The sequence below is a fragment of the Erpetoichthys calabaricus genome, chromosome 6 (genome assembly GCF_900747795.2).
Source record: "Erpetoichthys calabaricus chromosome 6, fErpCal1.3, whole genome shotgun sequence".
Classification (NCBI taxonomy): domain Eukaryota; kingdom Metazoa; phylum Chordata; class Cladistia; order Polypteriformes; family Polypteridae; genus Erpetoichthys; species Erpetoichthys calabaricus.
The window spans coordinates 61,642,109-61,714,197 of NC_041399.2; positions in this window are offsets into that span (position 1 = coordinate 61,642,109).

Consider the following 72,089-nt stretch of genomic DNA (forward strand, 5'->3'; position numbering starts at 1 on the left):
TCCAGTCTAGTGCTGATGGTGTGGGCAATGCTTTCTTGGTACTCTGGGCTTGTTAATACCAATTAGTCATTGCCACAGCCTATCTGGGTATTGTTGCTGACCATGTGCATTGCTTCCTAGCCACAATGTAATCATTTTAATGCCTACATCCAGCATGATAATGCACCATATCACAAAGCAAAAGTTATGTCAAACTGGTTTCATGAACATGAGTTCATTGTTCCTCATGGCCTTCCTGGTCACCAGACCTGAATCCACTAGAACATCTTTGAGATGTGGTAGAATGGAAGATTAACAGCATGAATGTGGAGCTGACAAATTTGCAGAAATTGAACTGAATTGAAGACAGAACTCTTGACCAATGAATGAGGAGGAGCAGCAGATCTTCACCAATGAATGAGGGGGAGAGGTGGATCTTCTAAGGCACAGTATTATTGAAATGCATTTTCTATTTATGATTTTTGCTGATTTTTCCAAACATATCTATTTAACAATATTTTATATTTATATGTATTGAGCATATGAATGGACAACTGATAGGTGAAGGGGTATGGTTATGCCAGTCTGCTGGTAAAGACTGAATGGCGGTGGTGCATCCAGCATTGGCAGGTGTAGCTCTGTGAATTCACGCTGGCTTTGCAAAGCATCTTGGGGCACTGGTAAAAATAAATTTGCCTAAGCTGTCTGCATGACGAATTTACAGAAGAAAATTCAGCAAACAAGGTGAACTCACCAAATTTGTTGATAAAAATGCTTTGGCGAATTTCATGACATGTACAGCTTGATGTTTTTTAAAACTTGCTGTTCTAGGTTTTGAAACAACAGTAAGATACATTGAGTTAGATATAACACTACTTGCATAACATAACATTCTCAAATCCACTTAATTCAATTCATAGTCATGGGGACTCTGTTAGACAGTAGTGGTGAAAAAGATATGAAACCACTGTCATAAGTATTGCCCAGGATTTATTTTGTTGTTATTGCTCGTATCAGTCTTCATATATACAGTAACTGATACAGGTTAGATGCTATATGTTTTGTGCAATAATATAACACTTTGGATACCCTGTTCTTTCATTTGTAATTGCGTTACAACACCACATGTTGATTTTACTATTTGAGACACTTTTGTATACTGTATAAATGAAAGTTCAAAAGTATCATCTTTTTCGTCTCATATTTTGCCAGGTGCTTGAGAAATTGGAGTGGATTTTGAACTATATCTCTTTTTGTGATCATAGTACCGTAGTTATTAAATATCTCTAACCAAACAAATATGAAGCTTTTGGCCATTTCCCCTCATCAATGCTGACCAGAAAATGTGTCTTTTTCTGTGATGCATGAAGTCTACAATGACTATTTTTTCCTGATCTATGTTTAGAGCCAAAATGTGGTTGCTGAACCACTTTGTCATATTTTCCACTTCATTCCTTTATACAGTTTTCTTACTGTTGCTAATGAGTCCAATCAATGTAGCAAATTTAATGATTTGACTGTTACTATATTTGGCAGCACAGGTCACAAGTAAAGAGTCTGTCTGGGGCTGAGCCAGAAGTCTTAAGGGACTTCTAAAATTATAAAAAGAGGTTTCTGTTGGTCTGAGTTCTATAGTCTGATACAGATAGTTTGTTGGCTTGCTGCTTAATAGTTTTCTAGTTATTTTTATTTTGAAAACTAATTCTTTATCTTGGGTTACTTATTTGACATGTAAAAAAATTTTGTTTATGATGCAAACAAATTTATGCAATTACTGTTTATTTGAGCCTTACTTAGTCTGCCTAATAGAACTAAAGTTTACAATGGCAAGAGTCTATCCAGACAGCATTAGGTTCAATGTAGGAGGTAATCCTGGAGGGGTGCTACTTACATTTTTGTTTGTATTAAACATATTACGTGTTATTCATATTAAATACTGAAAGTTACAAATGTTTGGGGCAGTGGTACAGAAGGTACTGTTAAAGCATTTTCAGACCTACTTCATTTGGTGTGCTTTTTATAACCTTTGGTGCGATTTCCTCAAAAATCTGATTCACTGTGAACACGCCAATCGCACTCGGGTGTGGACCAAAACAACCAAACCGAGACCCTTACTAAAAGGTGGCTTCGGTGCGCTATGATGTGAACCTTACGGTGGTTCAAATGAAGTGTGAATGTGATCCAACATGGAACCAATCTAACTACAAAAAATACTGTGCATTATGGGTGAAATTGTACATGCAGTAGTAGTTATAATAGGTGTCTGCTATTGGTAATTATCAAATTTCATTCACAGTAGAGTTGAGGGTCAACATGGAGCATTAAAAACAATTAAAAGGTAAAAATAAATATGCACAAAGGTACAAATGTGACGTAATTCAGCTAAATCAACTTACACGATTACCAATCAATCAGAGCAAGCCTAGCACCATATTCCTAAGACCTACAGCAGGAGCCTGTGAGACTGAAGACAGGACACTCTAATCTTACACCACAACAGGGATGTGCGCAGGTGGGGAGTCTTCTCAATACGTTCACTTTTCAAGCACAATGTGGATAATGAAGCACAGTAACTCTGACATATGTTGTAAATGTTAATCAACTGTTCAAAAATTAACATTATTTACAATTAGTTACAGGAGTTATGATAGTAGACGTGATTTGAGATAACCTACATTGAGATTACATTCATATGGTGGCTACTGGAGTGTAAATAAGCAACATCATATAGTTAAATAAAACTCACGTAACATGTCTACTGTCATAAAACTGCAGCACATCAGTGTATGCCCTCAACAGAGCTTGCTTTCTTTTGCACAATTACCAATTTGAAACATGTCCTTTTCATACCATGAGTGGTAATGCATAATTTTTAAATATCTCCCAGATATTTGATAATTGCAGTTTTTCTCATAGAGCTGTATTTGGTAAATAAACTAATAATTATGGAAAATGCATCAATGCGCAAAAACAACTATTTTTGACCTGGGAAAAAAATGTTTCTGACCAATGAAAGACATCCACGACACACCCAGGAGATGTTTAGTGTGCCTGAAAGTCTGCAGTGTGAAACATTAACCAAAATAACTGAAAATTGAAACAAAGTGAAAAATCATTCCCTGATTCAGAACAAAGCAAATGGACTAGAAGTGTGAAAACACCTTTAATCAAAATGCTTAGAAACTAGTTTGATCCCCCCAAAAAATTAAGTGTAACTGTGTTTGATAACTCATTTGAGAGGATAATTGTAATTTTATATTTCCAAATTATTTAATTTTATTTCTTTGTTTTTTGAGATGCACTGTGATAGTAATAATAATAATTCATTACATTTATATAGCGCTTTTCTCAGTACTCAAAGCGCTATCCACACAGGGAGGAACCGGGAAGCGAACCCACAATCTTCCACAGTCTCCTTACTGCAAAGCAGAAGCACTACCACTGCGCCACCTGTGAGGATTCACATATTCACATATACAAAAACATATACATTTTTTGGCATTTCTGTATGGAGCCAAACCATTTATGTTCTTCTTGAAAGTCATACCACTCTAACATACAATTATTATGAAGACTGGCAATAAAGGTGAAATCTTATCAGGTTAAAATTGTAGAGATTAATTAAATTTTTTAAAACATTTTTTAAAAGAATACTTTTTTCTTAAAAAAATGTCCTAAAACATTATAAAGAACTTTTTTCTGTCATCTGTTATCTTGAGGTTAGATACAGGAGCATCAAAGTCTGTTTTTCTTCATTATTTTTTAATATATTGCTAAGTTTTCACCCTCAACACTATTAGTCTGACTATTTCTTAAAAAGTGCACGTTAAATGCTCTGAATTTGTCTTTAATTGGGATATCATTTTTAAATTACCGTATATACTCATGTATAAGTCTTGAAACCCGAAAAATCGATCATAAAATCATACCCAGACTTATACACTTGTTCAAAAATGTGACCCTTAATTTTTTTTTTTACATCTTCTTGCCTCCTCTGATCTCACATCAGTTTCTCAGACACATCAAATTTTGTTGCAGCAGCGCAGTTTCCAATTTCTTTCACAACTTCAACGACAATTAATTTAAAACCAGCTTCATATTTTCTCCTGATCGAACGCTCCATCGTAAATAAGGGATGCTCTTACGATAAAGGTGTATGAGGGTGTGAGATGCAAAAAACACAAATCAGTGCAAACATCACTTCGGAATAGTTTGGGTATTACCGTGTGGTCATGTAGGCACAATAGAGAGAGAGAGAGAGAGAGGTTAGGAGAACGCGCTGATACAGCACATTACCGCACCCACATAGAAAAAAAGGCAGTGTGCTCCGTGGCTACTCTCTCGGGTGGGCATTATCTTATCATAATCTGTTGGACCAATAGTGTGAGTTTCCGTATTCGACTTATATGACCGACATTATAAAATACCAGAAATTATACAGTAAAAGTCCCAACTTATCCACGGGAGAACTTATCCGTGAGTATATACAGTAATACGTAGAAAGCTTGGATTATTCAGATTATAAAGATTATTCAGATTTATAAAGATTCAGGACTCACAATGGCTTATACCTGGTTGACCGAAGTAGGTAATTGCTGCAATCTGAATATTTGAGGAATGTCCTACAAAGAACGGATCTCTCTATTAAAGGCACTTGGTCAATTTTTTTGAACTCCATCAGTCCATTAATTTTTAACCCTTAACCCTTTTAACCCTTTTCAGATATACCCTTGAGTCACTTTATTATTTAGAGTATTGAAAGTTGCTTGGATTAACATTTTAATTGCCACTATTACCATCTCAAAAAGAGTTGAAGACCATAGTGGATAAATTCCTTCTGTATTGTCTGCGCCAAAAAGGGATCAATGAGATCAAAGAGGTGAAAGTTTGTCTATATGTGTCTTTAAGAAAATTAGCTTTGGTTTCTGTACCAGTTTTTGTTGGATAAGTCATTTCACTTATCAGTTAGGTTTCATGAGATCTTTAAAAGTATTTTTTGTGGTAGTTTTCATGTCTGGGAGGTAGTAGACTTCAAAATGAAGGGAAAGTATTCCTAGTTAAGAGAAATGAGCATTTGCTGCCTAATTGTAATAAAGACACATCAGTTGTATAAGGGTTGGCAGTTAGAAAGAGGGTCCAAATCACAATCAGAAAGCTGTATGTAGTTCTGTTGCCCTTGATCTTTATTAGTAAAAAATACATGGTGTAGGGATATTGCCTTCACCTTGAAACTGTGCTGGCTATCTAGAAAGTGATCTATGGGCCTACAATGAGAAAGGAGTTTAAGGTTAATACCTTCAAGAGCTCAGAATGTTTGTATGAGACATGAGAGTTACCTCTCTGTCATATTAGGTGGTTTAATGGCTTTACTTTGTTGGGATTTAGAACTTTGGGAACAGCTATTCTGTATTTTTGTATATTACATACATGATATCGATATATTTACAAAACTGATATTTAAAATATTGTATGTTTAACAGATGCATTACAGTTCATTCTAGTCATGATGGGAGGTATTGAGTGCTCACCCTGGAGTAAAAATAGCCTCAGTGAAATTTGTAGACTTTAACGTCTCTACAGACTACTGGGGCAATGAATGTTACATTATCATATCCCCACGTAGAAACCTATGACTGTATGCTTCTTGTGTGTTTTTGTTGATGAACATCTACAGTAAAAGGCTAATTATTTATCAGTCATTTACAAGTCAGTTTGCACTGCAGTATTCCAATTCACACAAACCCTGCCCATCTGATTATGACTTTGTCCTTGCTTTATAAAGTTCTGTTCAAACTGAATCCAATACTACTGTACACTGAAGAAGTTCACCACGGAGCAAAATAAATTCAACAAAGCATGAAAAGCTGAATGTGAAGTATAATATTATTCTGATTTGTGCAAAACTCATACCAAGCAGGTGTTCACAGTAATTGTCCCTTGAAGGCACTACATATGAAATACAGAAGCCCATATTCCATAAAGGAGGTATGTAAGAGGAATTTAAAACAATAGAGGTTATTTGGTAAAGTTCATTGAAAGAAACATAGGAAATGTAAATGAAGAATGGAACAGAGAGAGAACTGGAATGGATTGCAGTTGTGACAATCTATTTCAAATGAATAAGGATACCTAATGAAAGGAATAATAAAATTACACATATCTCTTCACACAGGTTGCTACCACTTCAAGCCACTTTAAAGATGTGATGGTGTTGTCTTTCAATATTTGTTATGATGTATTAAATAAAATGCTTTGCATGATTAATTGCAGCATAATGAAGACAGAAGTCTTGATTAGTAATGAGTAGGATGCCTGTATTTTCCAGGATTGTCCCATATATTTGCACAAATTTGGGTGTTCTGACCTATTCTTAGTAATTTTCATTTGTCCTAAATTTTAGATACAACATATTTCTCAGTAGCGATATATGGTAAAGAAGTAGACTGTGCTTGATTATGTTTTTAAAATTGTCTACTTGACTATGACATTTTCTGTTTTTACTGTGATGTATTTTGCTGGACAGATTCAGTACCGCAGTATTAAACCAGGAAACAAACATGCTAAGCAAATACAATTGTTTTACTCAATCAATTATCTAAAATACAGAATTCCCCAGCTTTAGAAAAAGTTGTTTATACAAAAAAGTCTGAAAAGATTTTCGAATGTGCACCTGGCCATCTATACAGTCATGATGCCTTCAAAAATGGAGTGAGGCTGAAAGTTGATGACATGCAATCCTTGTCAGTTATTTCTACAGCTAATGCTGATTTGTTCAGACACTATGTTCAATGCAGCCTCCTGAATGGGGCATAGCTGGATGTTTGGGGTGAGTCTGAAAGTTGGAGACACATAATCCCACACTATTTCAAAAGTTGATGCTGTAACATTCAGACACTGTACTCAAGATAACCTTCCAAATGGGGCTAGGCTGACAGCAAGGTGTACTTGTGCGTTCACATGCTGTTATTCACTCACTTTATCACTTTGTGCTGCTCATGTGTCTTCTTATAATATCCTGGGCACCACAGGTCCAAAACAAATTGTGAACTAATTGAAAAAGCCCAAAGAATAAAGGGATGTCTATTTGTTTCAATATGAAACTAGAAGTAATAAAGTCTAGGTAAAACTCTTTATTAAATAAAATTAGGGTTTGTTCTGATGAGTAATGGTATTGTTAAATGAATTCTGTCAGCTTTCAACTAGTTCAGTGTTATTTGAAAAAAAATGGTGGTCATTTTGAGGCCAAGGAAAGTTTCTAGAGGTTTTCCATCCATCCATTTTCCAACCCGCTGAATCCGAACACAGGGTCACGCCGGAGCCAATCCCAGCCAACACAGGGCACAAGGCAGGAACCAATCCCGGGCAGGGTGCCAACCCACCGCAGGACACACACAAACACACTCGGGCCAATTTAGAATCGCCAATCCACCTAACCTGCATGTCTTTGGACTGTGGGAGGAAACCAGAGCACCCGGAGGAAACCCACGCAGACACGGGGAGAACATGCAAACTCCACGCAGGGAGGACCCGGGAAGCAAACCCAGGTCCCCAGGTCTCCCAACTGCGAGGCAGCAGCGCTACCCACTGCGCCACTGTGCCGTCCTAGAGGTTTTCCATTTAAATTAATTGTACTTAGGTGTTTGTGTTATGAATGTTCATTTTATGAAGAGGTTTTCAGCGATGGATTAGCTCCTTCTTAAAGGAAGGCTGTATGCCTCTCCTATTAACATCTACCATGCTGAAATCAGATACAGTCTTTAAGATATCTGCTAGTGTAGGATGTCAGTGATTCAAATTGCAGTTACTTGGCTCTTACTTCTAATACAAGTCACTTGTAAGAAGAAGATTTTCTGAATTATTGGTAGTGCTGCTGCCTCACAACATTGAAACTGTGGATTAAGTCCTGGGAGCTCCCAGTGTGGAGTTTGAATGTAATCTACCAGGTGTGTGTAGGTGCTGAAGTTTCCTCTCATAGTCCAGAGGAATGCAGATTAGGTGAATTTATAATGTTAAATTTTCCTCTTATGTGTGTGTGTGCGTGTGTTCATCTTGCAGTGGGCTTATTCCTGCCTTGCTCCTGATGTTTCCTGGTATAAGCTCCCGTGACCCTGCTCCTGATATGAAGGTACCAAAAACGAACAGATTGATTATTGGACAATTAATATCGCGTACTATAAAACCTCTACTTAAGTAGTTTGCTCATGGGCAGATTTGACTTTTACTCAAGTAATGTTTCAGAAAAGTAACTCTACTTTGACTGAATTTTGGCTGCTGAGTACTTTATACACTGTTTTTCAGTGTGGTAAGTTATGCAAAAATTGCACTGTACATGCTGTTGCACACAATGCCTTGCTAGGGATAGTCAACGATTACCTTGGTTTTATTTTGAGCAGTGAGATGTCTTGTGGTTTTGTGTGGTTAACTCTTGTCTGTAAAGACCTTTTTCAACAAAACTTCAACTTTTTCATCCATTCTACAATTATACGGGTGGCTGACCCACACCCTCTTAAAGTTTCAAGGCTTGATTATTCTCACACCTGCTTTCTCACAGCTCTAGCATCTTAGCCAGGGCACAGCCTATGTGGTGTCTGCCCATTCTCCCTGTGACTGTGTAGGATTACATTTTGTTCCTCCCATATTTCAAAGATGTGCATGTCATGGCTAAATGAGGAACCTAAATTTGCCTTGTATAAGAAAGTGTGGCTTTGTGTACCCTATAATAAGCTGGCACTGCATAGAAGGATGCTTCCAATCTTGTACCTAGTGCTGCTGGGATAAGAAGCAGTTACCTTTGGCTGTGAACTGGATATGCTGGATAAAAAAATGGATAAATCAATCTAATTTTGAGAACAACAATGGTATATGCCAAACATGAGTTATATGTGAGCAGAGTTAATGAAGTTAAAATACAGCAATCTAGTAAGCACCATTACAAACTTGCAGCAAAGAATTTAAAAAATCTTAACAATTGCATTACATTCTTGAAATATTGTGATTTACCATACTATATTGATTCAAGTCATCGTAGAAAAAAGGCCATAAATTTTTGGAAAGGAATGATAAGTTAATAGGTAGTTTCCTACCAAAATATTGATATGAGGAGAACACGCTAAACTGTGTGAAAGAAAATTACTTTCTCTGTTATGAAATAATTCACTTCCCAGGTGTCTTTCAAAACTTCTACTTCAACTTCAGTTTCAACTTTATTGTCATATACACTCAGTACAATTAAAGTCTTATTCTGTGAGCCCTCCAGCAATAAACAAGAATACACAGCCACAGACAACAATACACAACAATAAACAAAAAAAAACCTCAGGTGAAAAAAAGGCAGAAAACAAACAGAAGTTAAGAGTGCATGTGCAAATAAATACATGATTCAGTGGAAGATCTGCAGGTATGTGGTCTCAAGAAGGCCTTCCTTACTCCAGACATGAACTAGCTTGAGTGTTGAGGGCAGTGGTTGGGTTTTATTTACAAACCTGATGGCATAAGTGAGAAAACTGTCTTTCAGCCTTTTTGTTCTACCTGCTGTGCTTGTATAGCGTCTTCCTGATGATAGCAGTATGAACAAGTTCATTTTGTGGGTAGGTTGTGTCCTTAAAAATGTCCTGAGAACTCTGGTGTTATAGATGTCTTCTAGTGCAGGGAGTTCTGTTCCAATTATATTTTGCACTGATTTTACCACTCACTGTAGAGCCTTGGGTTCCAATGTTGTACTGTTCCAAAACCACACTGTGATGAAGTAGGTGAGGATACTCTCAATTGTACATCTGTAGAAGTTGCTGAGGATATTGCTTGGCATGCCAAGCTTCCTCAGTCTTCTCAGAAAATACAAACACTTCTGGGCTTTCCCCACCAGGTCTGTGATGTTGTGGGTCTTAAGTGAGATCCTCAGAGATGTTAATGCCAAGAAATTTAAATGTGGCCACTCTCTCCACATCAGTCTGTCAAATGTACAGTGGTGGGTGCTGTGAAGGTGTGGGTCCCACTGGGAGCCTCTTCGACCTGCCACCACTGATAATGTTTCCTAGGGATGAGCTTGGCAAATGAGAACACCATACAAAGCAAGGGGAAGGTACAAAGTGCTCAGTGCTTGTATTAAAGCAATTCAAGAAAAGAAAAACAAGTGTTCAAAAAGTACATTGCGTAAAATGTCTAATAAATAAATAATATGATGAAACAAAGGTGAGGTGGAGGTTAAGACCAGAATAAATAAATCCATTTAATGAGGTTAAAACCATCTGGCATAAAACTGTCCTTTTCTAAAAGAGGCGCCCTACTGACAGACACAGCTGACCTTCTACAGGTCCAGGTCCCTGCTGTCCCATGACTACGGTAAGTCTGCCTTTGCGGACCTAGGCTTGGGTCCCCAAAGGCCATGGGGCTCTCAGTCCAAGCCTCTGACTCCCGCTGCCTTCCTGGGCTTCTGTGGCCACCTGATCACTCCAGCTTCCACATGTTGCTCAACTGGAGCGATCCCACTACAGCAGCCCCATGGGTGTTGGCCACCCGCTCCTCTCCAAGGTTCTCTCCACAAAGCTGCCTGTCTTTGCTTACTCGCACGCTCATTCTCTCACACCAGCTCCTTCCGCCTCCTGCCTTCTTCCCTCTCTTTCTCCCTTTAACCTCCGTTCTCTTCTTTCCTTGCACTCACGCTTCCCTTTTAAAATGGCGATGTGGCACAGCTACGTCAATCAGAAGCTCCCGGCATCAATTAGGGTCTTACACCTGTGCACTAAGTACAAGGCCGTCCGCTCCAACATTGCACAGGAACATCTCGCCCCCCTACCACACAACCCCACCTGAAGAGGCGAGTCTGGTGATTATTTATTTAAAATCAGCCACAGACTTCACTTTACCACAGGTGCTGCCCTCTCTGTGTCAATAATCACCTCCTTCGTTTTTCTGGTGTTAAAAAAAAAAATTACTGTCCTGACACCACTTCACAAGGCCAATCACCCATATCCTGTACGCTGACTTGTCACCCCTATAAATCGGTCCAATGATGATAGTAAATTTAATAATACTAATGTTATGCTGGGAAGCGACACAAGCATGAGTGAAGAGCGTGTACAGCATGGAACTCAAAAACAAATCCTTGTTCCTCAGCCTGACTGACTGGGGTCTACCTGTTAAAAAGTGCAGGAACCAGTTGCAGAAAGTAGGTGTCACACCTAGAGTGAAGAGCTTGTTGGTGAGCTTAGTTGGTATCATAGTGTTAAATGCCGAGCTATAATTAATAAACAGCAATCAGGCATAGCAGTCCTTGTTCTCTAAGTGTTTAAGAACTGTATTCAATGCTGTGCTAACTGTGTCCTCTGCTGACCTGTTTGGTCTATATGCAAATTGCAGGGGGTCCATTGTGTCTGAATGTAACTCATAATGATTCTCTCAAAGCATTTCATCACTATAGAAGTCAACACAATGGGCTGGTAGTCATTCAGTCAGTTAGTTTTTACTTTTTTTGGCAGTGGAATAATGGTGGTTGTTTTGTAGTTTAAGAAAGCAAGGATGACAGAATTATAAAAAAATGAAAGACCGTTTGAGGACTTACAGTGCTTGAGTGAGCCCCCATATAAGAGTTGGTTCTATTAGTTCATGCAAGCTGCAATTTGAGTAAACAAATTCTTATGACAAGTGTAAAATTAGAATGCTTAAAATTAACAGCGCAATTACAATAGACAGCATGTGATTATTTTTATGAAACAGAAATTATTTTTCAGTTAAAAAAATGATAAACTCAGGCAGAAAGAGTAGGAGAGGGTAAGAGAGAACTAAACTTGAGAAAATAAGAGGGGGAAGGTCATCAATAGTCATCAAAAATGGTAAGAAGGACTGCTAGGGAAATATAGTTCTAAAGCATCAGGGTTATGTGGGAAGAATTGAGCACACCTGGACACACGGAAAATGAGCACTCCACAAAAACAGCAAGAAAAACAGAGGCAAGTGTGGCTGTGGCAGGCTCAAATGTACTTAGAAGAAGCAGTCAAGAAAGACAGTGAAGGCATAGCTGTAGGAAAGGACCATAACAAGCATGTAGACCAACTTAGAATTCCAGAAGGAAAGCCCCAGGTACTTTCAGTGGTTGGAACTGAATAAGCTTCTCTGAATCAAAGATAATAGCACTGTATATAGTCAGCTATGTCTGGAGAATTAGCAAAAGAAAGATTGCAATCAAATTACATGCACCACCCGATCAAGGTACCATGCTGTCACCTGTGTTTATGGATTGAATGGCGGGTGTCCCAGATGTCTGCATGACCATCATCATCAATTTCTTCCATGTGAAGCCAGAAAACCATAAGGACAGGTTTAGAACATCTATGTGAGGTAGAATGTCCAGTGGAGTCTGGGTGGTCTTTTGGCCTTGGAACCCCTGCAGAGTTTTTTTTGTTTGTTTTTTCTATCCTCCTAGCCATTCAACCTTACCTTTTTCTTTGCTACATAGTCTATACTATTATTGCCTAATCTTGTTTATGTTTTATATTAAATTCCTCTTATTTCATTTTGTAAAGCACTTTGAGCTAATATTGTTTTTATGAAAACATGTTATATAAATAAATGTTGTTGTTGTTGTTGCTGTTAAATGCTAGTTGGTGTCAAGAAAAACTGGCAGTTATGACAAGGCAGTGGCCAGATCCTGGATAGTGTCACATACTGCAAGTATTCGTTAAAGATCTTCAAGTGATGTTCCTTTACAGGCTTCTTAAAAGCCCCACTTACAAATAGCAAAATAGACAAAGTACTTTTGGAACCTAAATGGTGTTGTGACCCACGCAACTGACTTTTGGCTTCAGTTTTGGCTGGCCTGCCAGAAGCACTGCAATCGGGAGAAGGATGCAATGTACATGTTCTTCTGTGAACTGCTGTTTTCAAAGTCTCATTAATGGTTTCTTTATAGTTACTGTAATCTCCAGCCTGAACTTTTAATCTGTGATGGTCTGGTGCTGCTGAACTGTTCAGGCAAATTTCCAGACAGAAAATATTTAATGCAGCAGACACATTAAGAACAGCGTCAGATTGTCGAGGTATTAAAAGGAGTAACTTACTTGTCAAAGTATTAAGAGTAATTGAAAGTTCTAAATAACAGGACAGGATATACTGTATATATATATATATATATATATATATATATATATATATATATACAGAGAGAGAGAGAGAGAGAGAGAGAGAGAGAGAGAGAGGATAAGTATATAATTGTATAGAGTGGGTCTGAGACTGATATGCTATACACAGTATGCTGTATACATATATAGTACTAATAAAATAATATGTAAAGGATGCATATACTTTTTGAAACATAAATATATTTGAATACACATATTCACACACACACATATATATATACTGTATACATATATAGTACCAATCAAATTTTATAATGCAGACATTCCTTGAAGCAGTGATTAAGACATGCCTTTATGCTGCCCTTTTTTCTGACGTACAAGCTAAAAGAAAGGCAGGAAGCACAACATCAGTGCAGGACAATAACTGCTGACAGGGGTACACATCTGGCACTTTTGCGCTACATTCTATTGTAGCATTAAGACAACCAGTATAATGCTAGGAACAATGACGTTCAGTGCCAGTAAAATAGCAAAAACAAATCTTGAAAGACCTACCATAAAATTGTATTGCTCCCTTTGTTTTCCTGTATCTGCTGCAGCTGCTGTCATCTCTTATGTGACTCGAGGGCAGTAAATCATAAAAAACAATTTGAGATGTGAAACAATACTTAAAACGCATAGCATTACAATATGAAGCCTTCTTTTTTAAAGATGTGTAGTTAGCGTTTTTCAATTTAATTAGAACTGACATCACATTTATTATTCAGACCTTCCTTTTTTTAACCAGTATGCACTGCACACAAATGTAATATTAAAAACAAAACACAGAGACAATAAACTGTTGTTTTTTTGTTCTACTATATTCCATAGTCCACAAAATGTAATAAAAACTTTATAATTATTGTAATTTGTTTTGATTTTGTGATTTTCTGACAGATCACATTTTTTCCAATGAAAAAAATAGTACTGACAGCCCTGCAGTACAAAGTCCAATATAAAAGAAAATGAATTAAAAATGAATACTGTAGAGAGAAAATAATGGCAAATGTGATGCCTCGTACTGGATTTGACTTCATATCAGTTCTGTTCTGTCACTGCATATCTCCTCATCAATCAGCTTAGTTCCACTTTGTGTCAGTCTGTCAGGAAGATTATATCAGAAAATGTGCTGCATCACAGGCATCCAGTACTTCAACTTTTTCTTTGTCGAAAATTATTCATTATTTTAAGAATGACCACCTAGCAAACTACCACATACAGTAAGTTACATCTCCTTGACCTGTTATGCTGTGAGCAAGTAAACTAATGGATATTTTTTAACTTGCTAGGCACACATTGCATATCAAGCTAAAAGAGAATATCACATCTCGGTGAGTGCACACTTGGAAAGCACAATAATTTATGGCATTAATATTTGAAAGGTGGTCTCGTGTAAAATATGCAGGTAAGAGATAAAAGGGAATGCGTTTGTCATTTTGGGCAGCACAAAAACAGAGCCGCCTCACAGCTCTAGAATCTTGGCTACCAATTGCAAACTCTAGATACTGGTTTCTTCCCATATCCAGAATATTAATCAGTGGCTCTACACTGGCCCTGTATGGCTTTTTCTCCCAAATACATGTTAGGTGGTTTGGCACATCTGAATGGTTAGGTATGTGTATAAACTTGCCCTGCAATCAACCCTGCACCCCAACCACAGTTTTCTCCAGCTTGCACCCAATGCTACCAAGAGAAACTCCAAAATCTAAACAGCATTTCAGTGATGGATGGCTGTTTTCTTCTCACTTTTACATTATAAGTTAGACCCACAGCTTAGTCATAACATTAAATCAGATTTTCAAATCACCTTAATCCAGTAGGTTGGAGATTTATTCAGACAGGATCCAACACAAAACATTGCAGTGTGCCCACCTTCACATGCCCCTCTGGGTGCAAGGGTGTGGGTAGTGATGGGTGGTGCCCAGATAACTCTGATGAGACTGCCCCATAACATACATAACACATTTAGAATCTGCAGTCAACCATACACATACATTTTTGGAAAGAAAAACCTTGTTGAACCACACCAAGACACAAAAAACGTACAAACACAGACACAGATGAAGAATACACAATGCAGCATAGTTTATGTACTAATAACATTTTATTTTCTTTATTACTTTTAAAATATTTTCATAGGATTTAATATTAACATTTTAGTTGTACATGAAATGAAAAAGGTATGAATGATATTTGTGTTACACCATATTATTAATTCATCCATCCATCCATTTTCTTAACCTTCTTCATCTCTGAAGTGGACAACAACAACATTTATTTATATAGCACATTTTCATACAAAAAGTAGCTCAAAGTGCTTTACATAATGAAGAAAAGAAAAATACAAAAAAAATAACAGACAAAATACAAAATTAAAATAAGACAACATTAGTTAACATAGAAAAGGAGTAAGGTCCGATGGCCAGGGTGGACAGAAAAAACAAAAAAAACTCCAGAAAGCTGGAGAAAAAATAAAATCTGTAGGGGTTCCAGGCCACGAGACCTCCCAGTCCCCTTTGGGCATTCTACCTAACATAAATGAAATAGTCCTCTTTGTAGTTAGGGTTCTCACAGAGTCACTTGATGCTGATGGTCATACAGACTTCTGGCTTTTAATCCATCCATCATTGTTGGAACATCATGGTGCTTTGGGTAGATGGTGGTGGCGCAAGCACCAGTACATGGACAGTAACCATGAACCCTGCACAAAATACCAGCTAATCGCAGGCAAATCCACATTTACACAAATGTCTTAGGGGTCTGGGAGGAAATTTGACTACCAAGAGAGAAACCATTTGAGCCTTAGCCTGATTATTCACAGAAACCTGATTTCTAAAATGCCATTTAAACCTTTATTCTGATTACAAAAACTGGGTTATTGGCCTCTGAGAAACCTGATTAACAGAAGTAGACTTCCCTGTGAATAATACAATTACGTAGCCAGGTAAAACCAAAGCTACTGTTAAAGATTTTGTAGTCTGCACTAGTGATGTACAAAATTCTTTTTAGTGATTTGATTCATTTTGTTCAGTTCACCAAAATAATTTGAATCTTTGAATCACTGATTGTTCACTTTGAAAATAACAACAAGCTATGTTCTACTTTAAAATCTAGAATAGTATCGTAACAGTGTAACAACTTTAACCACCAAAAATATAAACAATGTAAAAAGCAAGCAACAAAATGAATAATTCATCCATAATAATAATCAATTATTTTATAGCCTAGATGTCGAAAGAAACACAACATGTGAGTGCTGATTTCGTTGATGACTAAATAAAACTGATTTTAGTTTTGGATTAAGCCTGCCTATAACCTACATAATTATAATGGCATAGGTTGTGTATGACAAAGTTCTATAGTTATATTGTTCATATTATAATTGTACTTTTGTAAATGTAGTTCTGTAAAAATATTATCAATTTCCAGTAGATGGCCCTCTAATGTGTCTCTAGTCATTCAGTTGTTGTGTGTTTTGCATAAATGCAGACAGGATTAGCAACAGGTGTCATTTTACTTTATTCAATATCTATAGTAAGAACAATAATTAAACCTTCCACGAAAAACAAATTAAAAAAACGCAGTTTCCTGGCTGTCAGTCTTGATCATTCGCACTGCAATCTCCTTCATTTTTCTTATTTTATATTCTGTCCTTTCTGATGCAATCTGTCATACATATACAGCTTCATCAGTGTACTGAACTGAAATTACATGTACTGCGTGACATGCGACTACGTTCCTCCGTTCAGTACACAAACTGATTCTTTCAGTGAACTGATTCAGTATACTGTACTGCGAGTCTCTTGTCTGCAGTACATTCCTCCGTACAGTACACAAACGTATTCTTTTTCGATAAACTAGTTCAGTGGACTAAAGTGTGAGTCTCCCGTCTGCAGTTTGTGAACAAACTTGCAATGGTTCTCCACAAGAGTAGGGGCATACTGGTTCATTCAATCAGTCAGTGTACTGAGACAGTCATAGTCATTCAGTCAGAGTGAACAGATCAATGGGAGGTGCTTGGTATCATTGGCTAGCTGTCATCATGATCGTTTTGCTGAAACAGTTTACTGATAGCTTATTTCCCAAAGATAGCAGCCATTTAAGTGAAGTTAAGATGGTAGCACTGGACTGTCACTGTGCATGGTTCAAAAGGATTCATTCTTTAATGTCATTTGTGGCGGATAGCTAGGGATTCAGCCCAGCCGGGACACCTGGAAGGACATGGAGAGGGATAATACCTCCCCGAGACCATGAGAGGGCAGCTGCTCTAGTCTGCTTGGGGGCCACAGGAACCGAGCTTGGAAGCTCATCCCTGTTGGGGCCTGTGGTCACCGCCAGGGGGCGCCCGGATAATTATGGAGCCCTGGAAGGCGGGGAAGGCCCCGGAAGAGAGTGCAGGTACGCCGGAGTGCTTCTGGGTGCAAGGGCAACACTTCCGCCACACCAGGAAGTGCTGCCGGAAGATCATCGGGAAGCACCTGGAGCACATCCGGGTGAACTATAAAAAAGGCCGCCTCACTCCATTCAGTGAGCTGGAGTCGGGTGGAAGAGGACGGAGCATGTGACAGGAGAAGTAGTGGTGGCAAAAGGAAAGACAGAGATAAGGACTGAGCCATTATTATGCTGGTTTGTGAATTGTGAGTGCTGTGTTGTAGAAAAGACGAATAAACGTATGTGTTGTGGACATCTGGCTGTCTCGGTGTCTGTCTGTGTCCGGGGCATCTTTTACACATTGAACCAGTACATTTGTTCAAAGACCAAGACAAGTACAAAAAAAGTAGTTCGTTCATTCATTGCACATCACTAGTTTGTGCATTTCTATTGCATTCTGTCAACCTTCAAACACAATTTCAGCAGCCATGGGTAGAAGCGTCCACAAAATACTTTTCCATAAACAAATGTTCGGGTGATTGCATATTGTTGTTGTTGTTCCTTCTCCTGCATTAAATAATCTGTCTCAATATTTTAGAAATCATTAAATTTATGTTGATGAGTTGAATGTACACTGCTAAACTCAGCAGCACAATCTAGACAGCAGTGAGGTAACAAGTTAAAAGTAATGTGTGTCGCATACTTTGATTACTCTTTAAAGTAATGAGTAACCTAATGCATATGTTATGGAAGTAAAAGTACATTATTATTGTCTCAGCAGCACTGGGTGTAAGGCAAGAAGCACACATGCCAGGTGGGTCCTTTGCAGGACTCAATCACAAAAACAAGCAAAAAAGAGTTTGCTGTATATAATCTGATAACAGAAAGCTATAACTAAAAATAAACATTTTTATAAAACACAACAAAATTATCACAGGCGTCATGCTTATTTATGGTGGCTCATGATGACATTTACCTTTTTTTGCACAGTTTAAATGATGTCGGAGTACTTTGCCAAAAGAGAACTCCAGAAGACTACTACACTTGTAAGTGTACTATGTAAATGCAGATTATTAAGAAATCCGATTTCTGTCTTATTTTGGGTTATTCACCCTAACCAGATTAGATGTGTGTGTGTAAGCACACTGAATGTGAACATGGGAAATGTGAAAACGTATCACTAAGAAAGTCCAGGGAGCTGAACCTGAGCCTGTCAAGCTGAAGCACTGCCTACTGTTCTGCCAATGGTGGGAATATTCATTCATTTATTTTCTGAATCTAACATCTGGGAAGAAATTGGAGTACCCTAAGAAAAGTAAAAGAGGAATATGCAAAGTATGTATGACATTGACCAGAACAGGATTTGAACCCAGGAATCTGGAGCTCAGACTCTGCAGTGGTAACCCCCTGTGCAATTAACATCACAAATTATTATTCTTCTATTTTGTCTTCAAAGATTGAATTGTTAAATCACATGTTTTGTACCTCAAGTGTTTTATTTATGAAAATGACCAGGATAAAGTTGACATTTTCTTATTTTTATGCTTCACAGTATTGGCATAGTGGTTAGAAATACAACCTTACAGATCCATTGCCCAAGGTTTAAATATCACACAGTCATTCTCTTGCAGAGCTCACCTTTTCTCCTTGTATGGAAAATCATAGCTTCTCCCTGGAACTTTTTGTCCCACATGCTGGTTTGTGTGTGATTTAGGTCCTGCAATAGATAGGGTTTGGTTCTATCAAGTGCAACAGCTGTCTGATGTTGTTTTACTTTTTTAGGCCTGCCCTTTTTGTTTTCCCACTAGTGTTTAGGTAATCAGCTACACATGTGGCAAAGTCATAATTTTAGGATCATAGCTGGTGATTACTTAATTTGTGTTCATTGCTGTATATGCATTCATGTACCTCCACACTGCTTTGATATCCACTTATAGTAGCGTTTTTCACATTGTTTCCAAAAATATCTCTGTCCACAGTAAAATGACCAAAATCAGCTATGACTCAGATGTACACTGGGCATCAGCAAAAAAGATCCTTGATCCAATGATAACACAGCCGGCAGTGAAATTTGCCGCAAAACTGTAGCAACATGTGATTAATTTGCCTTTTGCGTATGTATGCAGCATTCAAACTGTACAAAACACAATTTAGATGCATACAGGTAAGCAACACGACAAGCATTATGGAAAGCAACTCTTCTATATCTATTTTGGTTGGTTCCGTGAAGGGTAACCAATAAGGCAATAAGATGTTGTAATGAGCAGAACATAAGCCACCACATTAGGATGAACAAATTAGAGCATGATTAACGCCTTTCACAAAATTGTGTTTTCACCAATCCACAATGCTGAGGCTGTATTTTCAGAAGTATACAGCTCTGTAGAGCGTTTCCAAAAGTCTTGTTTTTGATGGTTGAAAACACCAGGGTAGTGTGAACAAAAGGTGAAAATGGAGACTAATGTCTGTGTTTTTAAATGAAAACATAGTAGTGTGGATGAGGCCTCAGAGTGAACAGCTGCCAGCATGTGTAATAATGGGTGGTGTTTCCTGCAATTGCTTCGTCCTGGGTATGACATTAATCTGCAAGCAGGTCTTCCAACCTACAGGGAAAACTTGGGGATTGGTGGCAGGATTAGCACTCCAGCCACCGTCAAAAAAAAAAAAAAACTCACACTGGTCCAGTGGGGTGCTGAGGTGTCACCCATTGCACTTGGGTCCCAATCCAGATGGTTTGTCTTGTGGTAGGTGTAGCAACGCACTATCAGCACATGCTCCCAACCTATTTATAGGCCAATTACAAAGAAAGCTGTTGGGACTTCCACAATTGTGTAAAAGGAAGACCTCATTTTTGCTTGTAATGCTTTATCTATGTATTCTGGTTTAGTGTGCCATTTTGCCTTACACTTCTGCTCATACCATAGTCTTGTGTCCAGCTGTGTAGTTGCATCAGTTTTTTTTTGAGCCAGTTAATGGAGACAGACATGTAAATTTATCTGCTTAAGTGAAGCAAGCCATCTAACAGGCTTAGATATCTGCTTTTTGGATAAGAGTCAATAGGGACTTGTAAGGTCAGAAATCATCAGTTGTTCTTCTTTTGTTTTTCCAGCACCTCTTGATTTTGCAGTTTCTTTTTCTCCCTTCCAAACAATCTTTTGACCCTTTTTCAGGGTGTCCTTTGCTAGCATTTTTGCATCACAGTTGATGTACATGGTGCCACCAGATAAGGGTCCAACACCCACAACCCTGAATTGGATTTAAGAGAATAGATTGGATAAGAGAACATTGTTTAACAACTTTGGATGTAAACTTTATATTTTGAATTTATTCAAACAGAAATCTCTGCATTTAGAATCTCTGTATTTAAAAATGGAAGAATATTTTCATATGACTGTAATCTGGACTGCAGTATACAACAGACACTCGTCACCTACTCTTTAATATTTCCTTTGTGTTTAGTTTTTAATGTTTCTCTGTGAATAAGACCCCAAGATGAGAAGCTATTTCATTTCTTTTGCCACATTTTCTAGACTTGTGGAGGAATGTTTACAGGATGTGGATATACAGCGTTGTTCAACCTGGAATTTGATTGGTGATTTATTTTAAATTCTGGGCGACAAGGAAGCAGCTCAAGTTACATTTCAGACTAACAGAAAATGCAGAAAAAGCAAAAGCTCAGCATATTTTTCAAGGAGTTACACTACAGAGGAAAGGCTTGAAAGAATCTTGGTTCTTTGCTTGCTTGTTAACAATGTAGTGTCAGACAGCATGTGTGAAACTAATTGTATGTTGATGGCCAGGCTGTAGGAAGCCATAGGAGAAATGCATTAAAATGTAATGGTTTCATGCTGTTGTAGTGCACTGCAGGTGAGTCACTTGCTTTATTGTGAACTCTGACCTTCCCACCCACAAAGATGAACTATTCCAAATTATCTCACACAATTAACTCATTTATGGGCAGTGTGATTATGTAATAGTGTTTCTGCTACATGGCTTCAGGGAGCTGCGTTCACTTTCTGGCATGGCTACTCCTGTGACAATTAAATTTTCCTCGTGTCCTTTTGGGTTTTCTGCAGGTATTCCGCTTTCCTACCATGTCCCAAACACATTAATTGAAATCTCTGAAATAGATAGATAGATAGATAGATAGATAGATAGATAGATAGATAGATAGATAGATAGATAGATAGATAGATAGATAGATAGATAGATAGATAGATACTTTATTATTCCCAAGGGGAAATTCACATACGTCAGCAGCAGCATACTGATAAAAAACAATATTAAATTAAAGAGTGATAAAAATGCAGGTATAACAGACAGTAACTTTGTATAATGTTAACGTTTACCCCCCGGATGGAATTGAAGAGTTGCATAGTGTGGGGGAGGAATGATCTCCTCAGTCTGTCAGTGGAGCAGGACAGTGACAGCAGTCTGTCGCTGAAGCTGCTCCTCTGTCTGGAGATGACACTGTTCAGTGGATGCAGTGGATTCTCCATAATTGACAGGAGCCTGCTGAGCGCCCGTCGCTCTGCCACAGATGTCAAACTGTCCAGCTCCATGCCTACAATAGAGCCTGCCTTCCTCACCAGTTTGTCCAGGCGTGAAGCGTCCTTCTACTTTATGCTGCCTCCCCAGTACACCACTGCGTAGAAGAGGGCACTCGCCACAACCGTCTGATAGAACATCTGCAGCATCTTATTGCAGATGTTGAAGGACGCCAGCCTTCTAAGGAAGTATAGTCTGCTCTGTCCTCTCTTGCACAGAGAATCAGTATTGGCAGTCCAGTCCAATTTATCATCCAGCTGCACTCCCAGGTATTTATAGGTCTGTACCCTCTGCTCACAGTCACCTCTGATGATCATGGGGTCCATGAGGGGCCTGGGCCTCCTAAAATCCACCAGCTCTTTGGTTTTGCTGATGTTCAGTTGTAGGTGATTTGAGTCGCACTAAAAATGAGAACTGATCTCGGTACAACAGGCTGGTGTAATAGATGCGGGTGAGATAAAGTCCAAACGACCTTAGACACGATCAGATGTCAGGTCACGGGAGGTGTCGCTATTAACTCCACGGTGGTACAACTTTGTTTGTAAACTCCCCTTTCCAATATCGAGGTAAAGATGAATTGCAAGCACAATCTGAAGTCTGAAAGTACTTTAATTCCTGTGGCTGTGGTCTGTAAGCAAATTAAATACATACACTAAGTTACAACGTTACGTACAAATACACATTTTAACACTCTGAACGTGTAAGTTTAACAAACATTTGAACCTCTTTATATCAAATTATCTATGATAAACTTACTTTTCCGCAAGGACGCACAGCATGGATCAAGTGATAAGAGAAAAGGACAAACTATTCCCACAACGTGCAGCAAGCAAACAAAGGGACGAAAGACGTGCGAAGCCTGAACTTTCACCCGGAAATATGTAGGAAAAGCGCCACAAGTGATTTTTAATATTCTGCCATTAGAGGTCGCAATTCAACCTGACAAAGGACTTTCTGACACGCACCATTTAACAAAGTCCTTGATTAGGTTCCTATACTCCTCCTCCTGCCCACTCCTGATGCAGCCCATGATAGTAGTGTCGTAAGCGAACTTTTGCACGTGGCAGGACTCCGAGTTGTATTGGAAGTCTGACGTATATAGGCTGAACAGGACCAGAGAAAGTACAGTCCCCTGCGGCGCTCCTGTGCTGCTGACCACAATGTCACACCTGCAATTCCCAAGACACACATACTGTGGTCTGTCTGTAAGATAGTTCACGATCCATGCTACCAGGTATAAATCTAATCCCACCTCTGTCAGCTTGTCCCTAAGGAGCAGAGTTTGGATGGCGTTGAAGGTGCTAGAGAAGTCCATAAACATAATTCTTACTGCACCACTACCTCTGTCCAAGTGGGAGAGGGATCGGTGTAGCATGTAGATGATGGCATCTTCCGCTCCCTCCTTCTCCTGGTATGCGAACTGCAGAGGGTCGAGGGCGTGGCAGATCTGTGGCCTCAGGTGATAAAGCAGCAGCCGCTCCATGGTCTTCATCACATGTGATGTCAGGGCGACCTGCCTGAAGTCATTCAGCTCACCAGGATGTGATATCTTTGGGACTGGGGTGATGTACAGTGGTGTGAAAAACTATTTGCCCCCTTCCTGATTTCTTATTCTTTTGCATGTTTGTCACACAAAATGTTTCTGATCATCAAACACATTTAACCATTAGTCAAATATAACACAAGTAAACACAAAATGCAGTTTTTAAATGATGGTTTTTATTATTTAGGGAGAAAAAAAATCCAAACCTACATGGCCCTGTGTGAAAAAGTAATTGCCCCCTTGTTAAAAAATAACCTAACTGTGGTGTATCACACCTGAGTTCAATTTCCGTAGCCACCCCCAGGGCCTGATTACTGCCACACCTGTTTCAATCAAGAAATCACTTAAATAGGAGCTGCCTGACACAGAGAAGTAGACCAAAAGCACCTCAAAAGCTAGACATCATGCCAAGATCCAAAGAAATTCAGGAACAAATGAGAACAGAAGTAATTGAGATCTATCAGTCTGGTAAAGGTTATAAAGCCATTTCTAAAGCTTTGGGACTCCAGCGAACCACAGTGAGAGCCATTTTCCACAAATGGCAAAAACATGGAACAGTGGTGAACCTTCCCAGGAGTGGCCAGCCGACCAAAATTACCCCAAGAGCGCAGAGACAACTCATCCGAGAGGTCATAAAAGACCCCAGGACAACGTCTAAAGAACTGCAGGCCTCACTTGCCTCAATTAAGGTCAGTGTTCACGACTCCACCATAAGAAAGACACTGGGCAAAAACGGCCTGCATGGCAGATTTCCAAGACGCAAACCACTGTTAAGCAAAAAGAACATTAGGGCTCGTCTCAATTTTGCTAAGAAACATCTCAATGATTGCCAAGACTTTTGGGAAAATACCTTGTGGACTGATGAGTCAAAAGTTGAACTTTTTGGAAGGCAAATGTCCCGTTACATCTGGCGTAAAAGGAACACAGCATTTCAGAAAAAGAACATCATACCAACAGTAAAATATGGTGGTGGTAATGTGATGGTCTGGGGTTGTTTTGCTGCTTCAGGACCTGGAAGGCTTGCTGTGATAGATGGAACCATGAATTCTACTGTCTACCAAAAAATCCTGAAGGAGAATATCCGGCCATCTGTTCGTCAACTCAAGCTGAAGCGATCTTGGGTGCTGCAACAGGACAATGACCCAAAACACACCAGCAAATCCACCTCTGAATGGCTGAAGAAAAACAAAATGAAGACTTTGGAGTGGCCTAGTCAAAGTCCTGACCTGAATCCAATTGAGATGCTATGGCATGACCTTAAAAAGGCGGTTCATGCTAGAAAACCCTCAAATAAAGCTGAATTACAACAATTTTGCAAAGATGAGTGGGCCAAAATTCCTCCAGAGCGCTGTAAAAGACTCATTGCAAGTTATCGCAAACGCTTGATTGCAGTTATTGCTGCTAAGGGTGGCCCAACCAGTTATTAGGTTCAGGGGGCAATTACTTTTTCACACAGGGCCATGTAGGTTTGGATTTTTTTTTCTCCCTAAATAATAAAAACCACCATTTACAAACTGCATTTTGTGTTTACTTGTGTTATATTTGACTAATGGTTAAATGTGTTTGATGATCAGAAACATTTTGTGTGACAAACATGCAAAAGAATAAGAAATCAGGAAGGGGGCAAATAGTTTTTCACACCACTGTAAGATGTTTTCCAAAGCCTCGGGACTCTCCCCTGTTCCAGGCTCAGGTTGAAGATGCGCTGTAGAGGACTCCCCAGCTCCAATGCACAGGCCTTCAGCAGTTATAGCGATACTCCATCTGGACCCACTGCTTTGCTGGCACAAAGTCTCCTCAGCTCTCTGCTTACCTGGGCTGCTGTAATTATGGGTGGGGGAAAACTCTCTCCTATGCTGGTATCAGCAGAAGGATGGGTGGAGGATGCAGTACTCTGAGGTGAGAGTGAGAGTGGGTTAGGGTGGTCAAACCTGTTAAAGAAGTTGTTCATCTGGTTTGCTCTCTCCACGTCTCTCTCGATGGAGGCACCCCACTTCGAGCTGCAGCCAGTGATGATCTTCATCCCATCCCACACTTCTTTCATGCTGTTATTCGGCAACTTTTGCTCCAGTTTTCTCCTGTACTGCTCCTTTGCTGCCCTGAGCTGGACTCGGAGTTCCTTCTGCATGTGCTTAAGCTCATGCTGATCACCGCCTTTAAAAGTCCTTTTCTTCTGGTTCAAAAGGCCCTTGATGTCACTTGTAATCCATGGCTTGTTGTTAGCATAGCAGCGTACTGTTCTTACTGGAACTACAATGTCCATACAACAACAACAACATTTATTTATATAGCACATTTTCATACAAATAGTAGCTCAAAGTGCTTTACATAATGAAGAGAAGAAAAATAAAAGACAAAATAAGAAATTAAAATAAGACAACATTAATTAACATAGAAAGGAGTAAGGTCCGATGGCCAGGGTGGACAGAAAAAACAAAAAAAAACTCCAGAAGGCTGAAGAAAAAAATAAAATCTGTAGGGGTTCCAGGCCACGAGACCGCCCAGTCCCCTTTGGGCATTCTACCTAACATAAATGAAATAGTCCTCTTTGTAGTTCGGGTTTTTCACGGAGTCACTTGATGCTGATGGTCATACAGACTTCTGGCTTTTAATCCATCCATCATTGTTGGAACATCATGGTGCTTTGGGTGGATGGTGGTGGCGCACGCAGAAGTTGATGTAGTCAGTAGTGCAGTCAACAACCTCCTCAATGTTCTCACTATGTGACCCCTGCAGGATATCCCAGTCCGTAGTTCCAAAGCAGTCTCTCAGAGCCTGCTCTGCCTCAGGGGACCACTTCTTGAATGAGCGTGTGGTTGTAGGTAGGACCCTCACTCTTGGTTTGTAGTGAGGCTGAAACAGAAAGCAGAAATGGCCTGGTATGTGGGAGTGTGCATGTGTCTACCCATTAAAGGACTGGTTTGCCTTTCTAGGTTGGTTCCAGTGTTGCAGCCAATGCACTGGCATAGGCACTGCAACTCTTTAGCTGTTTTGGCAAGATGGGTTCATAAAAAGGGCAGATGGATTAAATGGATTTAACCTGTAACTATTTCTACAGTTTGATCAATGCTTCAAATAATGTTTGAAGGTAAACATAGGTCTGCTCACTGAAGCATCTACCAACACACACACAATCCCATTTGAATCTAACTTTTGTTTCAATGATCACTTTACAGGTAAAATGTGCGTGAGTTTGAAAATGCCTTGAATTCAACATTATAAAAGTATATAAATTCCTCTTATTTATTGCTTGTATCCTGTTTACTAATTCTGTTAGAAATAGCCATAGCAGCATGTATACTTAACAATGTATTATATTCATTAAAAACCAAGCACAATTTATTAAATATGAATAATTAAAACCAGGTTGCTCACATTTCTCCAAAGACGCCTCGCTAAATTGAAAACATGCGTGCACTTTTTCTAATTAATGGCATTCTTAGTAAATATGTCCCAGGGTACCTGCTACTTTAATTTCAAATTAGCTACTAATATGACTAATTCATAATATTTTTTTAAAATTCATTTTAACCGGTCATCTTGATCTGCTACTTGGGTATTTTTGAAGGTTTCAAAAGATATAAGTAATCAAAAAAAAAAATGTAGGAAAAACATTTACAGCATTATTTTCTAATTTATTTGTTACCTGTTTATTTTCTGTTTGCACCTCATGAGTTGCTTACATTTTAGATTGCATACATTTTTAAAATTGAAATAAGCAAGAAAATTTTCAACAATCTTAAAGCATAAGAAGCATTTCCTTTTATTTTCAGGTATGGAGTATAGTTCACATATCCATTTCCAAGCTCCACTTAGCAAGGTAAAGAATCAGAAGGAACTGAAAGCGTATCCCAGTAGCACAGAGTGCAAGGCAGGAAGTAGCCATTTATGGCACAGGAATCAATAACAATTCACATTCACTCACTTCACACTGGGTCAACAAACAAATGTTGACGATGTGGAAAAATTAAAAAGGATCTGGATGAGGTACCTTAACTATTATTAGGGTTTTGGTTTCTGGTTTTATTTTTTACGTTTTTTTCACATAGATTCCTGAAATCAAACATTCATTCTAGAGGTTTTTGAGGATCCTGATTATGATAATGATGTTCATTTTTGTAAATTCCAAATCACGTAAAATGTTCTAAAAATTTTTAAACCATTCTGTCTGTCATTTTTCATTTTTCAATTTTTGTTCCCGTTATCAGGATCACTTCACATCCTGCTTAGTGTTGTGTCCTCAGAGGTCATAACCTTCAGGTAATGGCGTAATGGGATAAAAAGTCATCAAGGAAATTATTTCCTTATAAAATTTGCAAATACAAAATCCTTCTTCATATCACACTTTCTAAAAGTTTCAGCATTTACTGTATTTGCTTGTTCTGACTTTTTTGCTGTGTATTTTTGAGCAAGATTTTGCATGTCATTTTGAACTTGATGCATGTGTGTTGACCCTTTTCTGTTACTCATCTATTCTTCCCGTCATTTTTCAGATCTGGTGAGTTCACTGGCATATCAGCTATAAGCTAATTAAACAACCTTGATGGACTGAACGGTGTCTTCAGACATTTTATGTTCTTATATTGGGAGAAGAAAGACAACTTATAGCAAACTGATGCAATCAGAGGGTAAATGTCAAAACTCTATACTGTCAGTGTCTGGACCTGAACCCAAACTCATCTGTCTGAAACTGTAAAGCAACAGAAATGACCTATTTTCAGTGTAGATAGCAGCTAACCTATGGCAACTCACAAAATCAGCACCATTGAATAGTCCTTTCAGGATCATGCTCAGAAATTTTTGGTTAACCCATATCTGTTTATGTATCAACCCACATTAATAAAAGGATGTCTGTGTGTTTCTCTTTGTGTCTGTTCTGTTGATGTGTCTCTGTCATTCCAATAGATGCCTCATCACAAACATTAACACTACTTTTACAAATGTCGTACCAAGTGGAATATAATACAGACATCCGTTAAATGGTGCAGTGCAAATGTTAATGCTGATGTCTATGTTAATTACTTAGATTTCAATCTATACTCTATCCATATTGTTAAGCATGCACATAAGCATTTTGAGGTCTACACAGGTAGGAGCCGGGGAATAGAGAGTGGTGTGCTACAGTTGTAAACAACAAGAGTGGAGAAGTAAACTCAAGAGAAACCTCTTAACGTCACTTCCACTTTGGCTCTGGAAGTTCCGGCCCTTCTGTCTCATCCTCTATATAACAAAGAAGCAGTCCGGAACTCAGCGTTCATTATTAACTGTGAATTTCCCATTGGGATTAATAAAGTATCTATCTATCTATCTATCTATCTATCTATCTATCTATCTATCTATCTATCTATCTATCTATCTATCTATCTATCTATCTATCTATCTATCTATCTATCTATCTATCTATCTATCTATCTATCTATCTATCTAACCCTGTGTCTAAAGGAGATGGCTCTATTTTCACAGAAGTCAACTCTTAAGACTGGAGAACTAAAACGATGAACCCCAATGGTCCTTGTTTACTTGTATCGATAAGCTGCAATGACTATCATTAAACAAGCATTCTACCACAGACCAAAACTGTTCATCTCTGGTCCTTTGATGTTTTCACTATATATATATTATGATGAAAGAATAGACAAGAGGGATATAACAAAGTGCTGGGGACCAGCCAGTACCCTGTTTAATTTGTTTGATTATGGAAAAAAAGTTTGTCCTTTGGTGCCTCTTTTCTTAAGCTTAGAAATTATAGCTCTTCTCAGGGAGCTCCTTGCTTGCTTGTGTCAGGTTTGCAAGCCAACGTTTGGCACCATGGTCATTTAAGTAGCACAAAAGGCATGAGCTCCAAGCCCTGGATGGATGTGACATCAATGGGCTTTGTTCTCTTGGCTACAAGCAAAAGATAAAAGGCTGTTATTGACCATATTTTTCTAGACTTTGTGCTGTGTATTCTTACCTTACAGATTTTGGTAGGATGCTTCCAATTTTATGTGTGTGTGGGGCAATGTTTCTTACCTGGACTGGAGGCCAGCCCATCAGAAGCACAAGAAGAAATGCAAGGACCGTTCTGCCGCAGTCAGAAAGCAGGCAAGAGATGCCCTTGCGGGAGTGGGTTCGCCGGCATCCTGCCTGGGATAAACCTGGATGGGAGGCCAGTATAATGCAGAGAAAGGGAGAGGGAATCAGATTGGACTATCTGGTCCCCCAATACAGTAGGGTCTTCAGCATCCATAAAGACAATTGCAGGGCATGCTGGGAACTGTATGGGGTGCTATGGGGATTCATGGTCCTCACTCTTGCAGACACTCTTGCTGACTTCCGCTTGACCCAGAAGTGCTTCCATGGGTATGCCCTTGGAGTGGAAGTATTCCTAGGTCCAGCTTAAAAGGAGCCACTCTGCCTTACCCAAGGAGTCAGTGTCAAGAGCCAGAGGACAAAACTCCTCAATTTTTTTATTTTTAATAAATTTGCAAAAACCTCAAGTAAACTTTTTTCACGTTGTCATTATACGGTGTTGTGTGTAGAATTCTGAGGAAAAAATGAATTTAATCCATTTTGGAATAAGGCTGTAACATAACAAAATGTGGAAAAAGTGATGCACTGTGAATACTTTCCGGATGCATGGTATATATAGTGAACTTCTCCACAGTTTAAAAAACAATTCAGACATGATTAAAGTGCACATTGAAGACTTAATTACACTTTTTATACATAATCAAATTTATAGACTATTTCAGCTATGTTTGAATACATACTTTGTAACAGGATCCCTTACCCGGCTGGGAGGCCAGTGCAATGGAAGAACTGGGGGAGACAACAACTTCAGAATACTTTCTCTCCCATCTCATTAGAAGGCAGCAACCCTGTGCTTGGATACTCAATTGGCTATCTGCGGGGCATGCTGGGAATTGGAATCCTGGAGTGCAGCCATATTGAGTTCAGTGGGCGGTGTCAGGGGGTGTTGCAGGGATGTAAAATCCTTATTTTAGGAGACCTCCACCTGACCTGAAAGTGCTTCTGCTGGACCATGTCCCACCACCAGAACTGCTCCCGAGTTCAAGAAAAAAACCCTCTACCTCATCCACATATCTCTGCTGGGAGGAGTGGAGGAGAAAATAAAGACAGAGTAACGGAAGAAAAGTTGTTGGTACTTTTGTATAATGAATGTAAAAGTTTAAGAGTTTAATAAATCTTTTATTTCATCCTGGGACTTGTGTCATTGTAGTTGTCTCTGGAGTTTAGGGTGCTGCAATGCCCCCTGCAGGTCACAAATTGTTTTAATTGTTAGGTAATTTAACAGTCCTACCGCAAACTTTTTATTTTGAATTGAAAGTTGAAATTGAACTTGAAAATGTAAAGGAAATACAGCACCACCTTTATGACATCCCTCAAACCCAACTTTGAAAGCTTTGCTCTAGATTGTGTGATCTTTCAAAGGGAACACTTACTAACATTGGGTAATTTTACTTGGCAATGAACTCAACAATCTTCGCTGTTTATGATTTTGAAGGAAATCTGAAATATGCCTCGAAGAACTCATATTGAGATATGGGGATCATTTGCAGACTTCACATACTTGCTGTTACTCAGACCATAATTTGAACCTAAGTTACAAGACTTTGAGGTAACAGCGCTAATCCCTGTGTTACTTATGAAGATGCACTGCATATTTATATAATCATACTGATGTTTGCATTTCAGTTGAATGAAGCTTCTCTGATGTTGTCTTTAATCAGATGTGCTAGGGAATTAGAGTGGATAAATGAGAACTACTTGTCTTTAAAAACAGATAAAACTGAGATGTTAAGTATTGGAGGGAATGATGCTGATAGCAACAACATTTTGTCATACTTTAACTCATTTGGAATCACCATTAATTTTACTGAACCAGCCCACAATCTAGGTGATATCTTTGACTCTAGCATGTCATTTAAAGTGCACATTACGAAATTGTCCAAAACAGTGGTTCCCAAACTCAGTCCTCTGGACCCTCTGTGGCTGCAGGTTTTTGTTCCAACCAGATTCACAATTCATGATAATAATCAGTAACAACTGATCACATTTAATTAGCTGGTCTTTTTCACTCTTCTCTTATTCTGCATTCAGCTAAACACAACATTATGGTTTTTACATTTATAAGACATTTAGAAATATATATCTTTTTCTCAAGCTATAAATGCTTAACTCTCTTTTGTTGTTTTCCTATTATTTTCTCCTTTTCCTGTGTAGTTTGCTCCCTTCATTTAACCCTAATAGTGACAATTAACAACCAGCACAGCAGACACCGGGATGATGAAAGCAGCAATGACTTCAGTGTCAGACTCGCTAATTAGTAAATAATCAATTAAATAACCAGAACACCTGGAAAAACAGAAAAAAAATTAGGTTGAAAATACTGTTAACGATTAAAAAAAAAGTGCATATTCCCCATATAACTGCTTATTACATTTTAATAAAAATCTACCAAACTTAGTTTGTAATTTTTACATTGACTCCAAAAAAAAGAAACTAGGAAATAATGATTCACTTAATTAGGCTAAGAGTCAAATGAAAAGTGGAGGTTGGTTGGAACAAAAACCTGCAGCCACAGAGGGTACCCAGGATCGAGTTTGGGAACCCCTGGTCCAAAACATGCTTCTTCCATTTGAAAAATGTTGGTAAATTAAGGTGTTGTCTAAATATGCTGGATACTGAGAAATTAATTCATGCATTTATTTCCAGTAGGATTGAATACTGCAATGTGGTGTTCACTGGATGTTCAAATTGTTCTTTATACAGCTTCCAGTTATTTCAAAATGTTACTACAAGAATTATTACAAGAAGAAGAAAATATGAACATATAACTCCAGTTCTTAAATTCTTATGCTGGCTCCCAGTTAAGTTTAGGGAATGGCTAAGATCCAGCTTACTTATATGAACTTATCATTACTTACAAACCAGAACGTACATTAAGATCTCAAGATGCCGGTCTGCTTATGATTCCAAGGATTAATATAATAACAGTGGGAGGTCGAGCTTTTAGTTACAGGGCCCCTAAACTGTGAAATGGTCTGCCTGCTGCTGTAAGAGATGCCCCTTCAGTCTCAGCTTTCAAATTCCTGCTGAAGACTCACTACTTCAGTTTAGCATACCCTGACTAGAGCTGCTGATTAACTGTGCATACTGCATCTCTGTTGTTAGTCATTAGCACTAACACATAAGCATTATGATAGTTATAATTTATTACTAACTCTTACCTATTCTGTTTTCTTTTCGGTACTCAAATTTGGAATTTCATCAGACTTGCCGGCCCAGAACTGACTAAGCTGTGGAATGGCCAGTAGCTGGGAGGCAGCTTGATGGCAAAGGTTTCCAGGACTCTGACCAAATCAGAATCCTATTATGTGATATTATCTACTCTTGCATTTTGCCCTGTACGTGTAATATTACTATTGCGCTATTGCATTGTAGACGATTGTCGCGAATTCGCATCAAACCGCTTCCAAGCTGAATGCAGCCGAGGTGGCACATGTAACCCTCAAATGCCGGTTGCTGCATATTCGATACGTTCCAAGGATTGTATTGAAAGCGCTTCTCATCCCATCTAGCAGTCGTAGTGGAAACTACAACCGCCTGATGGAAGCAAAGTGTTGGCGTTTCCATGCACGTGGATTTTGGCTGCTTACTTCAAGAAATTCTCCACATTTGAGGACACCTTTTATTGGCTAACTAGAAAGATTACAATATGCAAGCTTTCGAGGCAACTCAGGCCCCTTCTTCAGGCAAGATGTAATCCTTTAATTACATCTTGCCTGAAGAAGGGGCCTGAGTTGCCTCGAAAGCTTGCATATTGTAATCTTTCTAGTTAGCCAATAAAAGGTGTCATTTTGCTTGGCTTTTCTCTACATTCATAATGGCTAACACGGTACAACACTCTAGTACTCCACATTTGAGGTAAATTGCACTAAGATAAAATACATTTAAGCTTATTGTTTTCTTCTATTGCTGATATTTCAGAATAGACTACATGTGACAAAAATTCCGGAAGTTATACAGCATTTTCACTATGTCGCTTTTTCGCTACATTCGGCAATAACGGCTGCATATGAATAATATTGTATTTAGGTGCAATATCGTAGAAATTCAAATTCCTGTGCATAGATTTCAAATGCTTTGCATTTTGATCCTAGTTAATTTCTAGAATTAATGTAAATATAGCATACTAAGACATACATACGATTTCTGCCTTTTATTTTGAGGCAGAACTAAATGAACGCATCAACTTTCTACGGGAAGTGAGCTGGTGGACTTCAAATCAGGGTTCCACCAGTTGAAAGTGATGACAGCTGTCTCAGTGACAGTGAGGATAGCGATGAAGACTACATACCTACACTATTATCACAAGGTGATGTTTCTGAAGATGAAAGCTGCAGTAATGAGAGTACTGACAATGAAAGCAGCAGTGATGAAGACTCTGACAGCAATCATGATGCACCTGTGCAAGAAGGCAACCAGCAGCTACTACAAGGAGAACACAGCAAAAGGTAGTGTGGAAGACAGTGCAACAACAGAACTCTGCAAAAGACATTCCAATTTGGCAAGCTGCTCTTCCTGATGCTGATGAAATCAGACTGCCCATTCAGTACTTCCGAGACTTTTTTGATGCTGATCTTTTGGATGGTATTGCAGAACAAAGTAATCTGTATTGCACACAAAAAAATCCAAATATTGCCCTCAAATTGGATCAAAATGAATTTTATTGGCATTGTAGTGTACATGAGTGTTGTACATTTACCAAGGTCAAGAATGTACTGGTCCAGTGAATGTCGAGTAGCACAGGTGGCTGATGTGATATCCCGAGACAGATGGGAACAAATTAAAAAATTCACTCATTTCAACAACATGCCAGCCAACAATGATGGAAATTACAATAAGCTTTTCAAAATCAGGCCAATTATTGATTCATTTCTCCCAAAATTTCAGGGTCTCCCACAAGATCAATCGTTGTCTATTGATGAGCAAATGGTGCCATTCAAAGGTAGATCTAGTCTAAAGCAATATATCCCCAAGAAGCCATACAAATGAGGATACAAAATATTTGTGCTTTGTGATACAAAAGGCCTGGTGCATTCATTTGACATATTTGCTGGGAAAATAGATCCTGTACCTGGAGAACCTAACATTGGTGCAAGTGGAAACATTGTGCTAAAGCTTGCACAAGTTATTCGTGATGCTCTCAATCACTTGCTGCATTTTGACAACTGGTTTTCTTCCTTGGATTTGTTTGTTGCTCTTGCAAACAAGGGAAAAGCAGCACTTGAGACTGTGCAGCAAAGTCGCCTGCAAGGGTGCAATTTCAGCGTAGACACCGATATGAAGAAGAAGGGAAGAGGGACATTTGAAGAGAAAAAGTTTGTTGTAGTCAAAGTAGAAATAAGAGCAGTAAAATGGTTTGATAATAGAGGGGTGATCACTGCCAGCACTTTGCCAGTGCCCAGCCTGCTTCTAACATAGAAAGATGGGATAGAAAGTCAAAAAAGAAAGTGTCTATAGAATGCCCAAACATCATTAGCCTGTACAACAAGTTCATGGGCGGCGTTGATGCTCTTGATGCACTAATTGCATATTATTTCATCCACATAAGGTCAAAAAAGTACTATCATAGGTTCTTTTTTCATTTTGATGATATGGTCATTGTAAACAGCTGGTTGTTGTATCAACGTGATTGTGATTCCAAGAAAGAAGCAGAAGGATTTGCTTGCTTTTAGAACATCAATTGCACATGTACTCTGCATGCAAGGCAAGGATATGTCAAGGAAGAAGAAGGGGTGGCCTTCATCTGATGTTGAAAGGGATTTCGAAAAGAAGAAACATCGAGGTCCAATTAAGGCTATTCCAACACTGGCAGTCCGTTCAGTTGCTGTGGGTCACTGGCCAGTGGTTGAAAGTGGACGGCAACTCTGCAAACGCCCTAATTGTAAGGGCCAGACTGTAATCAAATGTTCAAAGAGCAATGTTCACTTGTGCCTCAACAAGAACAACAACTGCTTTCGAGAATTCCATGAGTAAGACTGTTTCTCCTCATGTGACTTTTTGTTAATTTCATGACGTTCTACTGATTTTTGGAAAATTTTTGTAATTTGGATTGTTGACTGGAGGAACTGATCAATAACAGCATCAATAAAATAATCTACATACCTGAGAGTGGAAAATTTGTTTAATTACTGTTATACCCAATTATGCCTAATGTCGCTAATTTGCATCATACCTAAATTTATATCTAATATATGTGCTATATTCAAATTAACAATCTCCACTTAATTTAGCATCTATTCGACTGCAAAAACACAAATAATTAATTTTTTTACATAATTGTAAATAAATTCAGGCAACAAGGGGTTTTAAGGATTACTGTGTTCTGTTCTGTGTATTGTATTATATTTACAGTAATCTCTCCTCCATCGCGGGGGTTGCGTTCCAGAGCCACCCGCGAAATAAGAAAATCCGCGAAGTAGAAACCATATGTTTATATGGTTATTTTTATATTGTCATGCTTGGGTCACAGATTTGCGCAGAAACACAGGAGGTTATAGAGAGACAGAAACGTTATTCAAACACTGCAAACAAACATTTGTCTCTTTTTCAAAAGTTTAAACAGTGCTCCATGACAAGACAGAGATGACAGTTCTGTCTCACAATTAAAAGAATGTAAACATATCTTCCTCTTCAAAGGAGTCAGGAGCAGAGACTGTCATAAAGGCAGAGGAAAATCAATAGGGCTGTTTGGCTTTTAAGTATGCGAAGCACCGCGGCACAAAGCTGTTGAAGGCGGCAGCTCACACCCTCTCCGTCAAGAGCACAGAAAGAGAGAGAGAGACAGAGAAAAACAAGCAAGCAAAAATCAATACGTGCCCTTCGAGCTTTTAAGTATGCGAAGCACCGTGCAGCATGTCGTTTCAGGAAGCAGCTGCACAAAAGATAGCAACGTGAAGATAATCTTTCAGCATTTTTAGACTAGCGTCCGTATCGTCTAGGTGTGGGAACAGCCCCCCTGCTCAATCACCCTACGTCAGGATCAGAGAAAGTCAGCGCAAGAGAAAGAGAAATGTAAGCTGGGTAGCTTCTCAGCCATCTGCCAATAGCGTCCCTTGTATGAAATCAACTGGGCAAACCAACTGAGGAAGCATGTACCAGAAATTAAAAGACCCATTGTCCGCAGAAACCCGCGAAGCAGCGAAAAATCCGCGATATATATTTAAATATGCTTACATATAAAATCCGCGATGGAGTGAAGCCGCGAAAGGCGAAGCGCGATATAGCGAGGGATTACTGTAAGGCAAATATGACATCCACTGCAAGCCCAACCTGCCTGGAAAAAGGGTCTCTCTCTGAATTGCCTTTCCCATGATTTCTTACATTTTTTTCCCTAGAAGGGTTTTTTTTGGAGTTTTTCTTGTCTTCTTAGAGAGTCAAGGCTGGGGGCTGTCATGAAACAGGGCCTGTTAAAGCCCATTGCGTCACTGCTTGTGTGATTTTGGGCTATACAAAAATAAATTGAATTGTATTACACTGTAGTTGCAGAGTTACTTACATATGAATGACATTTTGCAAATGTCCACATTTACAGAGCTTTGTTTGTAAATAAGAGGTGATTAGAATATAAGGCAAGCATTCAAATAATGACCCAGATATTAGCTCCTGATTAGACACTAGTTTAGAAGGAATACTTGCTGTGACTGTTAGGGCTAAAATAGAAATGAGAATTAAACTCAGCCCCAATAAGACAACTGATCTTGGATTCTTATAAAAATGCAAATTCACTTGATGGAGCATATTAAACCTGCAACAGAAGAATCCAGGACAGTCTATGAGTTTAAAATATAGTGTTTTGTTTACCTTTTTTCTGTTTAATAAACTAAACATTACAAATCCATCTCTATCTCTTTAATTTGACAATTCTAACAATAAAAATGTTTTTTTAGGAAACAGGAACATTTGAAACATAGAAAAAATAAATATATAAATCAATAAGCTAACCTGCTTAAGATCTCAGACTGAATGTGAGGTGTTGTCAGTGTTTCGAATAGATGTTCTGTTTTTATTGTTTTGAGGGGAACTGCAGCAGCCTCACAAAAGCCGTGTTTGTCTCAGTAGCAGACAAGGTGCAATCCTGTATTTTTATGTATTAGCTATATCTTGAAGTCAAGGCTATTTTATGCTCAGTAGACTTGGTGACGGAAAATTAAGGTTATCACAAAGAGGAAATCAAGTATATCAAAGGTTATCATTAAATATTTATTAGCATCTCAGCAACTGACACTTTAATTAGTCTGAAGTAATAATAACAGGAGAATTCTCACAGCAGGATATAATCTGTGCTGGAGGGTGACATGGGTGGTCATTACTTGTCAACCATTAAAAAAGGGGGTAGGGTCCAGCCGATGAAATTAAGGGAAAAAAAAAGATATAATTTGGAGGTACTGTGCACATCCTGTACTTATTTAACAGGTGGGCTCTGTGGGTACACTGGATGCATTCCAATATGTACTAAAAGTACAATACAATACATTACAATTTATTTTTGTATACCCCAAAATCACACAAGGAGTGCCGCAATGGGCTTTAACAGGCCCTGCCTTTTGACAGTAAGCCTTGACTCTCTAAGAAGACAAAAAAAAAAAAAAACTCCAAAAGAACCCTTGTAGGGAAAAATGGAAGAAATCTTAGGAAAGGCAATTCAGAGACAGACCCCTTTTCATCTAGGTTGGGCATGTAGTGGGTGTCAAAAAAGTAGGTAAATACAATACAATACACAGAACAGAATACCAGTAATCCAGTAATCATCAATACAACACAATAGTACAATAGTAACAGTACAAGTACAGAACAAAATGCAAGAGTAGATTACAGCACATAAGACGATTCAGATTTGTTCAGAGTCCTGGAGACCTCGGCCAACAAGCTGACTTCCCCTTACTGGCTGTTCCACTGCTGAATCAGTGCTGGGCCAGCCAATCTGATGAAAGGACACTTGTACCTGACAATTCCAGTGCTCCTCCATCAAAGATGACTTTTTCCTTAGGCAGGCAAACAACTTAGCAGGTGGGCAGTGGCACCAAGTGCCACATTTGAGTATTGAGAATAGGTGAGGGTTAGCAACAAATTATGATTATCATACTACTTATGTTTTAGTACTAATGACTAACAACAGAGATACAGTATGCACAGTCTGGGTATGCGAAACTGAAGTAGTGAGTCTTCAGCCAGGATCTGAAAGCTGAGACCGAAGGGGCATCTCTTATAGTGGCAGGCAGACCATTCCACAACTTTGGAGCTCAACCTCCCACTGTTATTTTATTAATCCTTGGAATCATAAGCAGACTGGCATCTTGAAATCTTAATGTGCACTCTGGTTTGTAAGTCATGATTAGTTCAGAGAAGTAAGCCTGACTTTGGCCATTTAAAGCTTTATATGTTAAAAGTAGGATTTTGAAACATGCCCTAAATTTAACTGGGAGCCAGTGTAAGGATTTAAGAACTGGAGTTATGTGTTTGTATTTTCTTCTTCTTGAAATAATTCTTGCAGCAGCAGTTTGGATTAACTGGAAGCTGAATAAAGAACAGTTTGAACATCCAGTTAACAGCACATTGCAGTAGTCAGTCCTACTAGAAATAAATGCATGAATTAACTTCTCAGTATCCTGCATATTTAGAAAGTGAAAACAGTAAAGGTCCCAGTACTGAGCCATGCAGGACATGTGTATAATGATGGAGTACTGTCAACACATTTCTGTATGTACTGGAATCGATTTCATAAATAAGAACTAAAATAGACAAGAACTTTGCCTGTGAGCCCAATGTCATTTTCCAGCCTGTGTAGTAAAATAAAATGGCCAATGGTGTCAAATGCTGCACTTAAGTCTAACAACATAATTATAGTGGAGTTTCCTTCAACAGGAGATATCAGAATGTTATTTACAACATATGTTACTGCCATTTCTGTACTACGACCAGTGCATGGAAGCCAGACAGGAATTTCTCAGATAAATTGTGATGCATAAGGTGTGACTGAAGTTGATCGGCGACTACTTATTCAAGTATTTTAGAGAGAAAGGGTACATTTGAAATGGGTCTACAATTATTAAGTACATGTGGATCTAGGTCTGACTTTTTAAGTAATGGTTTGATGACTGACACTTTTAGTGCATCATGTACCATGCAATAATGTGCTGTTGATAATGCTTAGAATTGGCGTTGCAAAAACATCCATTGCGCTTTTACTAGTTTTGTTGGCGGAGGATCTTATGAACAAGTAGTAGGTTTAATTTTAGAAATTCATGTTAAGAATTCCTGTTCTGTTACTGGATTAAAATTTCTAAAGTGCTGAATGCAAGGTGTAACAGGGTTTGTCAAGCTAGTATGTGATTTGCACTATGAATCTGAGATCTGGGATCTTATATTTTTAATTTTCTTGTTAAAGAAGTTCATAAAGTCTGTGCTGCTAGTGTCTGTTGGTATTTTGCACTGTAGATCTGAATTACCATTTGTTAAATTAGCTACTATTCTAAACAGTGCACGAGGATAATAATAATAATAATATATAAGTCACTGCACCTTTACTAAACATAACTCATGTTCAATCTGTAGAAACTGTATATTATGTTATGTGTATAACACTTAACATTCTTACATCGAACCAGTCCAATGCAGAATCATTCTGCCAGCATGGGCCTCAATTTAGAGGATCCATATTGGGATTGGGTAACTGTCCATTTCAGGGCACTCTCAGGTGCACACCCCCACTCACTCACAACAAATTATTTCAGAGTCTTGGGCAGAGGTTCTCAGTGTCGGTCCTGGGGGCCCACTGTGGCTGCAGGGTTTTGTTCCAACCAGCTTCTATTTTTAAATGGACTCCTGGGCTAATTAATTGAACTGTTATTTGTCAAATTCTGTGTTTTGGGAAAAATGTAGAAATTAGAAAATTAAGTTTGGTAAATTAAAATGTACCAAACAGTTATATTGGAATAATGTATTTTGTTTTCTTTTTAACAATATTTTCATCTTGATTTTCATTCTGTTTTTTGCAGAGTGTTCTAATTGTTTAATTAATTCATTATTTTCTAATTAGTGGGTCTAACAGTGAAGTAGTTGCAGCCTTGTTGTTTGCCTGGCTGTCTGCTCCGCTGGTTGTCATTATTAGGATACAATGAAGGGAGCAAACTGCACAGAGAAAGGGCAAAATATAATGAAATCAACAAAAGGTTGTTAAGCATTTAAATCTCTAGCAAAAGCAGAAATATTCCTAAATGTCTTATAAATGTAAAACATGCTGCGGTGCTTTCTTAATGAAGAATAAGTGAAGAGAAAAAAAAATGTCTGCTAATTAATTGAGCTCAGTGTTATCAGATGTTGTCACTGATTAGGAATCTGGTTGGAACAAAAACCTGAAGCCATAATGGGCCCCCAGGACCGACATTGAGAACCCCTGGTCTTGGGCACATGAGAAACAGAAAACAATAGCAGCCAGAGAAAAATTCAGGCTGACTTGGAGGGATTGTGCAAACTCTGGGAAGGCAATGCATGCATGGAGGGAAGAGGTATTGTCATGATGGGGCGATGCCATAAAGTTACAAAGCCTTGACAGATATACTGTATATTACTTACCACATCTGTGTACCTGCTTTACTTTCAAGGGCAGAATTTTGGAGTGAAGGGGAAAAGCAGGAAGGGTTTTATGCAAGGCTACCTGAGCAGAAGAAATGGAGAAAGGCAAAAATCCAGAAGTGGCAACACCCCCAAGCTGCTTACAAGCACACAGTCTTACCAAGGAATGCATGGAACCATGTTGTTCCTCAAATAATCCAGAATGTTCTTTAAAGGCACAAGAAGGCTCAGGGGGTGTGGGGGCATCAGGGGCCAATAACAGCAGCTCTGAAACATTGGCAGTACTGTCTACTGAACCCGAACATGATTCCAGGACATGGCTGGAAGTGGTCTGGAAGAGGTATAACTCAGAACAGGAAAATAGAGCCTAATGGGAAAGACTTTTTAAACTGAAGACAAGACTCTTGACCGCTGTATGAGGAGGAGGGGTGGATCTACAATTCAAAATTTCTTTCCCAAGATGCTTTAGTTTCCTGTTCATGATTTGCAGTATTTATTCTTGAAGTAACTATTTATAAATATTTTAGCAAAAAAGCATGTGTTTTGCACATTCTGAGCATACAATAAATAGCTGAATTATGCAACACGAGGAACGTGAGATTTTATTTCTTTTTTTCATGGATGTTTTTCACATTGTGTGCCAAATTTGCCCACGTGTGAATTCTGTATCAAGTTATTTATTGTACTATTTGCGCGAGTGCAGTATGTGAAACAATGCTTTTGATGCATCACGAGTGCTTTCATTTCTGTGTAACTAAAATATAAAAAGTATTCCCACCTCCCATGTCATAACCAGTGAAACAATCAGACTGAGAAGACTGACAGCAAAGACACGCATAAGAAACGGGGAGAGAGGAGGAAACGACAGACGAGCTTGTGAGGTTAAGGGACCGTGAGACTAGCATGAAATGTCAGAATGAAAATAGCAGATGTGGCACAAGGATGTGATCATTTTCAGGGTTTTATGAGGGATGAGTCAATAGAGTGTGGGGTACATATAGTGTCGCTGGCAGTGTTTTATACAAAATGAAGTTTCAGTTGTTATGGACAATTGGTTGGTTCCTCATTATGTGTTCACCTTTACGGCATACATCAAATCTAACTCTGCAACTAAGGTGCAAAGAGGACTTTGCATTAAATATACCATGCCTTGGTGAAGAAGAATTCCTTCTTATTACACTATTTTAAAGTAGTTTGATAAATATCATTCTACTGATAGTGTGAAAGACATGTTTGCTGAGAACTATAAGAACACTTAAAAATATCAAAAGGCAAGACAAGCAGTAGACTTTCAGCATGATTATAATCAGAAAAGTTAAACATTTCAAACTGGACTGTTCACTGAATTATTCAGAAAGATGTACCCCGTCACCCATATAAAGTTCCTATAGTGTATATATTTTTAGGAATAATTTAGCTTTTTTGAAACTGGAGTACAGTGATCCCTCGCTATATCGCGCTTCGCCTTTCGCAGCTTCACTCCATCGCAGATTTTATATGTAAGCATATTTAAATATATATCGCGGATTTTTTGCTGGTTCGCGGATTTCTGAGGACAATGGGTCTTTTAATTTCTGGTACATGCTTCCTCAGTTGGTTTGCCCAGTTGATTTCATACAAGGGACGCTATTGGCAGATGGCTGAGAAGCTACCCAACTTACTTTCTCTCTCTCTCTCTCTCTCTCTCTCTCTCTCTCTCTCTCTCTCTTGCGCTGACATAGGGGGGTGTGAGCAGGGGGGCTGTTCGCACACCTAGACGATAGGGACGTTTCTACCTTCTGTGTGCAGCTGCTTCCTGAAGGACATGCTGCACGGTGCTTCGCATACTTAAAAGCTCAAAGGGCACGTATTGATTTTTGACTTTGTTTTACTCTGGCTCTCTCTCTCTCTCTCTCTCTCTCTCTATTTCTCTGCTCCTGACGGAGGGGGTGTGAGCTGCCGCCTTCAACAGCTTTGTGCCGCGGTGCTTCTCATACGTAAAAGCAAACAGCCCTATTGATTTGTTTGCTTTCCTCTGTCTTTCTGACAGACTCTGCTCCTGACGGGCACTCCTTTGAAGAGGAAAATATGTTTGCATTCTTTTAATTGTGAGACTGAACTGTCATCTCTGTGTTGTCATGGAGCACAGTTTAAACTTTTGAAAAAGAGACAAATGTTTGTTTGCAGTGTTTGAATAACGTTCCTGTCTCTCTACAACCTCCTGTGTTTCTGCGCAAATCTGTGACCCAAGCATGACAATATAAAAATAACCATATAAACATATGGTTTCTACTTCGCGGATTTTCTTATTTCGCGGGTGGCTCTGGAACGCAACCCCCGCGATGGAGGAGGGATTACTGTATTTTAAACTATTTGCTAATTCATTTAGAAAAATGTATTGTTAATGCTGGAGCTCATTAGAAAATTGTTATTTTTTAATGCATTGTTTTAATGTTTGAGACAAGGTAACTAAGCTGCATTGATTAAATAATTTTTAACTATTTCACTTCTTAACTGGTGCCATAAATCAAATGACAAAGTTAAGTGACCTTTCAAACTATGCTTTCAAAAATCATCATATCCTTGCGCCACACCAAAAGAAATTCTTTTTCTCAGCTTTAAGAAAGCTTAAACTAAGCATTTGCACTGGCAGTGATACACATCAGGAGTCTATTCTTGTTTTGAAAGATAATACTTGTTTAAGGTTTAAGCTCCACATGCTCTCTGTGTGGTGTTTGCATGTTCTTCCCATGTCCGTGCTGGCTTTCATGCTGGTGTTCCAGTCTCCTGCCACAGTCCAAAGACATGCAGGTTAGGTGGATTGGCAGTGCTGAATTGGCCCTAGTATGGGTGTGTGTGTGTGTGTGTGTGTGTGTGTGTGCGTGGGTGTGTGTGTGTGTGTGTTCACCATGTGATGGGGTCACATCCTGTCCAGGGATCGTTCCTGTTTTGCACTGTTTAGTCTCTGGGATAGGCTCCAGCTGTCCCATAAACCTCACTCTGAATAAAACGTTTTGAAATTTGGATAAACAGAATATTGTTTTAACAATACATTATTCTTCCACTTTTCTCTTTTAGTAATATTCGTGTGAGAAAATATAATTGAAAGGAAACAAAAACATTTACTTTTTCATTATATGGTCATTGTTATTTGCCTCTTTATGACCCCATTGTTATTATGATAATAATCATCTTCTTTGGTCCTTTAATGGTACCAATTTTCTAATTTGATTAAAAAGTTTAAGAGCAGCTGAGTGGGATCGCCCCTTATTTGCCACTATGTGCATATATACAGTAGTATCCAGTAGTTGATGTTTTTGTCATCAGCCCAATGAATAGACAGTATTAGTCCCATAATAATTGGCTACTCAGTACACATATTGAAAGAATTAGGAAGTTCATTATCAACAATTAACTGCCTGATATGACTGAGCAGTAAAAGTAATTAATCATTTAAAGTAACTAAATAGTGTAAAGAGCAGCATTATAACTTTGACTGTTGCTCTTAATGTGAGATATATAATGAAACAATACACATTGATGGAAGAAACATTACCCATGGCAAAAACATCCTAGGTAAGTAAATCATATTTTAAGAAAAGTATGCTTATTTGAAAGTTAAAAGATGTGAACTTTTTAAGGAGGTAACATTAGTTAGTGGGAATACCTTCAGACATAAGACGACTGGTTCAGGCTTTGGCAGGGCCTTATTAAGAGCTTTGGGGGCCCGTAGCACATTTCAAATTTGGGGGCCCTTTTGGTCTGCATCATCTGAAGTTTAGATTCTGAACAGTTCAAACCGGACTAAATAATTATTTTACTCTCGATTATAATAAGAATCTTATAATATTTATGTGAATTTTATGTGTTGGGCTCCTAAAGTTTTGTTGTGTAAGAAATTTACAGTTTAAAAACGTAAAGATAATATTTTTAAAGACCAGTTTTTCAATGCTACACTTTTTCATTAAATATTGGGTCCACCATTTGGGGGCCCCCGAAATTGCGGGGCCCGTAGCATATGCTACATGTGCCTATTGGTTAATCCGGCACTGGGCTTTGGTTATTGACTCATTTTGTGAAGTGTGGATAGACATTACCTACAGTAACAGTTCATTGATTTCCAAGAATAAATTACAGCAGTGGACTAATGTTAACCCAAGCCTGACCTCTTAAACACTTTAGAAAACACAGATTTCATTTTTAAAAATTATGTTTCTAGCAAAATGGGAAGCTATACATTCTTGTTTAGTTTTAGTAAATATTCCAATCATTTGTGCACAGAATGAACAGCACTGGGGGAGAGTGCATTCACCATCTGTTTATGTCTCGTGAGAGAATGAAAGGGTTGTAACCCAGAGAGATATGTGTCCCTAAATTCCTAAGGCTAAACATAATAACCCTAACCCTATGGAACTGGTGAACCTTGATAACATTCCTTCAATGTTAACAAACCGATTAGGCACATCTATACTGTAGAAATAAAGAGGTTAACCTTATTCTTGAGTTTGGGCAGAATGTCCCTGTGACAGATGAAGTGCTGAATAACCTCCTGGTGTTGCTGCACAGGTTCAGTTTTCAGAATTCACTAAGTGTGACCATGGACAACTATGCTTGCGCTTCAATTGTAGAAATATAGAAATTGTGGTATGCATCTACAACATGAACGTTTTTGTATTATAAAGTACCAACTAAATAAGCAAATATAAAAATAAATGTAAACCTTTTTAGTATATTGCTACAACTATATAATTCATACACACTCTCTCAAAAAAAGTTTGAATTACTACAGTGCTTACTACTGATCCATCTTATAACCTGTTTCATAATTTAAATGTGTAACTCTAATTGTAACAATAGTTTTTTGTGATTACTTTGGACAGTTATTTGTTTTTTTAGTAGACAAAGTATTTATTCAAAATAACACCACTTAGTATCAAGTGCCTTCAGCTTCAGCAATGTATTCACTATTTTCTTGCCATGCATACAGAATAGGGTTAAACAAGGCAAGAGACAATCCAAGGGGGCAATGGGCATGAAGCAGAACCAGTGCCAGGAAATGAGTGCTTGGAAATTACAGGGTATGGTCACACTCACACTCACACCCACTATAGTTCTCTTTGAATTTGTCAATCATCATAGCTGAATGTCTTTGGACTGCAGAAGGAAGCTGAAATACCCAAAGGACACATATATGCGTAATCCACACAGATGGTACAATGGCCAGGAACAGAACTGGAATGTAAACACTATGATTTGGCAGTGCTACCATTTCCACCATCATGATGACATGTCAAAAATCATCATATTTGTCAGCAGCAATAATATGTAACCCATTTTTAAAATGTTAGCATTACATTTTAAAAAATGAACTTTAAAGTTCATAATTTGTGTATACATTGAGGAAAATCTTTATAATTTCACAGGTGCTTTCCAACCTTGAAAATGCCTGCGAGTGATAGGTAATCTGCAGTTTTCATTTTGGCTAAATATTTTTTTTCCTGTTTTGTGCACAAGGCTCAATCTTGTCATAATAAAATTTAGTGGCCTGTAGTTGGATACTTTGAACAGAATTGTAAAATCACCACACAGTGCTTGCAAGACCAAATGATTCAGTAATGTCAATGAGGAGCTGAAAAGTTGTAAAGGTGACTCTGCTTTTAGTTGCTGCATTTGGTTTTAAATAACTGCTCCGGAAACCCAAGGAGTGATGTTATTTTACATGCTAAAATATACATCGCTATGTTTGACTGACGTTTTTGGTAACTTACTAAAGTATTTTGTAATATTAGTATTGTCATGACCCTGAATGCATAACATCCAGAAGAATAAAACACTGGAAAAATGGATAAAGTTCACTGACTTTTTACAGTATAACTGTCTTGGTGTTAACCCTGAGCATCTCTTGGGCTCAAAAAAAAAAGTTGACCCCAAGTGTCTCTCGCTGTTGTGATCCGATGTACAGTGTTGAGCCCAAACTAATGCTCTATACCAGTGCTACGCAAACTCGATCCTGGGGACCTGCTGTGACTGCCGGTTTTTGTTCCAACCAACCTCCATTTTTCATTGAACTCTTAGCCTAATTAAGTGAATTATTATTTCCCAGTTTCTGTGTTTTGGAGTCCATGTACAAATTACAAACTAAGTTTGATAGATTTTTATTAAAATGTAATAAGCAGTTATATGGGGAATAGCTTTTTTAAGTAATTAACATTATTTTCAACTTAATTTTCATTCTGCTTTTCCAGGTGTTCTGGTTATTTAATTTACTAATTAGTGGGTCTGATACTGAAGTCATTACTGCTTTCATCATCCTGCGTCTCTGCTGTGCTGGCCATTAATTGTCACAATTAGGGTTAAATGAAGGAAGCAAACTACAGTGGAAAAGGGGAAAATAAAAGGAAAACAACAAAAGAGAGTTAAACATTTATAGCTTTAGAAAGAATAGAAATATTTCTAAATGTCATGTAAAAACCATACTGTTGTGTTTTTCTGAATGCAGAATAAGAGAAGAGTAAAAAAGACCAGCTAATTAAATGAGATCAGTTGTTATCGATTATTATCATCAATTGTGAATCTGGTTGGAACAAAAAACTTCCAGCCACAGTGTGTCCAGAGGATCGAATTTGGGAACCACTCCTCTATACTAATGGCTAGAATAACAATATGCTGCAAAAACATCAAGAATATTTCTATACATTTTGCCACTGTTTGGTAACTCATCAATATTTCTGAGAGAGGCAGGGGTTTCAACCAAAGCACAAAACAGTGTGTAAATGAAAAGCTGTTAATCCAGTTTTAGGACAAACTGAAACTGATCCATTAGTTGAATCAGGTAATAGTGATGACGATGTGGCTTGGTCATCAAACATTGACATGGATAATGAAACTAATGCATACGATAGTGATATTTGACCGATCTGTTGTGATATGCCTTGTGACTTCAGTTGGGTAAAGCTGCAGCAGGGTGCAGTATCTATATGGTAAATACGCTAAATGATTGCAATCAAGTGGAAAGACAAGGTAGACATTAGCCCCATAAACACTGTTCAGAACATAGCAACTATCAATGCTTATGTTAAGGGAAATGTGGAAATCACTAAGCCTTGCGCTGTGGTACCTTATAATAACAAAATGGGTAAGGTCCATTGTGCAGTGACCTTTTAACCTGTCATGTGCAAGCAACAGAAAAAATATTCAAAGAAAACTATACTGTCCTGGTTGTGACGACGGTCTCTGTGTTGGTGATTCAAAATATATCATGCAAAGGATGTGCACTAAGTCTTCATTACTACAGCTATCGGCAGTAGACATGCCTTTGTTTTTGATGTTTGAAGGCATTTTTATAACTTTATTTTCACTTTCAGTCAGTTGCCAAAGTTTTGTGCCATTTTTATTCATGGCTCTAACCATACTGTTTATGGTTACTATGTTCATTGCCTCAGATAATAGGAAGTCATGTGACACACACTGCTGTCTCTTTGCACTCTGTGTTGATTTTTTTTTCTTTTAGTTTGGTTCAGACCTTTTACTATATAGTTTGGACCTTTATTTTTGACTCCTTGATTTGGATTTCGTTACTTGTGTTTTTGACCTCCTAGTATTGTGACCCATGCTTTGTTTCTGTCTTCATTTTGTCAGGATCTTTATTTTGTGAGCTCCTAGATTTTGTAGGTGATTTATCATAAAAAGCTAAGAGCCCTAGATTCTCAGGAACTTTGTGTTTAATGTGGTAGTTCTGGGTATTTTAAAGCAAACTGACATAGGCTGATGGGCAAGGCAAATATGTCATCATCTGCAGGGATTAATGATACTAAAAAGAGCTATGAATCAGTTGCAGAAAAATGTCTAATGGTGCATGTGGTAATTAACAATTATTTTGATCATTGTTCATCAACAGATTTAAGTTCCACTTAGAATTTCATTAGTTTGAATTTAAGTAATCAATTACAGATAGCAAAAAATGTAATTAAATATACTGTTACAAAATTTATCAGTTGACGGTGGGTCCATAGGAAAAGGGCTTGCTATTACCACAGCTAAAGCTCTTCGGATCGTCTATACCAGGGGTGTTGAACTCCAGGCCTGGAGGGCCGCAGTGGCTGCAGGTTTTCATTGTAACCCTTTTCGTAATAAGTGACCAGTTTTCATTAACTTCTTTTCTTTAGCCCTGTTTTTAAGGATTCAGTCCCCCAAATTGATTCTTTTCTTCATTAAATGACAGCCAAACAGAAATGAGATGAGAAACGAGCCGACAGATGACCAATTAAACTGGGGATTCAAACTCTAACCAATTTCAGTCCAACCAGTTTCTTAATGAGAAGCTGATTCTTGCTGTTAATTAAACCTGTCATTTAATTCCATGGCTTGTTGCTGCTTTCATTCTGCCACAGCAGACATATCCAAAACTGTTGATTTTCTGTTTTACTGAGTCCTTCACCTTTCTTTATTTCCACATATTGTGCGATGGGCACAGGTTAGCTGGTCATGTGGCGGCTTGTTTTATGTCTCATTATTGTTTGGCTGCTAATTAAGGAAAAAGAAACAACTAAAGGGGTCTGAGTCACGTCAATTAAAACAAAGGCAAAATAAGTTAATTAGCAGCAAAAACTGATCAGTAATTGAGGAGATGGTTAGAATGAAAACCTGCATCCACTACGGCCCTCCAGGACCGGAGTTTGACATCCCTGGTCTACACTGAGGGATTGGGAGAAACCCTTTCTGAAGCATAACCTATTGGGCCATATGCCATTATTAAGAAAGTGGGTCTGGTTTCATACCGGTTGGCTCTACTGAGTCATTCTATAATGTATTAGGTAATAATGTCTGTTCTGATTGTAATCTTATATTATCTAGTTTAACATAAAAGAAATCAATTAAATCATTGATCCTTAAATGATAATAATATTTTTTTTCAAGTCATAGCTATTTCTTCATAATCATGAAATATATCAATTTGCAAAAAAAAAAGTGTTTTAAAATCAAGAGTTTTTTTTTTTATAAATTTTAAAAATACTTCATTTTTGCAGCTTATGATGATAAAGAATAAAATCCTGAATCTATCTATCTATCTACTGACATAATGTTTCAGCTGCTAATATCAATTACTTGTTTCAATATGCAAGTATATTTTATGGATAATTGTTGTATTTCCACAGACTGACAATATGCTGACTTAAAACTCAAAATGTCTGTACAAATAATGTATATAATACAAAAGAAATGTAGAATCCTTGTATTATCATAAAATTGTGATCAACGTTATTTACATTTTTTTCTCATATTATATTTCAAAAGTAAAAATAACAGAGCTGTAATAAGTCTACACTGATTCCAACCTGCATATATTGTATAGTGTTATTATTGGCCCTCAATAAAACTAAGTTGGACTGCTATATTGTAACAGATTGCTTTATGAGTGTAGGTAGGTTAACGGTAAAATTACATATATTTAAAAGGGACTTGAATTGGGTAAGTCAGAGTAGAAGAACAGAGGAAGGCTAAACAGGAAAATAATATTCTTATTAAGAAATTACAGCAATTAACATAGTAATTGACAGGCGTGAGCTCAAAGACATTCATTAAAATAAGAAAAAAAAATATGAAATTAGAAATTTTAGTAAACTATTCATTTAATAATGTGTGAAAAGTAAATGTAAAAAGTTAATATTATATAATAAAATGTAGAAGAATCCAGTACCGTTTTCAACCAGTATTTTTCTTAGTAGGTATTCATGTGTCATTGAAATCCATACAAAGAGCTGATTAAACTTTGAATTTAATAAGGGCTTTCTCACATGAAATAAAATATCAAGTAAATACAAACAATTATAAAAATTAAACTATTAAATGGTAATAATAATAACTATGGTAAAAGAATAATTATAAAAGGGAAATTATTCAGGAAAAACAAGCTTCTCCAAACAGATAATGATGGCATGGCAGCCTCATAAATTCCAGGAAATAATTATACTTTTCCCAGATAGTTTTGTTGACAGGATTGCTCAAAAATACATCATTCCCTGGTGTGATATAATTTGCTACCTGTTGTACTGTAGAAAAAAAAAGGTTTTAAAGGGCAATCTGCTGTTGTTCGTCATTAAGGGCAACATCTTGTAGTAACATTTTGCTCCTATACTTGCTTCCTATAAATCCATTTTCTATACTTTCTTTTTCTTGATTATAGTTATGAAGTTGATCTGATATCATTCAAATATTACAGTACTTTATCAATATTAAACTAAAAGAAAAGATATACTGTATATTCCCATATTTGTAATATTTTTAGCAAAGAGCATTTTATGCAATTCAGAAAAATGTGTTTATTGTGATATTTATATTAGGACCTAGGTGCTGTTTGTCTTTTGAGATGAGCCTGTTACCTTCTGCGATCAGAATTGAAGAGGCAGTGCGAAGAGAGGTCAGGTTTTATGTGGACTCTGTTTGATGTCAGGGGATCATTGGATGGGATTAAAAATAGTTTATTCAGAGACAGAGAATAGACAGGAAAAAAAAAGAAAAAGCAAATAAAAAGCAAAAAACAGGCTGAAGTTTTCTGTGGTGAGAAGAAGGGTTTAAAAATATTCTGCTATGGAACTTTGCTCTACAGGAGTATTTCTACCGTTTTAAACATACTGTATAATCTCTTGTTAATATGTTTTTTTGTTTTGGGGACTTCATTTAGTGAGATTTAAGAGAACAACTAACACTTATTAACTTTTCAGATTTGAGAAGTTTAAAAGAGGAATGCAATGCGACTGCTTACATCACATTGTCTGTTTGTGTGATTATTTCCCTTGGGTTTTATACAGTACATATTGAAACTGAGCTACATTGTTCCAAGCCAGAATATTGTGCTGGGTCTCTGATCAGAAGAGAATTAAAAGAATGGACTTCATATACAAAATGTTGTGGAGTAGCAGGATTTGGATAGACCCCATGAGTGAAAAGGGTATTTACTCCAGGAAGAAACAGGAAACAAGATAATTTTGGACCCCAAGTCAAAGGCATGGGGAAAGTTACATCATAAAGTGGGAATAAGAGGTAATACTAGATCCTGCATACATTTATATTTACTTATTTGGCTGACACCTTTATCCAAGGCGACTTACAACATTTATGATACAATTTGTTACATTTCTTTTGGTTTTCCAATAAGAACAACTTTGGAAGGCTTTGCTTAGAGTGGTAATTTCCACATTTAGCAGAACAAGTAATTACACCTCAGATTGAAGAGGTGAATGCAAAATGTTAGAGAAAAGATCTTAAGAATACGTTGAAGGAAGAGATGGGCCACACTTTTAAACTAACGAAGGGATGAAAGGAGATCAATTGTTGATGGTAACTGACAGAAACAGATTCCAAAACCGCCACAGAAAAAGAGCAACATACCATAATTAGAAGCATGTGAGGTTGTAACCCAAGGTACATGTGGAAAAAAGACCACTGAGTTTGGAAATCATTGAGGCAACAAATCCTGCACATTACACTCATTTGTCAGAAAGTTTTCCTTTACAAATATAAAGACAAGAGTATAGATTGCCTCATGAGAGCCAGTATACTGTGCCTGTTTGCATTGCCAGGCATCCCGGGTGGAAGTGGTGCAGCCAGCAAGAAATGACTGATATCTGCAAGCTGTGGTGTAAGGCTAAGGTGTTTTAACATACAGTCTGTTGTACAGTTATGGTTATTGTACCTCTATAAACCAATGGACATAGTAAAGCATGACACAATCCTTGTGTCCTATGCCATCCATTCCATACCCTGTAGTGTTGAAGAGGAGTTAGGAAGGTCAAAATGTATGGGACAAACACATATAGTCAATGTCTCTTCCAAATGTTAGGACTGGCCATATAGAAAGAAGAGGCAGTGTGCTAAACTTGCTCAGACTATTGTTAAGCTCATTTACTTGCAATGTAGTTTAAAGGAATAAGGGACACTACTAGAAATCCCCATTAAGAATGATCATGGAGGAGGCTGCTAACCTCATATGCATGTCTTTGGCATATGAAAGGAACGCCAAATTTCTGAGGAACATTGCATTTAATTTGCACTTTACCTGTGTAATATGTGGAGATTTGCATTCTATTCAATTGAATACCAGAAGAAAACAAAACAAAACAAGAAAAATACACAAAGAAAAAATACACAAAGGAGTTAAATAATAAAGTCTAAGTTTTCTGGTCTGAAAACAACAAAGTTCCTTATTACCCCATGAGGTAGCTGGTCTACATATCCATTATTAACACTAGAATTACCAGAGCCTACGAAAAAACTCGCAAATCCGTCCCACCTTAAATCGCGTCTTAAATCCGTTTGCACCTCTCCGCCAGAGTCCTTTGTCATCTAAATGTGCTGATAAACAAAAGCTACTAGCAGCCAGCTATTCCATCCCCCCACCGACTTAGAATGAACTTCTCTCCTAGCTCAAGCCTTGCCTTGATTTGATTACCTGGGATTGAAGTGGAGTTTTAGAGTGGAAATAATTCTAGCGTTATTTGGAATACACACATTTCATGTGTGTTCCATTTCTATAGTAGTCTGTGCAAACACATTTTTAAAACAGAAACGTTTTTCATATTCTAATAGTAAATGACAAAATGTAGGCATAAACCATATAACGTATGAAGCCTGAAGTCCGTATATCAAAGAAACACTTTCACAAAAGGTACAAATAAGAGAACACGTGCGCTTTCATTCAAAAATATAAAAAAAAAAAAAAGCTGCGTTAGCATGCCACATTGATATTCTTAGTACAACTGCCGCGGTGGCGTAATGGTATCAGCCCCTGACTGGGAATCAGAGGGTTGTGAGTTTGATCCCGCACGGCTCCACTTCGAGAAATGAGCTGCTCTTATTCTTACAATTTTAGAATAACAACATACATTTGATTTCAGTCTGTAACAGCCGGTGTAACTTATGATACTGGTAAAGGTTAGCTTTTTTTTTTTTTTTTTTTAATTCACTTTTCATTCTCGCAGTCGCATTCAGAATCAATCCATACAACCCCATCTGACACAGCTGGTTTCACATAAATAAAAGGGCACTTTTATTCAAGACTATAACTGAAGAATAAAGAAAGCAAGTTACAGTTGGTGGTTGATACGACAGCTTGCATGGTGCAATGTTAAGAACTGCTGATTTCCGATCCGTGCTATATAAAATCATCACATTCAAATATTAACAGTTCCCACACACCCAAGGTCCGCCATTCCTACATTTACGACATGTGTACTTGTTGCAGTGTACACACCTCTCTGTGCTATGGTTCCTATTACAGTGAATGAGCACCTGACACTGTACTTTCTTCCCTGGGGGAAGCTGAGGTCTTAGAACGGAAGTTTGTTGACGCTGTATCATCTTTTCCTTTTTCATCGCCTTTTCCTGTAAGAAGCAACGACGAAGTTCCTCTGCAAGGTGAGCCATGAACACTCTTCTTTTCTCAGTGGACCCCGTGCATGCCTTATACAGTATGTGTGCGTTCATCGCTGCTAGGTCAAGGATGTTGTAGAACACAGCAACCGGCCACCTGCGTGTTCCTGTTCGCACTGAACAAGCACGCGCCTTCTGGTCCATGATGTCAACGCCACGTTGGGGAAAAAAGAAAGACAAATATATGTGACATTTTGAAGAAATCATTTTATCACCAGAATAGCACCAGAATACTTTGTCACACTAATATTTTTTTCATTAGCATACCTTCATGTGGTTGTAGTCTGTGACCGTGTTTGGTTTTTTTTTTTTTATCTTGCCCAATCTCCACATCATGGTGCATTGTGCTGAGAATGCAGACAGACTTCATCTTTTTGGGCACATACACTGTCAGCATGGCACTGGGAGATCTAAACACCAGCGTGGAGAATTGTTCGTGTACTGAACTGACTTTAGCTGCAGGTGGAAGTTCCCGTCGCACTTTATTCATGGTGCCAAGCAGAGTTGTATTGCGGTGCAGCAGTCTATTAGCCAGCGAAAGTGACGTGAAGAAGTTGTCTGTTGTTAACGGTTCTGCCTTTTTGGATTGCGGCAGATTTGGAGACAAAGTACATGTGCAATGCCACTCCTTATTTAGGAAAAGATCCCAGTCGTCCCACGGGAGAAAGACTTTCCGAGTCTGTGGTCATAAAGCTTATGGAGCCATTTCTGGACAAAGGCAGAACCCCACCCCCTAGTGGCACCAGGTTTCTCTGCAAGTTGTACATACTATAGAATTTGACTGGGGGATGTCAGACTGGCAGTCCTCCTCAACATTCTTACAAACTAAACCCACACTGCCGTCTAGTGACCTGGGAAACATTTAGAACCCTAATTCACCCACTATCAGGAATTTCTTGGTTGTCACCAGCCTACGATTTACAGAGTGTAGTCCTTAAAGAAAAATAATGCAGTATCTCACTTCTGTTTTATGAATCTAAAAAGTCTTGCTATACATCAATGAACATTGTGCTAATTTTCTTAAACAATCATATCTTCCTTCTTTATGTGCATGGCTTTTGATGTCAGTAATTGTTGACAAACATAACACAGACAGTATAAGGAGTCTTTTTTTTAATAAAGTGCTGAATATATATTATACAATAAAAAAAATCTCAATGGGAATAACAAAAAATTGAAAGTAACCTTTACTCAGGAGGACAACACTGTCACCAATTGACATTACAATTTATAGAAAAACATCGATCCATCAGCTAAATTGAATTCCTTCTCCCTTAATGATTTACTGAAGATCTGGTATTTTGTAACAGGAACTCTTAAACAGTCTCATTGCACTGCATTTGAAGCTGCTCTCAACATATTATGTTTTGCTTCAGAATAATCTCTATTTAATTAATATTTGCAATTACCTAATATTTTTACCAGCATTAAATACTTTATTTGGATATTCACATACATTTTTTGCCATATGTTGTTTTCATCTTTACTTTTACAAACAGATGTAATATACCAAAATGCAACAATTTAATCTGAAAAGTACACAGGAGAATTTGTTAGTAATGTTCCCAGGTAGTTAAATGGAAAATGTGGTGGTGGTCAGTCTTATTAAAAAATTTCTTAAACTCAACTTATTTTTATAACACTTAAAGTATAATGGCACTAATTAAATGTAGTGAATTATCATCTTGCTTTACAAACTTTAAAATAGTTATGCAACCTATAAATTAAAATAACCTCGAGAGAAATATAAGCATTGCAACTACAGTTGACTCAATAATATATCATTGGGTAAAGCAGCCCACTTGCTCCACTATTACTTTTACAAAGAGTAAGCAATTTTATACTTGGTTGTTTTCAAAAATGCATACATAACTGTTGAAGTGATCATAAGTGCATGATGATGATCAATGTGCCAAACAGGGCATGGATCATGAATGCATATTAGATTTGTCACTGAATAATATCAAATGGAAGATAAATGTCAGAGCTTTATCATCTCTTCAGGTTATTTCAAACATACTGTACAGATTAATTACATATTAAACCAATGTCACCTGTCTCATAAAGCTAAAATATTTCTGAGGTGATATTTATTTAATGCCAGTGTCATTTGATGAATTGCATTAATAGAGGAGATATATTTTAAATGAAAATGCCCTAGTTACTGATTACTGGTTTTGATTTTATCAGGTTGATTCAGGTAAGTTTTCTATTTTAGAATCAGTATATACAGCGGCATTTTAATTTTACCAGCTATTATTATTAAAAAATAGCCATAGTAAAATATAAAATTAATGTTCATAATGACATCAAATACTTAACAATACAATTTAATTATGAAAGAAATACCGCCAATTGAATTTGTCCTGTTGTTTAGAGTCTTCTTACGTTATGGAGTAAGTGCACTAGCCCAGGCCTCTGGGCTGCCTGTTTATAATAACGTATATAATGTAGTGACAGACTTTGCCTTCAACCACCACCAATTTACAATTGATAATGTGACGACAGCCATTTTGTGGGAGAGAGAGATATTTAGCCAATTAGAGACAGGGGATGATTAGGGGGCCAGAATGACTAGGCCATGGAGGGCAATTTTTCCTGGACATCGGAATATACCTTACTCTTTATGAAGAATGCCAAAGAATCTTTAATTACCACAGTAATTATGTCTCATCTGAAGGACAGTTCCATTTTTAGAGCACAGTGTTCTCTTCACTACATTGGGGCATTGGGATCCCCACACAGATGACAGGGTAATTGCCCTGTTGTTGGCCTCTCAAAAACCTCTTGCAGCAGCAGCCCAAGCTTTTCCTAGATGGTCTCCCATTCAAGTACTGGCCGGGCCAAAACATGCTTAGCTTCAGGTGGATGAGTTATTCTGAAGCGCATGTGGTATAGCTGCTGAGAATTATAATTTAAGAAATACATGCAGGAGGTGCCAGGCGTTACCTCGCTGATATAAGTACTACGTAAAAGATCACATTCCCAATGATGTTAATAATGTCCCTTTATTTTTGTGGTTTGATGTGTGGTTGTAAAACCATTTGCTAGAGTGGGATGTGAATGCAACCATCATCACTTCCTTCTCACAGTAAAACTGATGCTGCCATGATTCATAACAATCTTATTCATCCTTCTTATTTCCCATTAATAGTGACTCCAAGTGTATCACACAGCCATATTTAAATATGATTTTGTTTCTTCCAGAAATTTCAATTAATTGGAACAGATGGGGTGCAGTGGCCTTCTCTGTTCTCCATTTTATTATTTCAAACTTGCAAGGTGCTTTGAAGTTACGTTTACTACTAAATGTAATACATAAGGTAAACTTAATCCTAAAACAGATCCTATATTTTTTGACAGATGCCTATAATAACTTGGACTCTATTTTAACATATACTACACAATGTCACTTCTACAGTGATTTGTGAAAATACCTGATAATAAGAACACTACAGAAAAATTTGTACACCATTTGCAGCAGATTTCCTAGAGAATTTGCTGCCTGTGTGTTTTATCATGGGACAGTTTTGAGGCATCCTCTCCCAAACCATAAATCCCTCTTCTCAATGTGTAGACTCTTTTTCCGTAGACTCACAGTTATACTGTATGTCATTTTCTTGCCCACTAGACCCTATTTCTGCACTGAATTATTTGAAAGGAGACGCAGTCCACAGTTTCAGTTCACTTGCACTCACGGTAATGCACTGAGTTTTTTTGACATTGACTGCCTTTGTGACTGTTTTGTTGTTCTTTTGTTTTTAGTCTAGGAGGCATCTCTCCATTTATCCATACCCAAATCATCATTAAAGAACAACAAGGCAAGCAGGAGAGCAGGGATAGATACTTTCTTCAGTCATTATATTTTTCAACGTTACTTAACATGCCAAAAGCAGAAGCAAAGCAGATGAGTGTGACAATCACACTGTAACTTGGATGTTTAGCAGCTGTCACAGATGGTGCTGACTGAAACACCCAACATAAAATGGTGTTTAGCTGGTTCTCAGCTCTTGCAGTTATGTCATGGAGATCTCTTGGTGGCTGTGCTCTTCTTCCTACTGCTGATCAGCTTACTGTCTGAACTTATAAAGTTGTATAAACTGTTTCAGTTCCTCAAAGAGTCTTGTTGTCTCCTTTAATAGAAATATTGTGAGCTGCTTTGGTCCAGACTGTGCTTTTGCCATTTAAATCTTGCAGTTATCACCATTTGATTAGCATATTTGGTGTTTGTGCAACTAGGTACACATGCAGGCTGAACAGCCCACACATTGCAAGCAGTTCTACTCATTAGTCATTAACCTTTAGGAGAACATATCAAAGATCTCACCTAACCTAAAAGCTCTAAAATTAGCTAAAAAGGCTTACATATGTATCACATTTCAATTTCCATATGACTTATTTAATATACTTATTGTCTCTAGCACTATTAAAACCTTGAAGCTGAAAAGAAAGATAACTAAAAGACATTCTTAGTAATGCTACTACGCCAATGAAATCATATTACCCAACACTGTTTTGAATTTTAACGGTTATAGACCAGAAGGGATGGGCTTTGAGGTGGTATGGAGGCAGGTTCAGGAATTTTATTCCTGGTTTGTGGCAGAAGAGGCCAACGAATGAGCTGTGTTATTACTTCAAAATTTCTCTTGTGTTTCTCAAAAATTGTCCCTTTTAAGGATCATACTACATTCACATGTTGAAAAACTGATAGAAGTAGTAGTACTAATATGACAATCCACTTTAACTTGAAGAAGTCATACAAATTAGACATTCCTCAAATTTCTGAAAACTCACAATTCTTTTTTTTTATGCATCTTTATTTATTAGTACTATCCTTGACTTCGTTAAAATTATTTTTTTTTAAGAAATCACACTTGGACAAATACATTTTAAATAAGTATTGACTTCTCTTACATTCTCATTCATCTCTATAAAGTCTTTTTTGGATGTTCTCTCTTCACTCCCGTCTTATGCAAAAATATTCATATCTGAGGAATTCTATTTGGCTCTTGCTATGATCACAGCATATTCACAAATTTAGTGCTGTGTTGTTTGTTGTGCTTCATGTTGTTAATCATACTTTATTATCTGCTTTTCCAAAAATATAACTTGATTATTGATTGACATTTCTTGTCATAACTACTCAGGCTTGTTCTCAAGAAGTTTTCATTCCGTCTATCACACACTTTCAAAATGCAGTAGAAACAGATTGAGGTATTATTTTATTTTGTCTGTAAAACATTGCATTGTCTCATAGAGTTTAATACTGGCACTTGAATTATTTTATCATTGTATGTCACCATTAGGAGAGATCATTCAGAATCATAAGTTGTATTTTTTCAAGTGCTGCTGACATTCAGTTGTATGTAAATGTATAACCTAAAACTTAAACCAACTTTTCCCCTAACATCACATTCTCAACCCCACTTATTCGAGTTGTGGGAGGCTGATCCTTATTGTCACAGAATTAGCACAATTCTAGCATTAGTATCATTTTTCAGATTTAATTGTTCACCACTCTACATTCATCAGTCCTGCTGTTTAATTTATTAAAGTAAGGCTTGATTTGCAAGGCATCTAGAATGAAACTGTCATGTGGAAGGGCTTAAGGGGTATATATATTATAACAAAAAAAGACACCAAAGGTTAAAAAAAATATTTCAACTACATTAAATTGGACAACACTAAAACAAAACACAATAATTCTGCAGCACTTCACTCACATGGTTAATTTATAAAACATACTCTTAACTTAGGTGCCCCTTGCAATCAAGAGTAGTACTCAATGAATGACCAACAGGCATCTAAATTGCACCTTTCACATACTCTGGAGTTATAATCATATCAATTTCAACCAAAAGGAAAAAGGAAATCTATAGGCCATTCCAGCACAAGTGTTCCCATGTGCCCCTTATTTCTGAAAATTATACTTAAAACTGAACATTTTTCATTTTATTTTCCATCCTAATATTTTACTTTTAACCCTTTTTTAGGGGAGACTTTTGAGTGCCATGAGATTGGCCAAGATGGTCTTTTCTAAGTATGCCTTTCCTCACAAAGAAAACACAGATACACTCATTTAGTAGCAAGGTGTGAAAACTGACCTGGAGTTGACCCACTCTTTAGAAGACTGTGTGTTGATGTAAAGCAGGTAGTTGGATGTGGGAAAGTGTGATCTATATCATGACTGAGCAATGCAAATGCTACCTTTGAGGATTTGATTAAGTAAGTGATTTTGTAGAATGAGAAACAGTCATTCATGACATATAAACACTCATTGTGAAAACCACATAACCATATTTAATGAACACAAGGAGGCCATTCAGGAAGCACTGAATCCAAGGAAACGACATTTGGACACTCACACAAACACATCCACCGTGAGGTCAATTCAGGGTCGCAGGTTTATGCAACCTGCACATCTTTATGGATGAGGAAAACTGGTGTAGCCAAAGAAATTTTCACTGCGTGAACTTGAGGATTTATGATACATTTGCCTCTAACTTAACATCATCTTCAGTAGCTGAATTTATTATCTTGGCCAACAGATCTCCTTTTTCATTTAATAAAACCTTAGAAATGGAGATAGTCTGGGCAGACTAGAGAGCCCTTAATCTGCAAAGATATACTGTAGAAGACACTTCTGCCTAAATCCTATGGCCTCCTTTGAGCCTGCTATCCTTTTTCCTTTTGATTGACTTACAGATTTGGCAAAAATGAGCTCATACGGCTTTACCTCTGACCCTAAATGAGAGATGCAAGGCAGAGCCAGTGGTATGAATGTGCATGCAGGGTGTGCATGAGACAAATGAGAACACATGGAGCCACATTGAAGGAATAATGGAAAATCACAGTAGCCTAAGACTTCAGGTGAGGAAGGAGATAGCGGTTTTGGCTGTGAAATAAACCTTAGGGAGCAGTAATTCTTGCATTCCACTTCCTCTCAACACCTCATTTTATTGAGTGGTGCAGTTGTGAAATGACATGCAAAACTAATTTTAGGGGCAATTTTGTGAAACTGTATGCAAAGCAAACCTCGTTAGATGCATGAAAATGAGAAATATTGCTAAAATGCTTTGTGTATTAATATAGAGAATGTTACTGTTATTTAGAGATTAACAAAAACTGACGGATAGGAGACTTTCACTGTACTCACCTCAGAAGGACATAAGTGGGAAATAAAATGAATTATTGATGGAGCTGTTAAGCTGATGGTTGATCTGTCATTCCCAGTCTGCATTTGAAAGCGCACTGACATTTTAACATATTAGTGTATCATTCTGTAATGCTAATTTAAAAAAAATAGTTTTAATTTGATTGGGGCACAAGGGAAAGAATAGGTCAATCATGTTTCCTTTTAAAACAATACTAAAAGTGCCAATTTATATGCCCTACTCCTGTAATGTCATAGAGAGTAAATAATTCCACAAATGTCTTAGGAGGTTTGTTTTTTGAACTTCAAAAAAACTTTGATTCCTTATTTTAAGATAAAGTAAGACATTCTACCAATTATTTATTTGGTTTAGACAGGTAAAAGGGGAGAGAAGATTAGTTTATGACTTCCAATCTTCATTGAGTCAGGGGTATGAAAGGTTAGAACATTCAGACAATTACAAAAAGAACAGGCAATTCAACCCAAAACAGCTCAACAAGATGAGCCAGATTACTCAAGATTGATAGTTTAATACTGGACTGTGATTTGAATGATCCAATATTTTTTATGGCTTAGTAAGGACTAAAAGTAGGCTGTGTTACAGAAGACACTCACTGCCCAAAAAAAAAAAAAATATATATACATATTTATTATATATATATATATATATATATATATATATATATATATATATATATATATATATATATGTATATATATATATATATGTATATATATATATATATGTATATATATATATATATATATATGTATATATATATATATATATATATATGTATATATATATATATATACATATATATATATATATATATATATATATGTATGTATATATATATATATATATATATATATATATATATATATATATATATATATATATATATATGTATATATATATATATATGTATATATATATATATGTATATATATATATATATATATATATATATATATATATATATATATATATATATACAGTGGAACCTCGGTTTGCGAGCATAATTCATTCTGGAAACGTGCTCGTAGTCCAAAGCACTCGTATATCAAAGTGAATTTTCCCATAAGAAATAATGGAAACTCAGATGATTTGTTCCACAACCCAAAACTATTCATATAAAAATGATTAATACAAAATATAAAGTAAAAATACATAAAACAAATTAACTTGCACTTTACCTTTGCAAAGAATCATGGCTGGTGTGAGTGAGTTTCTAAACTCTTGTGGGATTGCACCCAACGGGACGACACGCGGAAGAGCGTCCCAAAGCAATCGCAGTCTCCCAGTGCTGTAGCAGTTCTCCGTAAAAGCGAATCCGAAAAGATCGCGGACATGCTATAAGCACCTGCCGTCAATGGGTGATACAAGGAACAAGGAACATTATAAATGTGCAGGGCCCTGCCTGACTGCTGTGTCTGTGTATAAATAACCACTCTGTTGCTGTTTCAAGCTGAATAAAGCTTGTGTTGCTAAAGTACTGACACTCAGCTTCGTGTTTTAGGGTGCAAGACGGGGACTCGCACGTCACAGCACACACACACACGAGCGCGCGAGCACACACACACACATGTGCGCACACACAGTCACAATGCTAATGCTGTAGTAAACACTATACGCTCGTTGACTATATGAGTGAGGCATGCCGACTCAGACGGAGAATAGGAGACGATTGCCCACAATCCCGCAGTGAGAGAGAGAGAAGAACCGTCAGCTCAGTTGTGATCACATGACGCTCAGCAGAAAAACTACTTGTACTGCAAGACCTCACTCATTTATCAAGTGAAAATTTTTAAAAACTTTTTGCTCGTCTTGCAAAACACTCATAAACCAAGTTACTCGCAAACCGAGGTTCCACTGTATATATCTATGTGTATATATATATATATATATATATATATATATATATATATATATATATATATATATATAGAATGTTAGGTTTGTAAACTCTTTTGGGGATCCAAAATCGCCACGTCTGTGGAGGACAGCTTATCCATTGTCGGGCCACCCACAGGCTCCCAGTGCTGCAGCAGCTCGCCACAAAAGCTAATCCGAGCTGATTGTGGTCACGTTATAAGCACAGTCATCGATGGGTGATACAAGGAACATTTTAAATACAGGGAACAGTATTACTAGGCCACTAACCTGGCCCCAACCCTGCCTGACTATTGTGTTTGTATATAAGAGTGTGGTATATCCTGCTACAATAAATAACCATGCTGTTCCTGTTTCAAGCTGAATAAAGCTGGTTTTGCTAAAGTACTGAGACTCAGCCTCGTGTTTTGGGGTGCAAGACAGGGACTCAAACATTACAATATATATATACAAATATATATATATATATATATATATATGTATATATATATATATATATATATACAATATATATATATATATATATATATATATATATATATATATATATATATATAGAGTCAGAAAAACGACCAAAAGACATCGAGAAGGTTTGGGGCAGCCACCCATATAATTGCAAAACTGCAAAACTGATCAAAAAGCAGAGACATGCTCATTCAACAGAGTCCAAAACAGAACTGATTTCCATGAAGCAAGATGGCAGCTTTAAAGGCCAGTAGCAGAAGTGATGTCATTAATACCAAAACCAGAAGTTACATCAGTGGCTGCCCCAGAGCCGGGCGGGATTTCCCTAGAATGGTCTGCAAAAGATCGAGAAGGAAAATTAGTGCACTTCGCCACCCCCTGGTCTGGCGTGGAATCACATGTATTTAAGCCCTTTAGCTGTCTCCTAAACACACGTGTGTGACAATATATATATATATTAGCAGTAGGGGGCGCTACCGCTCCCTTGAACCCTCAGGTACCACGCCAAACACCAGGTAAAAGTCCAAGACTTGTTCTTTTTATTATAATAATGTGCACCAAGCACCCTCCACTCCACACTACTCATAAACACTATACAATACGTTAAATACACAATCACTAATACAATTCTCACTCCTCCTCTCCCAGACACTTAGCCACCCTTCCTCCCAGCTCAGCTCAGTGTCTGGGATTTCCCATGGTCCTTTTATATCTCCTGACCCGGAAGTGAATCCACCCTACAGTCCATGTGATTCCTTATCACTTCCGGGTCAGATAAAAAGTCCTTTTCTTCATCCCGGAAGCACGTTGTTCCTTCTGTTCATGTGACTAGGACGTACTTCCGGGTTATAGGGCACATAGCACTCCCCAAGCCTCCCTACAGCGGCTCCTGGTGGTCCCCATGGTATCCAGCAGGGCTGTTTATAGAAACTACAAGGTCCATGAGGCCCTGCTGGAATTCGGGGAATCTCCAGGAGGGCTCCATCTGGCGGCTTGGAGGTGTGGGCTGGAATATATGGCTGGCCATCCATCACTATATATATATATATATATATATATATATATACAGTGGAACCTCGGTTTGCGAGCATAATTCGTTCTGGAAACGTGCTTGTAATCCAAAGCACTCATATACCAAAGCAAATTTCCCCATAAGAAATAATGGAAACTCAGATGATTCGTTTCACAACCCACAAATATTTATATATTAACGATTAATACAAAATACTTGTATAAAGTAAAAATACATAAAACAAAATAACCTGCACTTTACCTTTCAAAAGAATCGTGGCTGGTGTGACGAAGACGAGGGAGGAGCAGGAGGAGGGTTATTGTTTAGGATGACTTTCACTATTCAGAGGATCACTGCAATCTGTTGGCTCGATGGAATTTTTTTCTTTTCATGCAACTTTAACAAGGAAACCGTACAATGATAGCTGCCTTTGCCTCGTTTTGAGGATTTCACAGAAATGTGACATTGCCTTGTCATTAAACAGATTCATCACTCGCACTGCTACCGCCTTTTTTGGGTGGTGATTTTCTACAAAGGTTTGCACTTTTTCCCACATTTTACACATCTCTCTGATCTCATTGGAAATGAGGGATTCCTCCGTCTTTTTCTCTTCCTCCTCAGATGAGATGTCCTCCATAACCTCTTGCTGTTGCTCGCGATGCAGATCCATCAGTTCGTCGGTGGTCAGCTCCTGACCATGTTCCTCCACCAGCTCTTGAATGTCATCCTCATTTACCTCCAGAGCCATGGTCTTCCCCAAGGACATAATTTCATCAACAACTGGCGGCTCCTGTTCATGAGCAAACCCCTCAGAGTCATGTCCAAAAATGCAATCGGGTCACAGTTTTCTCCAAGCAGAATTGAGGGTTCTCTTGGTGATTCCTTCCCAGGCTTTATCAATGATCTTGAGGCAGCTCACGATGTGGAAATTATTTTTCCAAAACTCTCGGAGTGTAAGGTTTGTTCCTTCAGTCACCTCGAAGCATCGCTGAAATAGTGCTTTGGTGTAAACCTTTTTAAAGTTTGAAATGACCTGCTGATCCATGGGCTGGAGTAGGGGAGTGGTGTTGGGAGGAAGGAACTTGACTTTAATGAAGTCGAATTCCTCCAGTAGGTCGTCCTCAAGGCCTGGAGGATGAGCTGGAGCATTATCCATAAGCAGCAAGACTTTGAGTGGCAGATTATTTTCTAAAAGGTATCTCTTCACTGCAGGACCGAAGACCTCGTTGATCCACTCAACGAACATGATACGAATAACCCAAGCCTTGCTGTTGGACCTCCACATAACATCTAACTGGCTCTTTTGCACCTTTCATTTCTTGAAGGCTCGTGGATTCTCAGAATGATACACGAGCAGGGGCTTGACGTTGAAATCCCTGCTTGAATTAGCACACAACAAGAGGGTGAGACGGTCTTTCATGGGCTTGTGACCGGGCATTGCATTCTCCTTTGCTGTAATGTAAGTCCTCTTTGGCATCTTTTTCCAAAAAAGCCCCGTCTCATCGCAGTTAAAAACTTGCTGTGGCAGGTAACGCTCGGAAACCATGAGCCTCTGGAACTCTGCAGCGAATGCCTCAGCTGCCTTAGCGTACGAACTTGCAGCCTCTCTGTGCCTCACAATACTATGGATGCCATTTCTCCTTTTAAAGTTATTAAACCATCCCCTGCTGGCCTTGAAGCCTTCTTCATTTTCTGTTGACGTACCTGGCAGTTTACTTAAGAGGTCGGCGTACAAGCCCTTTGCCTTTTCACAGATCAAGTTCTCGGTCACAGTATCACCTGCTAGTTGCTTCTCATTTATCCACACGAGAAGCAACTTCTCTACATTTTACATTTTACATTTACAACATTTAGCAGACGCTCTTATCCAGAGCGACTTACAACAGTGCTTAGTAGTCTACGACTGTTCTTCAGTCTTTTTAGGCTAGGATTAAATCTACTGTCATTAAACAAGTTACCGCTGACCAAGTTGTACATAAAACCATGCTAGAAGAAAAGAGTAAGTTTAGTACAATTTTTTTTTTATATATAAAGAGAAAGGGTAGAAAATAAAGTATGGGGACTTTAGTCCCCCAAGTGCTGTTTAAAGAAGTGTGTCTTCAGACGACGTTTGAAGACAGTGAGGGTCTCCGCTGTTCGTACAGCAAGAGGAAGTTCGTTCCACCACTGAGGAGCCAACACTGCAAAGAGTCTTGATGCATGTCGTCCTCTTCTTTTAAGTAAGGGTAGTTCGAAACGAGCAGTGCTTGATCTCCACATCTTCCAGAACATGTGGCCGTTGCTTTGATACTCTCGTGACTCCTTTTGCTGCATCTAGCCTTATTATTTCTTCTCTCTTCTTTAATATCGTGCAAATCATAGAAGTAGACTTTTTATAAAATCTTGCAATGTCGGCCACTCACACACCTCGTTCATGCTTCTTCTTACCACCTTCCTTTTCAACTTTTTTCTTCATGGGGGGCATTTTCACACACACAATAATGCTATATACTAGCACAGATGTTGACTTATACGAGTGAGCCACAATCCCTGAGTGAGTGAGTGAGTGAGTGAGTGAGTGAGTGAGTGAGTGAGTGAGTGAGTGAGTGAGTGAGTGAGAGAGAGAGAGAGAGAGAGAGAGAGACAAGTTGTGATCACGTTAGGCTCGGCAGACGAAGCGTATGCGTACTACTTGCAAGACCTTGCTCATTTATCAAGTCAAAATTTATTAAAATGTTTTGCTCGTCTTGCAAAACACTCGCAAACCAAGCTACTCGCAAACCGAGGCTCCACTGTATATATATATATATATATATATATATATATATATATATATATATATATATATATATATATATATATATATATATATATATATATATGTGTGTGTGTGTGTGTGTTTTGCATTTGTTTAAGTTTTACACCCTTTTAAGAAATAGATTTTCAAGAAAAAACATTACAGGTAATACAGGAATTACAATTACATATAGGTAAAATATTAAATAGTAAAAATGCATTAGGTGTGACGAGGATGGACAGCATTAGAAATGAGTACATTAGAGGGTCAACTCAGGTTGGACGGTTGGGAGACAAAGTCAAAGGAGAGATGCTGGTATATTGGGAGAAGGATGTTAAAGATAGAGCTGCCAGGCAAGAGGAAAAGAGGAAGGCCTTAGAGAAGGTTTATGGATGTGGTGAGAGAGGACATGAAGGTTATGGGTATGACAGAGCAAGATGACGAGGACAGGAAGATATGGAAGAAGATGAGCAGCTGTGGCAACCCCTAACGGGAGCAGCCGAATGAAGAAGAAAATGTTAAGTATAATTAAAATTGAAGTATAAACAGGAGGTACATACTATACAATTTTGTCCAACTTACTTTGTTTATTCCAAAATCTCCTTGGATGTTTCTTATAATTCACATTCTGAAGATGCTGCATCTCATTTGTTTCACCATTACTCAAGAGAATGTTGTAATGAAATCCATCTTCCATATTTCATAAACGTCTTTGTGAAAATGAGTTTGTAATTAACCCAGAGCTTTTCCTTCCTGTGTGGACTCTCTTTAACTTCATAGACCTGTTTATGTCTTTTCCTTCACAAGCATGTGTAAGTTTACTTCAAACATGTGTTTAACTGCAGAAGGACAATCTCTAAGCACGTCTGTTTTCTTACATTGTTTATGTTTGGATTTATATTTAATAAATCTTCCCTGGAAAAGCATGATTTCAAGACTTTTTAGGTGTGACACCGAAATACCTCGAATGTAAGACACATCTCAATTTTAAGTTTGGAAACATATGAAGGAATGTCAGTCTGAAATTGCAGAACAATACGATATGTAATGGGGAGTCTGCAAAAATGAATGTCCCCTGGACTTTGAACCACTTTCATGTGTTAAAAGGTGAAAAGTAAATAAATGTAGTTGTTGTACTCTTGATTGATTGGCTGAGACTCTTATCCAGTAGCATTACACTGACAAATAGATAATTAAATCCACAAATTTTAAATTTTATTTTCAGTCATTCTTTTCAAAGTCTTAGCCAGAAGGGAGATTCCTTCTCAAGGGAGATCCCTTGAGATTCCATTCTCAACTTTGTAGACATCATTTTTTGATGTACAGTAGAGGTCACCCAATCTTCCTTGCACACACAGCAATCACTAAGTCGGTTGTGGTTCAGTTTTGTCATAAATCACATCTATAAAAGCAAAAGAAAAATGGATAATTTCTGTTTGGGGCAGTTTATTTCCATTGAATAAAATAACTGAATTTGCTGTGGATCAGGCTCCAATTAATCACCACTATCAACTTGTGTATTACTGAATGACAGTGATTAATGTTAAAACCCCATTCTGTGAGGGAAGTTAGACAGTGTTTTGTTTCTAATCAATAGCCATGTACATAAGTGTATGGAACCCTCTTTAACCAGTGTACCCAATCCATTATTTCAAGATACTGGTAGGGAGCTCCAAGATTTACACACACATACAGTATATTAATTTTTTATCCTGCTTATCCAGATGAAAGTTTTTTCTCACAAGCATCAGATGCAATGTGATCATCAAACCTTGTCTGGGCATCACAGGGTACACTGTAGGTCAGGGTTCTCAAACTCCAGTCCTGGAGGGCTGCAGGTTTTCATTCTAACCCTTTTCTTAATTAGTGACCTGTTTTTGCTGCTGATTAACTTCTTCTGAATTCATTTTAATTGACTTGCTCTTGAAGACTCAGACCCCTCCCTTAATTTCCTTAATTAGCAGCCAAACAACAGTGAGATACAAAATAAGCCAAAACATGACCAGCAAACTGTGTCCATCATATCTGAAAATAAAGAAAGGTGAAGGTCTCAGGAATTTTGATCTGCTCAGGTCCACAAAACAATTTCAAAAATATATGCTATTGCACAATGAGAGCAGCAGCAAGCCATGGAATTAAAGAACGGATTGAATTAACAACAAGAATCAGAGCCAAATTAAACAACTGGTTGGAGTGAAATTGGTTGGAGTTTGAGGCCCTGACTTAGTTGGTCTTCTGTTGACTCACTCACTCCTCATTTAATTTCTGTTTGGGTGCCACTTAAGGAAAAAAGTTAAACAATTCAGAGGAACGATGAAGAAATTCAGGGAAAAAGATCTTAAAGAATAAGTCAATTAAAATTAATTCAAAAGAAGTTAATTAGCAGCAAAAACAGGTCACTAATTAAGAAAGGGTTAGAATGAAAGCCTGCAGCCACTACAGCCCTCCAGGACTAGAGTTTGAGAAACCTGCTGTAGATGGAAAACCTACAGAAACATAAAGAGAACACATGAACTCCATGCAGGCAGAGCCTTAGATAATTTTTGAGGGCATGACTCTCTAAATGTGTGTGGCTTAATTGTACATTTCAACACCTGAAAGGGCTTTAACACTGCAGTATACATGTAAGCATACAATGCAGTTTGCCAATTTAATCACATTTATCAGCCTTGCTAAAGAAATTAATAAAGCCAAATCAATAAATCAAATACAACCAGCATTGCTATGCTCTCAGACTTATATTAAAGGCTGTGTCAGTTATTATTTTCCTTTAATATAGTCAGTTCTAACCACAGACTGTCAACAATGCTAAGACATTTACTATATTTTATATGTTACATTGTTAAGCCTTAGTAAAATTTCTTCTGATAACTCATTGTTATAAAAGTATAACTGATTCACTTTCAGTGCCGATCACTGGTTGTTCACATTGTTATTCCTCTTTTAAATCAGTGGGCTAAGACCATTGATTGTCATATTACTTATTACACTTACAACCTATGCTTATGGCACAGCATGGCAAGGCCCCAAGCAGAGTTACTCTCAAATGTCTTACAGTTTTTAATATTGCAAGCAGCTACTTTTTTTAGTTTTTTTAACTGGTGTGAAATTTTCTTTTAATGTCTTAATTTCCAATGCACTTTCAAATAAACAAATGAGGTGGTAAAGTGTGTGTATGCATGTGTATTAAACAGAGAGATTTATTTATTTTTTGTAAGAGCAAAAATGGTAGTTTATGAGACAAGGAAGGAGATTCTTGGGGCCCTGTTAGGCCATACGCTTGCTGGACTATACATTAAAAAAAGTAACCTGACTGCTTCCCCTTCCAGAGCTTGTTTCTGTCTTGAATGTGATGTTACCTGCATAGAGCCCTGAAATGAAATGGGCATGATAACAGATGAAGTGATTTAACCTGCACTGCAATGGAGTTGTACCTCATACAAGCTTAAATTCTTGCCTGGTACCCACTGTTGGTAGAACAGGTTTTAGTTTCCACAACTTAGTAATGGAAATATTGAGCTTGGGATATAATTGACTTAGAGAATGAATGAATTTTCATCCTTGACTCATTCATTGAGAATTGCAGCTTGGTCACTTAGAATTTCTTGGAGAATATGAGTATTTTAGCATAAGTAATACATATTAACTATATCTTAAAGTTTTAAAAGTATTATAGGTTCATGATAAGAAAGATAAAACTGTAAGCTTTATTTTTGATTTTGTACATTTGTAGTATCAGCTAATCTAATCCACACAAAAAACAAAGAATTTTCTGTTGCTTAAGGTAGTATGCAAAATTTAAAGCATTAAACATTGTAAAATTGTCATTTTCTGAACATTCCATACTTGGGGTATTCAGTACGTCTGTAAAAGCTAGGCGTATCAACCTCTGAAAACCTTTACCTTGTGAACATGTGGTCTGTCAAAATTACATTGTACATAGTGGGGTTAGGGGTGTTCATCTTGTGCCCTAGCAAGCTTTACAAAGCCAACATCTTCAAGCAACAGCAGAAGAAGAGAAAGGAATGAAGTCCAGAAGACGCCTGCCCTTTGACATCATAGCTAGAACTGAGAGTCATCTGAACGCTGCCAGCACTGCCAGAGGTAGCTGCTACGCATTCAGGTTGTATGATGCAAATACCACACATATTTGCTTTGCTTCTGCATGAGGCATATTTTATTA